The sequence below is a fragment of the Saccostrea cucullata genome, unplaced genomic scaffold, assembly GCF_032062105.1.
Source record: "Saccostrea cucullata isolate Sc308-1 unplaced genomic scaffold, CSIRO_AGI_Scuc_v1 ctg616, whole genome shotgun sequence".
Lineage (NCBI taxonomy): Eukaryota > Metazoa > Mollusca > Bivalvia > Ostreida > Ostreidae > Saccostrea > Saccostrea cuccullata.
The window spans coordinates 237,501-292,994 of record NW_026929709.1 but is presented as its reverse complement, the minus strand read 5'-3'; the positions used below and the strand labels follow the sequence as shown (position 1 = coordinate 292,994).

General features: G+C 32.4%; 4 protein-coding genes across 4 annotated transcripts; all 4 read left to right on the top strand.

Annotated features, from left to right (window-relative positions):
• The first annotated feature begins 11,390 nt into the window (after positions 1-11,390).
• LOC134281919 (mucin-5AC-like) lies at positions 11,391-17,581 on the top strand. The gene is made up of 4 exons (XM_062764345.1): positions 11,391-11,547; positions 14,701-15,132; positions 15,615-15,974; positions 16,599-17,581. Exons 1-4 carry the CDS (start codon positions 11,511-11,513, stop codon positions 17,579-17,581), a joined length of 1,812 nt encoding a protein of 603 aa, XP_062620329.1. The 5' UTR covers positions 11,391-11,510.
• A 2,353-nt stretch (positions 17,582-19,934) lies between these two features.
• Positions 19,935-22,238, top strand: LOC134281909 (uncharacterized). The gene is made up of 2 exons (XM_062764334.1): positions 19,935-20,019; positions 21,585-22,238. The coding sequence occupies exons 1-2, from the start codon at positions 19,975-19,977 to the stop codon at positions 21,867-21,869; spliced, it is 330 nt and encodes a 109-aa protein (XP_062620318.1). The 5' UTR covers positions 19,935-19,974; the 3' UTR covers positions 21,870-22,238.
• Positions 22,239-26,114: 3,876 nt separating this feature from the next.
• On the top strand, positions 26,115-28,381 carry LOC134281908 (uncharacterized). Its single transcript, XM_062764333.1, has 5 exons — positions 26,115-26,491; positions 26,973-27,308; positions 27,402-27,509; positions 27,767-27,855; positions 27,949-28,381. The coding sequence occupies exons 1-5, from the start codon at positions 26,410-26,412 to the stop codon at positions 28,102-28,104; spliced, it is 771 nt and encodes a 256-aa protein (XP_062620317.1). The 5' UTR covers positions 26,115-26,409; the 3' UTR covers positions 28,105-28,381.
• Positions 28,382-37,591: 9,210 nt separating this feature from the next.
• LOC134281918 (uncharacterized) lies at positions 37,592-44,023 on the top strand. The gene is made up of 4 exons (XM_062764343.1): positions 37,592-37,999; positions 41,013-41,402; positions 42,844-43,145; positions 43,622-44,023. Exons 1-4 carry the CDS (start codon positions 37,657-37,659, stop codon positions 44,021-44,023), a joined length of 1,437 nt encoding a protein of 478 aa, XP_062620327.1. The 5' UTR covers positions 37,592-37,656.
• Positions 44,024-55,494: the final 11,471 nt, after the last annotated feature.

Genomic DNA, 55,494 nt, shown 5'->3' with positions numbered 1-55,494 from the left:
TTCGAACTGATATGCACACCATTTATATATCATGACTCATATTGAAAAAAAGACAAAGTAAACAAACAACATGCAATCATGTTTGTATTTACAAGAAATTTACTAAGCACTACATGTAGACATGACAATGGAATGTTTAACAACAAATAAGTTGAATATTACAGGGCATATGTTTTAATAAATATTACGCTGTTTAAAATTGAAGTAAAAAATTATAAAACAATATTTAGATATCTTTAACAAGATCTCCAAATTTTGAATTTTTTTTGATAAACAAAACTAAGTGCACATGTACATACTAATTATTTTTTTCTTCCTACTCAAAAATATTAAAGTTTCATTTTTTTTAAAGATAGTCAATCTTATAATAAAATTTATAGTAAAAATATTCAAGTATTTTTTTCTTTACTGATCTGGATTAAAATACATGTGTAATTAAAATATGTAATTCATATACTTAAGCATGCGATACCAGTGAGAGCCATCAGCTATTACCCCCCTTTTTCCAAACATTTTCTATAGTGTGATTGAATTAAAATCACCAGTTTTAAGTTATAAATCTTATCTTATTATTTTATAATCTATGAAGTCGCCAGCGTGGCGCAGTGGCAAGAGCATCTGTTGATCCTTGATCCTTGAGTTAAATTGCTGGTTTGAAATCCTGTCAAACATAGAGATGAGACTGTATATACAGTTCGTGTGTTGCAGTAGGTGCTAGCACCAAAAAGATCCCTCATTGCTAAATAAGCCCTGAGTGCCAAGTAAAGGACAAAAATATGCAGCTTTATCTCCACCGGCAAATGTTGGCATCCCCATATGAGTAAAAAATTCTCAAGAACATTAAACAACATACAAACAAACAATAAACTATAGAGTCTTTTAATATGCATATTCTTCTTTTTCTTAGAAAGGGATCTTCAAATGATGCATAGATATGGTTCATAAGAGTAGAAAGTACTATATCATCCCAGTCTTCATGAATTCAGCAACCATTTGTTATATGGCCTAAAAAATATAAAATGTTAATACATTAACATAAAAGTATATGATTGATATATTTATAATTCATCATAAATTAATTGAATCAATCAAATAAAGTCACACTCGTTATCTTGAAAGGTTAATGGGACTGCTGAAAAACGGGATATCCAAGACATTCAGGGTAAGATATATAGGAAAACAATGTTGTTCAAGGGACTTTAAAATGACTTTGATATCTCGATGTGTTCAAAATATCACTCAGAGCAACATTAGTTGCGTGATAATGCTAGCAAATTGATTGGTCATCATCTTAGAATAAAAAAAGACAGTTATTTCCTATATTTACAATTTTTCCTGATCATTAATTCAATGGAAAAAGTTTAATAGTAAAAAATAATTAGCAGCCCCACTATATGTATTACTAGACAATACAGCAGCGAAAAAGTATGCAGTTTTGTCACTTGCTGAGTAAATCGATTTATTCCAGGGATATAAAGCTATTACCTTATTTAAGAAATAAAGTCCGCGTTTTCATGAACGTTGCAAGATAACCTCCGAGGTCGAGGAATGTTGTTTGAAAGATAAAAGCCGAAGCGTAGCCGAGGCTTTTATATTTCAATCAACATTTCGAGACCGAGGAGGTTATCCTGCATCATTCACGACAACAAGGACTTTATTTCTATTCTTCCATGTCTACTTAAATCGCTTAAGTACGGTTGATCGTTTCCTCTATAGAGAAGCGAATGATCACCATGTCTCGATTACGCTATGCTACCAGATGGAAAAAATTGTTTGCATACCTGTGTGATTTGAGCTTTCGGTGCATAAAAAAAATAGCTTTTTTAAATTAAAAATTTGTTCGTAATATGTATTGATTAGTTTTAATGAATATACAATAACAAAATCATGTTCCTGTTTTACAGCTCTATTGGGACTAAAATAATGTGTTTAAATGTATAGGGAGGTCCGTAGAATAGCCCTGCTTAGCTATAAAAACCGACAATCATCAGCAACTTTATGCAATTTACAGTGTTTATACTGCAAAAGACGACACATCGATGTGGTGTTAACAGGTATTTCATGCTAAAGCCAAACATGCATTTGAATTGTTCAGGTTTGATACGTGTTTCTGATCTGATAATTTTTTTTATGACGTTCGTGATTTATTGGAGAATAATGTCCGCGGCTTTTCTTTGATCTTGGCAATAATCGTGGTAGAATAGTGGTTTAATCTTAGAGAAAGACATGAGCAAATGAAAATAATTATATAGTTTTAACAGTACTGGTAAAGTGTTGCTCTAGCAGAACAATGATAATGAAAGAATCAAAATAACATATGCGTATTGTTCAAATAGAGCATACAGACATTCAGTCTCTTCTCTGTGGTTTGTATCAGTTTTTAGATGTTATCGAAATTCAGGAACTAATATTCTGTTCAGATTAGCAACTATGGTATTATTTTAATCACAAAGATAACCTGTATGAAAATAAATTTACTTCGATAAAAAATCATTACAGTGTAACTTTACCGCAGGCTTACTTCGCCTTATCTAGGACATTAGTTTTATGATCGTAGATACATTGCAATGCAATCTAACAATTGCGCATTTGTTCCTGCAATATCAAGTTTTCCATTGGAAGATTTAACTTTTTATCATTTTATTTTATTTACTTTTAAAAAATATTTTTTGTCAATTAAATCGAAAATGTCTTTATAAAGAAGTGATGGGGAAGTGTACTATTTCAATATCAAACTAATGGCCTTATGACTTAAGGGGGGACCTATGTCGTTCTACGTCAAGGCAGCATTATGTGACGTCACAAAAGCAACGTTTGTTTTTACCTGTTGACTTTTGCAACTGTGATAGAGGCATGACATTGTTGAAAATCATTTACGTACACAATTTACAAAAAGGAAAATTTATTCGTCATTAATCACAGTTTTATTTGATTTATGGAGTTTGTTAATATTAAAATTCTTTTCCTTTGGTTGATAATTCATAGCAATTTCTGTTGTGAAAAAATGCAAAAAAGAGATAAAATTCAGGAAAGAAAGCGACTTAAATCAGGGAAATATGTTTAATTTTATAATTACCATTAATCGATTTTCTGGAGAAAACTAAGAAAAAAATTAAGAAATGTACTTGTACGAGTGTATATCTGCTTATTGATTTATATAGTAAATGTAGATTTTATTATATAAAGTCATTCCTAGGTTCTAACAGGCATTGGTTGTTGACGGGGAAATGGGGGGGGGGGAGTGGGGGAGAGAAACAGAATGAATGGATTGTAGAACAAAAATATCTATTTAAATTGTTTCTAATCAAAACAAAATACTCGTTTTCTGCAAAATAGTTTTATATTTAAGTGTTTGTCAGTGCTTACTTACCCTTTTTTAGTGCAGAAAGGTCAATATTTATGACACAAGAGTACAAAAATAAAAGGAAACGTCATATTTCTCGTTTATTTTATCATAAAGGTATACCTTTTTCTTTGTTGAAATAAAGAGATGAATGATTTCTTTCAAAAAATATGAGTTACAAAATTTTCACACAAAGACTTTTTAAGATATTACCTGTTTTGCATGTCGGAATTGTAAAAAATACGACAAGAAAAATGGGGTAATACTTACATTGTGCTCCATTATAATTTTTCATGCGAGATGGATTTCAATGAATTTGCCTCCATTTTAAAGATACAAGTCATATAAATTAAATAAGTGTTGATTTTGAATATGATTTGACATTTTTGGTTCTTTTTAGCGCATATTTGGGGTAGAACAATAAGGACTGAAAATAATCTATTTTTAGCATTTCACACTGTTTTTGCACGTGCTTTTGTGTAAAAATAAGCATATAAAGGTATTGTTTTAAATACTTAAAAATTAAGAACAAGTGGTCAGAAAAGAAATGTCTCAGTTTTGAAAATTTCACACAAAGACTTTTCGGACATAGGTCCCCCCTTAATGTAATGACATAATGTAATGGCACAAATCTTACAAATCATCTATTAAAAAATTATAAACAAACTAATACAAGTAAGTTTGTCGTTGTGTTTAAAACAGAATTGATGTTGAATACTGCGACGAATTTTATTTTGCGAGGGGATGCTTCGCTTTGTTGTGTACTTGTTACCCAATAAAAATCAATGCTAATATGCGATTTCTAGATTTATGGTGACGTCAACCCATGACGTTAAAGATATGTAAAATAACGACGACGTCATGTCATTTACATGTATTTAGAAAACAATACCAAATTTAAATGACAGAAGAAAAAAAAACAAGAAAATATATATAAACTGTTTAATAATTTACAAACCCTAAGATATTATTTGAGAATGTTTCATTTATTTCTAAGTTGCGGCCGATTTTTGCCTTTAAAGCTCTTCCTTCTTTGCAAATATTGTAATCACTCCTCTATGTCAACTCAAAAAGACACTGACAATTTGATTTAAACAATGACTTCATGTTTTAGACAATATTCGGCATAGAAATGCATATTAACATGCGACCATTTTGTTTTTATCATCTAATGACAAAATTTAGTTTGTACTTTAGTGAGCATATACAACAAAATAAAACATCTTTGCAGCATCTCGTGTTGCTTTTATATTCAACGTCTTTATTCGATAGATCGATGATTCGTTTTCTGATCTACTTTGTCTCAGCATGGGTAAAATCTTCTTAATAAAAATGTATTTAATCTTTTAAAAAATCAATACGTTGTACAAATGCAACCTTTGTTTAAGATTAAACTATGCACGTGGTGTGATGAACTGATAATGCTTTAAAATATTACCACTTCCTTGTCAATGAATTCGTTTCAAAGTACTTGCTAATAAAAAAACACTACATTACTAACAGAGTGTAATTAAATTTTGTAGAGAATTTTGTTTAATGTAACAGTAGCTCCTGCCCTTCGATCTTAATGCTCAAGTTCTTTGTCGGTCCTAAATTATATATTGACTTCACTGTCATGAATTCTATCACCATATTTGGCAAATATACAATAAAAGTCCCTTATAAAAAATGACCCAATTTAAGCTTGAAATTAGCACTATTAATTGTCATTACTTTCATATGATTTTATTGCTTTTCAAATTCCTACCACCAGAAAAATACAAAAAAAAAAAAAAAAAAAAAATGAGCGCAGAAAGGTCAATAATTGACTATGCCAAGTAGTTTGAAATTATTTTTGTTGTCGCAATTTTTTAATGTGACTATTCAAAAAAACTGTGTTTCATCCAATAATTTATTTGGATAAAAAAAAATTCTCAATATTTTTGATAATCAATAGAAACCAACCCCCTTAAATGAAACCGATGAAATTCATGAGGCAACTTACAGATCCTCTTTATATTAACATTTTGATTGTAGGAAGCATCTAATTGACACATGATTAAGCACATTTGAAAGAGAAGTAGTAACATGCCCAACCGTGCAAGACAGTAAGCTATTCAATTCAATTCTTTATTTCCTTATGCCAAACGGCATATCAGACAGATACATGTACATAATGGTTGTATTACAAACAAGGTATACATATATTCAGATCTTACAATTGTATAATAAATGTTTACATAACATATCATGAGCTATGAACAGTTTAATAAATCTTTTCTTCGTTGTAAAGCAATGAACAAAAATTTTCCCAATTTAGACATTTCTTTAACATTTTGTACACTTAACAGTTGAATTAATTTAAAGACACTAGGTTTCTTAAAATAATACTGTTTTATATATTGGATTCTGAGATCTTGATAAATAGGACATTTCAATATAAAATGGAATTCATCTTCTACATCATTTAAGTCACATAATAAGCATTTTCTGTTAATTCTGTTTTCATTAACATATCTACCTTCTTCTACCCGTAATTTATGACTAGACAGTCTAAAGCTTGTAATACATTTTTTGTATGCATGTTTAATAGGTTTTGATAAATAATTCTGTAAACAAAAATGGTCTATAAAATGTTGATACAACTTTCCTTTAGTAGACATCTTAATACTATGAAGGATTTCTTGACTATACACATCAAGGAATCTTTGCTTAACAATAACATATTCTCTACGAGTGTCAAAGTTTTGAAACAAGAGATATCTTAAACCAAGCTTATCAAATTCATTCTTAATTTCAGTAAACCATTTGTCATTATTCCTTACTCTTTCTTCATAACAAGCTTTCAATATACAGTTGTTTGTATTTTTAAGTTTAAGCCAATATTTCAAAATTTGAAGTTTCCTTAAAAGATACAAAGGTAATCTGCCTAATTCATAATATACCATATTGTTTGGAGTACATAATTTCACACCCAAGACTTTCTTACAAAAATTACTATGAATTTTTTCCAACATCTTTAGCCTTGTGGAAACCCCATATTTCAGCTCCATATGACAAAACACTTTTCACATATGTATCAAAATCTGCACATTTTGTTTCTATGTTTAGATAATAATTATTCATTCTTGAGTTAATTGCAAAAAATGCCTTCCGACCTTGATCGGCAACATGCTTCTGAGTGATATTGAATTTCCCATTATAATTAAAAAGCATACCTAGGTAATTGAATTCATTGACAATTTCAAGTTCTTTATCCTCGTACATAAATTTTTCAGATATCTTTACATTTCCTTGATTTCTAAACACAACAATTTTTGTTTTTTCAGTGTTAAGTTTCAACTTCCATTCTTGATTATATAAAAGTAAAGAGTCTAACAATTTCTGCAGTGAATCAGCAGATTCAGCCATTAGTACCATATCATCAGCATACATAAGCAAGAACATGTTGAGTAAATTGAACTCAAAAGATGGACAGTTGTTTCTTATAAAATGTAATTCACAATCATTCACGAAAAGAGAGAACAATATTGGTGATAACACCTCACCCTGTAATAGACCAACTCTATTTTCAAAAAATTCAGACATCACACCATTTGACTTAATACATGATTTAACAATGGTATATAGTGATTTTATTGTTTTTAATAGTTTTCCTTCAATGCCCTGTTTTATTAACTTAACCCACAGGCTGCTCCTATCTATAAAATCAAATGCTTTTTTATAGTATATAAAACAACAATATAGTCTTCCACCTCTGCGACTTAATTGTCTGGTAATCATTGTATGTAAAACAAAAATGGCATCAGTAGTAGAGAAACCTGGTTTAAAACCAAACTGATCATCTGATAATATAGAGTTTTCCAAATCCCATTTTAATAGACGACTATTTAAGACAGATGTATAAAGTTTACCTAAGCAGCTAGTCAATGTGATACCTCTATAATTATTGGGGTCATTGGGGTCCCCCTTTTTGAATACAGGGACTATGTAACCTTGAGCCGACGATTCTGGAAAATACCCAGTACTAAATATAGAATTAAAAAGTTTAACTAGACATGGTATAATATGGCTTTTACATGTAATGAAAAAATCATTCAACATACAATCTTCTGCACAACTCTTATTGCGCTTTAATTTGTTAATTGCTCCATATACTTCTTCCCCCGATATCATCCCCTGTTATATCATTATTTGACGGTTGATCCCTTTCATCAAAACTTCTATGATCATCATCCATCAAATTTTGAAAGTATTCCACAAACTCATCAATAGATATTGACCTATCAGTACATGATTTTTTATCTTTTGAGAAAAGCTTAAAAAAGTGTTTAGGATTGTTCTTCCTTAAATATTCAAATAAATTTCCCTCATATCTCTTATAATACTTCCTACATTTATCTTCATACTTTTTATAAATTGTTTTATAGTGAATCAAAGATTGGTGATTTTCTGTAGATTTACACTTATTAGAGTTATGAAGTGCGTTCTTATATTCCATATATTTTGATTTACACTCATCATTGAACCATGGTTTATCTTCAGTTTTCTTATATCTTATTCCATTGCTGCTGGGAGTTCGTCTATCACACTGAGGTAACACAATGTTGTTAATAACATCACAAAAGGATTTAACACAACTATTTACCTCATTCTGATTACATATAGGTGTATTAACAATGTTCATCAACTCTGACATATTATGTTGGAGAGCGTTTGTAATTTCAGTACAGTTCGCTTCGTTCCATTTTACAATTTTACTTACAGTCCGAACATTCCTACTTATATCTGTACATTCTTTTGTGTTACCGAAATTACTTTTATCACATTTTACATGGAAGAGTAATGGGGAATGATCAGAGAGAGTATTAAATGTACCAACATTGAATTTTTCAATATTCTGTATCATATCTTGTTCACATAGAAGGTAATCAATAACACTTGTTCCATTTGTACTGCAAAATGTTACACTACCACTAAGATCATCGGGATGTCTACCATTAACTATTCGTAAACCTACACTTCTACATAATGTTAACAATTGTCTACCATAATGGTTAATACATTTATCTTGTGTTTTTCTTTCAATGTTACAAATGTCAGAAGTATATAAGTAGAAAGGTTGTAATGTATCTGTAATATTTTCATTAATATTATCATTGGTGATATAATCATCATTTTCTCCGCATCTGGCATTGAAATCACCCGATATAAATATATGACCATAAGTACTATATTTAACAAGAAGATCATATAAGCATTGGAATAAGTCAATTTCCTCTCGCTCATAGAAAACACTTCCATGGGGAGGAAAATAACAGAAAATAAGGTATATAGGTTTACCATTGAGCTGAACATGATTTAGTTTTAACACTACTATAGTATCAGAGATATTTTCTAATAAGCAGACATATTTAAATATTTCTTTTCTAATAAATATAACTAAACCACCTCCTCTACCAGTCTTACGAGGAAATTTAAGTGATTCATAACCATCTACAAAAATTATGTTACAATCATTTTCTGTTATCCAACTTTCAGAAACACAAACCACATCTGCTGAATTAACTATATCAATAAATTCACTTTCTGTTTGCTTGTTCTTGAGTCCTTTGCCAATGTTCCAAGAAAGTACCCGGAGCGGATTAAGGCCGCGGATAGTGTCCAAGTCATTGCATTTTGAAATCGGTCCCGCGACCGCAAGATCCTATCTTTCCATGGTCTCAACATCGGGTTCGGAGTTCTCCTCCTCATCGTACCACTGGGCCTCGTCACCCTCATATAGTTCTCCGTTAACATACAGTCTGTCACGCACCAGTTTTACTCTGTCACCTTCTTCCCACAGTCTGTTCATTATCGGCTTTAGACAACGCCTCTTTTCTGCCATGGCTGATGGATATTGCCTATACACTCGGTATGGAGTTGATCGCAGGCGTGATGACTGCTTGAGGCACAAGTCAAGGTCACCTTGATATAAGAACCTTGCTACAATAGGTCTGTTATATCCTCGACGGTGACGCCCAAATCTGTGGATGTTAATGAACTCTATATGCCTATGGATACCCATTTCATTGGATAGGAAGCACTTCAATTTGTAGTAAAGGTCTTCTTCTTTACTTTCGTACCCCAAATTGTCGAATATCAGGTTCATCTTCATTGAGCGGTATTGTAGGTCAGTAATATGCTCATCTGTCTGCTTGTTGACCCTTCTCACTTGATCTAGGTTCTGGGCCATGTTTTGTATCATGTTGGCATGTCTGTTTAACTCTGTTTGTGTTTTATTGGCTCCAGCAGATGCAACATCCTGGGAATGTTTAAGATCTTTCACATATTTCTGCATATCAAGTAAATGTTTTTCATGGTCCCTTAGTTTTGTCTGAATCTGACTCGACAATGTAGTAAGATGTGAATTGTCACTCTCATATTTGTCGAATTTGTCGGATAAGAATTTGACAGATTTCTCAATGTCTCCATTCTTCTCTTCAACATCTTCCACCCGGTACTTCAGACTTCTGACAGATTTTTCAAGCTCCCCCATTTTGGACTCGATCTTATCCAGTTTACACAATTTTCTAGTGATGAAGTCCAGCTTTTGATTTGTCGATTCTGTCTCTTTCTGTAGGACAACAAGTCTAGCTTGTACATCAACAAAGGTTACTATATGTTTCTGTGGATTAGCACTCAGTGGGGATGGCAATTCAGATGTCCGTGTAGATGTAGGTATAGGTATTTGATCAGAGGTAGGTATAGGTATTTGGAAAGATTCACCATAAAGTACTTTGTTTACCTCGTTTATGACATCACTGACCAATGGCGCCAAGCTACCCTCATTGTCACTTACATCGGAATTCACAGAGTTAGACAACTTTTTCCTCTTCTTACTCTTCTTTTTCCCTTTTTCGGCGTCTGAGGCCATGTTACAGGTGTAATATTAAGTTTCTATCACCAACTAATGCTCAAAAGAAGCATAAATCAACAAAAACAGTAAGCTATGTACATGTTAGAAATCCGTCCATGATTATTTATTTCTCAAGTTGATGTGCTCTGTATTTTATAATTGTATACTGAGTATGTAATAAACAAAATAAAACATATCCTTTTCTACATCACATCGTGTATCAGCCCTCGATCAATGTCAGTCCTAGAGCCTTCGGCCCTCTGACTGATAAATGTATTGGTGTCTCCGGCTTATATAAGATGCAATATGGGAAAAGAGTATGTATTTTTTCTCTATACATGTCTACAATATACGTAAATGTGTCAATGCACGTTTATTATACTAAGTATTCCTCATTTAAGCTCGAAAGTTTGTCTCAAATGAGGTCCTTTGCACGGATGTTGCACGAGGGGACATTTCTGTGGACACAGGGAGAGGGCAATTTTAGACTTTGTCTGCTGTCCAATTCCATTTACTGGATTGTGAATACTATTTCTGTGAACGTCATGCTGTGGGAGAAACCTCGTAGAAAACCCACTTGTCCAAGCGACTACCTCTCACAAACAACTAATGTCGATCAGATCTATTGAACTCGGATTGCAGCGGTCAGAAGCGAGAGTTCTACCACTGGACTACCCGGGCACGGCCGAGGGAGATCGACATCTATATTAGGCACTTGGCTTTATTAGCATTTAGTCGTAAGCATGGGAAAAACAATCAACATTTTTTTAGAGTTATGTAAGTGAGCACAGTTGTAAATATTTACTTAGAAATGCAATATTCTTAATTTTTTTTATTTCACTTAGTACGGAATATTAAGTTTCAATATATAGCAGTTAGAATCATATAATACTATATATAAATAACAAAACAATTGAGCTGTGCTTTCATTGCACCTATATTTAAGTATTGAAGGCTAGGCTTAGCCATTGAGATATGTTTAAGATCATAATTATCTAATGCTGTAACTTGCTCGGATATCCATGTACATATAGCTTGACATAAGTGGAATGTATCGTTTTCTTAATCCGCCTGAGCAGTATATGCACAAGCATACTAAGAATCAATTAACACCCTGTCGAACAAAGTTAGAATTTTTGATAACCAGTAAAAACAGTAAAAAATAATCAATATCTGTGCTGATTAAATATTCAATACATTGAAAGATAAGGTACTTATCAGAAACTCATATGTTTAAGGGTTTTAACTCCACTTATTTTTTTAAACCACCATGAGAAAAGTACGTTGACAATGTTGGGATTACTTGTAATTATTTACTGGTTTGCAGGTATGTAAAAATTTAACAACTTTATCAGATTTAATTATGATCTTGCAAAATTACGGAATCCTTTACTGTTTGAGATGACTTAGTACATGTAAGATGCCATTGGCTTTATATTGTGCATTCTCTATTGTATACGTTTGATGTGTTTTTATGTTTTGCACTTTTGCAACAAAATATTCGAAACAACATATTGTCATAATTACAATGTCTACCTTAAATAAAAAACTACTATTTTTAAAGTAAAAAAAAGTCCCCAAAAGTCGTGTATCATCCACATGTGCATTAAATCAAGTCACTAGCTAAAAAACGCACTTTGAAAAAAATCTTCAAATCGCATTATATGTGGGACCAAGTTCACGCATTTTGAGAAAAAGAATTTATTTTCAAAGTACGTTATTATCTAACTGATATAAAGCAATTTAAAAAAATTACGCATTTCGAATTTTTTAAAAGTTCCTTAAATTTAGAAGAAAGTAAACGCATTTTTATATAGTACGACCATATTAATGCACTTCTGAAAAATATGCACGGTTTGGTCAATATTCTTGCAAATGCGTATATTATGTATATCTTTTGCAAAAAAGTGGGGTAGGGGGCTTAACCGACTCCTTTACCATCCCCGGGCTCCAATGCCTTTTGTAAGTATGATGACAATGAACATGGACTTTCAATTTTAAAAGAACTAAATATTAAAATTCAATTCACCAAGGACTACCTTTTTTACCTATTAAGTTTTTTTGTACTTTTTTTCAAATATGACCTGAAGGATACATGTACGAGAAATGCGACAAAATGGGGTCCAAGTTTGTACGCACAATAAAAATAATTTTCCTGTATATATAATAGGAGGATCTTTTTATCGTTATTTGAGAGGCCTAAATAAAATTGTTTATTTCCGCACAACATGATAGCTCTTTGAAAAAGTTATTTGGTAAGTGTAAAGAGGAAAAATAATTATCAATACATTTTATACTATTATTGTGTATTCTATTTAGTATTCTAAGCTACTTTGGCCAAAATACAGTTACTTTGGGGACTGTTGCTTAGATCAGTGATATGGTGCCTCATCCACTCTTCATTAATATAACCCAATGCTTTTTTTTTCTTCAGGAAAATATACCTCAATTTCTTCATCTACTTTATTTATATACTCTAATTTCGTAAATACATACATGTTGGCAGGAAAGATAAAGAGGTTGCCCGAGGAGTCTTCTACTTGTCTTTTTCTCGATGATGGTAGATCAATGCATTAGATTTTGTCCCATATTTAACGTACTATGAACAAATTCTAAGTGCGTTGGTTTTGTATCAGTTTTAATGCACTTTTAAAAAATTCAAAATGCGTTTTTTTTCTCAAAGTGCGTTGCCATAACGCACACACTAAATGGAAATAGTGCGGACTTTCAGATTTCAAAGAAATTAATGACTGTCTTATATATTTTTAATGTCTTTAAAATTTCTACTTTTGCGCTCAAAACTCAAGTGAGTTTTTTCTCTATTCACCCATAGTCTATTATAAGCTAGTGTCCATCTGTCTGTCTGTAAACTGTTTACGTTTTCAACATCTTCTCAGGAAAAAATGGGTGAGGTATCACCAAAATTGGTACAATTCATCTCTGAGTAAAGGGGATTCTTACATGTAAATACAGGACAAACCACCTTACATTCGGGATAATCAAGATACTGCAAAAATAAGGTTGGGTCGTAAAATATTCTCAAGAACAATTGGACCGAGAGAGCCGAAACTTATTTTGAAGCGTGTTGGGGTAGTGTAGAATATGAATTATTCAAGTCATGGCTCCCTGGTGTAGGTTGAGGCCACAAGGGGGGACTCTGAACAGCAGGGCAAAGTTACTCGTGTGAGCGTTGTGGACTGTATGCATGGAACTCAAATATAAACCTTATGCGACAAACCGGGGTTCAAATTTGTATATTCAATGTAAATACTAGTAGTTATCGACAGAATTTGATGGTCTTTTTATACTGTTTTTGATGAGTTATTAAAAAAAATATTAAAAGTATTTTATATATCATGTTTTAAGCTGTTTTAATTATTTTTATAATTTGGTAAAGCTACTTTGCCCAAAATGTAGTCAGTTAGCTATTGTTACTTATTATATGTCAGATAAAAGGTCCGAGTCTTTCTTCATATATAATAGAATTGTGTATTTGTTTTCTCAAAGAAAACTTATATTTGTTATAAATTGTACATGCATTGTCTTTAAGTTCCAATTTATCAAGTTTGAAAAGGTACACTTCCTGGCAGATAAAATTTAATCATTATTCTTATTCAAAACGGGTTTGTGGAAAGTGTTAGAAATATGAGTAATACAATATACAACAAAACTATGGTGGCACAATTATACCTTCAATTTGTTAACACTACATTATAATAGGATAATATAGACATACAACTTATTAATGTTAACATGCAAAATTGTTATGCTACATGCAAGTTACTAATCTCGTTAAAGAATCTTATTTCAATGTTAATAACTTACTAACTATCGCTATTAAACCAGTATGCCTTAAAACCAAGAAGCAACAGAATTATTTTGTCGTGCAACTGAATCATATAACATGATATGTAATTATGTAGACATGTGACTTATTTTTATCGACATGCAAGACAGTTATGCAGACATGCAACTTATTCATGCAAACTTAAGGATAATTCTTTTTACATTACAATTAAATTAATTATGCCAACATGTAAATTAATTAGGTCAACGTGCAATGTATGTTTTTGACTTTCAACAGTATTTTATAACATCTTGCATGTTGAAATATAAGTTGCATGTTGATTTGAAGGAAGTTGACAAACATGTTGCATGTTAACATAATCAAATTACAATGTCCTCATAATAAGTACGCCGGCAAGTTTCTCAATCAATTTGAAAAAAAAGCTGTACAGTACAATACAGTATAGTACTTGTAACTATAGTTTTAGAAATCAGAGACACTGATTATAATACTTAAAGGAAGTGTTTTGCAATATTGGTTAACATTTCATTGCGCATTAAAAAAATGAAATATATTGCTTTTTGTTTATACCACTTTTTTATTATTATTCAAGAAACACGTTTAATTTGAATGCACTCTTAATAAAATTTACTTGTATGAATCAAGTTAATTGTAAATCATTTATTTAAATAGGAGAAAGTACTGCTGTTGGAGAATATTCTTCACATATTTTACCAGAACCAAAATTCTATGAGAGCTCTTGCTATGGAGTTGCGGACGAATATGTTGACTTCCAATTTAACTGTACAAGTGATGATAGTTCAATAGCAGTGTCTTCAGTGATAGCAGCCGCCAAGCCATTAACCAAGAACTGTTCTGATGTTATGTCCTCAGGAATTAACTCTGAATATCACGAGAGATGCTGTACGGTGGATCAGGAGAGAGACTGTAACGCGACGTACCATAACACAAATGATTCACTAACTTACGAAATTCAAAGTGTGTGTAATGGATATCAGAAATGTCCGTCACCAGTCCGAACACCATGGATGCGTGTCGGATGTAACAATACCGTATATCCCCTAGAAAACAACTACATGATAGTGGATTACTTCTGCATTAAAAGTAGGTGTCGTGTTTATTTCAATACATTTTATTTTAGCAATCATACTTGATTCAATGACAAGTATTCGCTTGAGAATTTTTTTTAACCGACATTTTTAAGAATAAAAGTCCCTCAAGTTATGTCCGATCCAGGTAGTAAATAGCAGAAGTTTTATTTACCTTTAAAATATCGGCATCAGCTTTAATTATCAGTCCCCTACCTGTGAAACCGGAGTGGTATATAGAGTTCTGCCTTATCAAAATGCCAGCTCAAGATGACAATGAACATGCATCACCACAATACATTCAGAAAGAATTGAATTTACTAATCATTATTTGATAAAATTATTTCTTTGTACATGTTGTATAAAAAGTTAGAAGACAAGGGAGTCGATTGTGCTCTTAGATTATATTATATTGATGATATTTTGGGGAATTCATATTTAGTCAGGAATTCATAAATTAATAAAGTTAATGAAAAGGACTATATTATATCTTTTTAGAAAGCAAAATTGCAGTTTTGCAATCAAGTAATAAAAGTTTGAAAGGAAGACAAAGTGTTTATCTGCAGTCGGCTGGGTATCCGTGTGACACCACCTACTCTAACGACGAGGAGTGGTGTCAAATTGAAGTCAGTGATGCAGCAATTCCTATACAAGTGGTAGCTATTGACATTAAGTTAGCGGAAAATGCCAGCATTGTTTTTAAAGAGGCCAAGGGCTGCAAGGAATCAGAATACAAGATAACATACGAAAACAACAACAAATATCAAATAGTTAACATTTTTAACCTGACAAATACGGTTTTCCTTTCCTACAGAACTGGAAGTTTTTCCTCAGCTCGATTCTGGATTGGATTTGTGTGTAAGATATAAACTTATAGGGAGTTATTATAAATGATACAGTAAAGATAATTGCTTAATTTTCTTCCTTTTAGTTGTAAAAAAATATTATGAACTTTCAGATTAAATGACTTGTGTTTATTAAAAATCATTTATTAATAGTTTGTCCTTACAATTTATAAAAGCCTGTATGCTTTACTTTTTTCGTACAGCTATGCAGTTAGAGTGGAATTGTAATATAAAGAGGATAGAGCTACATTTTATCTTGCAGTAAAAATATGTTAATCACTTATTAAACAGTTCATTGTCAAAGTTAGAATTGATTCTAGAATTTCAAAGAATAAAAAAGAAATCTATCAAATTCAGCATATCATATAACATTTTTATATTAGATTTTTCAACTAACATAGGAAAACTATTGCCTAAAACAGTTTTGATTTATTCCTAAAAAGAAGAAAGTATTAAATCCAAAACCGCCGCGGTAACGCACAAAGGTCTGGTAGGCCGTTTGAAATAAACAATATTTTATATATTCTAATTCATTAATAGATATAGCTGTGATTTAGATTCACTTATCCTAATTAATAAATGTCAATTAAAGTAGGTAATGAAATAAACCCTTTTACTGGATTATATCTCTTTTCAGCGAATCAGAATATATCAATCACATGTGGAGTAACCATTAATGAGAACTGCACAACTAAACTCCTCTTAAACACATTCAGCAACGAGAATAAAAAAGCGTGTTCAGGAAAAGGTGGCATAACTTCTGGCAAGTTACAAACTACGAATCCAAACAAAAATACCGTTTCAACAACTGATAAGGATCATAACTCGACAATCGATTCTACCACAAACAGCACTATTGCAAACTACAAGTACCAAAGTCCGGGGTATTCCACAGAGAGTACTACAACAGCTAACAAGGATCACAACCCGAGATCTTCCACAGAGAGTACTACAACAGCTAACAAAGATCACAACCCGAGATCTTCCACAGAGAGTACTACAACAGCTAACAAAGATCACAACCCGAGATCTTCAACAGAGAGTACTACAACAGCAAACAAAGATCATAACCCGAGATCTTCAACAGAGAGTACTACAACCGTTTACAAGTATCCCAAAACGAGCTTTTCTAAAGAAGGCACTACATTTACCAAAAAATACCACAGTCTGGTTTATTCCACACACGGCACAAAAAATTACAAAAATCATAGCCTGGGCTATTCCTCGTTTAGCACTAGAACAACCTACAGGAATCATAGTCAGAGTATTTCCTCTGGTAGCATTAGAACGACCAACACGAATCAGAGCCTCAGCTCTTCTACGGACAGCACTAGAACAACCAACAAGAATGCTAGCCCGAGCTCCTCTCCGGGAAGCACAAATACAACCTACAAGAATAATAGACCTGCCCTTTCTAAAGACAGCACTACAACGTACAAGAATCCTAGATCAGGCCCTCCCAGAGATAGCACTACAACAACTACCGAAAACGGCACTTCAACAACTAATAATAACACTGCAAAAGCTGGCAATTCTAGCAGCCAGACCTCTTGCACAGAAACCCCACCAACAAATAACACTGCAAAAGGTAAGAATTTTAAAATAGACTTCACTAACTGATGACAGTTCATGTATCTTATAAACAAGCAATGTAATCACAAATTTTATGAAAATCCAATTTAGGTAAGTATACGTAATATCAGGCACATAATTCGTCGTCTTACAATTGTTTCACATTTACGATTCTGCACTTCTATCACACAGGTTTTATACACCAGGACGTAGTCGTAGTTCTTTGCACAGTCTCGGCACTTTTTACATATTTTTTCCTATTGATTTTCTATCGTAATTAAAAAGATAAGGATAATGAACAGAAAATTCTGTCATATACTCAGCACGTACGGTGATAGAACAGTGGGGGATCTTTTTCGTGCCTGCAACTACTGAGTCCCGGGACCTCGATTTATACGGTCTCATCTGAAGGACCAAGCGTCTCACTGTGGGATTCGAACCTGCGACGTAGGGATCAGTCCCTTACTTTGCGATTCTTCATCTTCAATTCTCAATCAGTCAGTTTACAGACGACAACTTTATTTCTGATCTGTATTTAACAATATTATACTTTCATGTAAATTAGTTGAATCTGATTGGTGGAGAAACATTCATTAAAAAACACTATTACCCGCTGAATAATGAAGCCACGCTCTTCAGCGTAGCAACAGTCAACATTGCTTGACGACGGGTGATATTCCTAAAAATAGCGACTGTGCAGAATTTATGCGCGCACGTTTCACTGTTATATATATTTGTTTAAAACATTCAGTATAAAATACCCCAAGAAAACCATTGTCAACCTCGGCTGCGCCTCGGTTGACAAAAGTTTTCTTGGGGTGAAAATTTTCAATGTTACACTCAACTACATGCAATGTTTATATATTATAGCTGTAAAAACTCTTAACACTAGTTCATAGGAACTTGGGACACGGGAAGAGGTAATAACTTTCCAATATACTTCATTTCAGAAAACAATTTGGTTGTATTACCTTTTAATGCAATACAATTGGAAAAAAGCGTATTTAGGTTCTGCCCCCGAGGGGAAAGTTGACCTTTAGTAAATAATATTGCTTGTTATGAATTTCTGCTAAATTGTGATACCCTCCTCAATTTAACTGAAATGGCTTCCTATAGGACTGTACGATATATATCATATGGTTCATAGTTATATGAACTGTTTTGACGTTAAAAAGCAGAGTGATAAAAATATCACATGTCTTCTAATAGACATTTCAGTCTCTTCCTAAAGAGTGTCTGATGCCCTCTTTATGTTTTTTTCTTTATCAGATGTTCACAATATAACGTCTCCATTTTAATTCAAACTTTATACAACTTGAAGATATATTATGATGAAAAAATTCGAAACCTTTTATGTAAGAAATATAGTAAGTATTTTGTTTGTTTGTTGTTTAAGGTCCCTCTCTAGAATTTTTCACTCATGTTAAGACGCCACCATTTACTAGTACAGTGCTGGACATTTTGTCCTATACTCGACAATCAGGACCATTAAGGAGTAAAGAATGGATCTCGTTCATACAAACACCAACTGTGATCGGGACCTCGGGATATTCGGTTTCATCCGAAGGACCGCTCCCCACGTCCCACAGAGGGACTCGAACCCCCAACATTATGATTAACTCCTTACTCTGTAATTTTAGTGCAGATGATCTAACCACTGCGCCATGCAGGCGGCGAAATGCAATTAGAGAAATGGTTAAATAATGTTTAGAGGACTTTACCACTTTGTTAGAAAAGAAAAAAATCTAAATACTGTTCTACTTAAAGCTTTATCTTTTTCGTTAGAGCTGTATACTTTAAACTCATCATTGTTCAAGTGGAGGTCCTTACACACGAATTTTCAGCCCAGAAAATTCGTCTCAATGGACAAGTTAAATTCCATATGCCCATGAGCCCTGCACCACACAAATAAAATAACTCCATAGTATGTCGTAGTGGGACAAAATTGTAAAATAAACTAATCAACTCAAAAAGTCTGCAATGAAAATACATGTCATGCATTAATGATAATTTAGACTCTAATCTTTCAACTTGCTTTGTGATAACCATAACACAAATCAAAAAAGGGGTAAAAACTTTATTACAATGATGAAAATTAAAGGGGCTCTTTTTATATGGATTCAATCTACTTCTTTATCTGTAGATTTACATATTCATGATATTCATTTCGCAGAAAAAGAAAAGTGATTAGACCGAGTATTGTTACTCATTTTTCCCCTGGTTGTATACAAGCTTTGTCTCACAAAGTCATATTCTTCGAATTCCAAGCAGAAGGGGATTTTACAGTGCTGTAGAACTGCAGAATTGTACACATACTCGAAATGTATATTTTAAGCATACACGCGACATTATTTAACCAAGGTCATTATCTAAAACCCTGGTTTGTATTTATTTCAGATTTGTGGTGGATTGCTTTAATTATCGGATTCCCGGCTCTTATTATGATAGGAGGCATTGTGTACAAATATAAGAAACGTCAAAGAAAAGTAAGATGAATATGTTTTATTTCTACATACCTAACAAGAATTTCATGACTGTTTAAAAAAAGCAGATATTGTGTACTGATAAGAACTTTTTTTCAAAATGTATCAATAAACAAATTGATACATACAGGGTGTTTCACAATATATGTCACACATCTAAAGACAGATTTGATAAATGACAACAAAAGCTACATATACATTTTATATATCATTTTAATGAGCATATATTCAAAATTATTTTTTGGTAGATGCTATTCAAAATTCTCTTCTAGTTACTATGGCAACAAATCCTAAAATGTTATTCTCCAAGTGTTTTCCCAACATTGTCCTGAATAACTTAAGAGACTAATGCTTATAAATTTCTGATCACTGTTTTGTAAGTTTTCGAAGATTATTGAGACTTTTCTTGTTTTATATCTGGCCTTTTGGAACCTCCAAATTGCAAATCCATTTTTATTTAAAGTTGCATTTTAATAAATGTGTCGTTTCAGAACTACCGGTATGTGTTAATTGGTGTACTTCTTTGCTCTTTTGTTCAATCTTGCAAACTTTAACCCTGGCTCTTTTATGTCATTTGACTTTAAACGTTGAAATCTTGTATGCAGACACACTTTACTCAAACTTAAGATTTCAAATACTCCTAATACACTTACTGGCATTGTTACAACACATCTCCTAAACTCAGATCTGACTTTCATGAGGTTTTCTCATTGATTGACTTCACTCTGATATTGTTTTTATCTCTTTTTGATTTTTTGGGGGTGGGGTGAAGAGGAGGCAGGTTTTAGCTGTTTTTTATCTTTACATTATAATTTAATTTAAACCTCTAATTATTATTAATATAAGAAAAATAGACAGTAATTGCTGGTCTAGGTATTTTTTATCATCACCCCCTGTAAAATATTTAAGAAATCTTAAACGGTTCTTATAATAAAAGTTTACAAAAAATTTTTGCTGCAAATTTTACGCAATTTTGAGAAAGCTGAAATTATGACATCACTGATTATATCATCAGCTACTTCATGGTTTATTATAATTTTCCCGATACTATGCAATATAATAATTTTAGATCAGTATGCTTAACTATAGTGTTTTGGTATTTTTGGTATCTGTCTCGATATTCAGATTATGACCATTTAGATGTGTGACATATATTGTGAAACACCCTGTATATGTAAAAACAATTGTTTAAAAGAACACTGAGAAGCCTTTATTTCAAAGCATATTGTTTTCTTTGTAAAACCAATGGCATAAATTTGGTAGATGCTATTCTGAATTATGGCTATTATATTATGACATAAATTAAACTTGGTATTTAATATGCAAACATTGAGCGAGTAATGAATACACACTGTGCCATTGTCTGATTTTTCCTCAAATACATCATGCAGATGATACATGCTATAGACTTCTATTTAAACGCTTTGGATTGAAATCCTCACTTGTTTTTCAGATATTGATGATGTTAAAGATACTTTAATATTGACTGTTTTATTTGACAAATTTCAACAAACTACTATTCATTTACTATGTTTGTTATTTACAGATTATTTATTTTGTTATTACAGGTAAGCGACGTAAACACAGAGAAAGGTACATCCCCCGAGGACGCCTTCTTCGTCACACCAGATGAGAAACATTTGATTCCTCCCTGTCAGACCACCATTGATATATTTATTCCAGACAAACGAAATAATGCCCTTCCGAAAATAGAGGAAAGTGGTGTACAAGAGACGGAAAGCATACCGGAGAAAAAGAGTAAAAAGAAGAAGAAGAAGAAGAAGAAGAAGTCAAAACGCAGAGAAGAAACTGATGTACCTGATGACAATCTATCGAACAAGGATAATTTCTAATTCATTGAAATTCAATTACATGAAATGAAGTAGGAAAGAATAAAAAGTATCAGTGACGAGTAGCAAGGCTACATCAAAACAATCCAGTATTCCAAAAGTGTCTGATTTTTTTTCAAAATTGAAAAAATACTTGACGTAGAGTTCAGTCTAGGTTTTAACCTTGTAAATGATTTTTAAAAAAATGTATATACAATCTATAAAAGATCAAGGAATAAATATGATATAAATAATCTCCATGCTGTATAGATTCACAACATAACAGTTTTGTTTAGAACTTGTCGATTACCAACTTTTATCGTGAATGATTTATCACTTAAAGCAAATTTGACATTCCTTAAATGTTACAAACATAACATTAAAATTGAATAAATGAATTAAATGTTGAGTATGGAAATATAAATCGTTTTAAATTTGACATCTTTTTTCCTTCATATATTTGGAAGTATAGGACAAACTATTGAGTAGTCAGGAGCGGTCCAAATTCGTATGAAGACCCTTTTTGAAGAATTATTTGCACAATATTTTTGATAAAATATTTAGATACATATTTTGGGATCAAAGAAAATGCATTGATTTTACTGAGCAGAATTCTTTGCGCTGGTCCCCAGGTCTTTTTTACAGATGGGTTCTCGGTGAACTATTGACTATATATATACAGTATATATATATATATATATATATATATATATATATATATATATATATATATATATATATATATATATATATATATATATATATATATATATATATAAGCAGGATTGATAATAAATATGTATATATATATATATATATATATATATATATATATATATATATATATATATATATATATATATATATATATATATATATATATATATATATATAACCTATATATATATATATATATATTATATATATATATATATACGTATATCGACGACGTTTTATCAATTTACAATATTCTTTACATTCCTACGTTGATTTGATATTTCCTTTTGAGCTAAGAAGAAAAGAAACATAACAAAAGCATGAATTTGAATTTCCATTATGCATGTACATGTAGATGAATTACTGATAGATTTTTAAAAAAAATAACAGAATTAATACAAATGAAATACAAAGAAAGGTATAAAAGCGTCTGCTTAACATAGGTGTATTTTAAACAATCAACGACTTGATTGAACTACACTAATGGGTCTAATAACAAAATAAGTCTTATCTAGGACTTCACTTCATTTCAAATCGTTATCAAATTCTTCTGTAAGTAAAAAAGAATGGTTGATAAATGGTCCATTATCAGCTTAATATTCCGTTCTCAGATTAAATTAAGAGTTTTAAAATGAAGAAACTGCTTAATATACTTCCTTAAAACATGGAGGCTTTGGTTTATTTTCTCTCTTTTTCAGTAGGTAAGACTTCATTCTACGGTTTATATACAAACACCATCTGTTTGTCTGTCTATCTGTCTGTCTGTCTGTCTCTCTTAGCTGCAGATCCTGCAAAAGGTGCAATTTCCGGCGCAATATTTTTGCGCACTTTTTGGAAGAATTTCTCTACTTTCTAGCACTGGTCAATCAAGTACCTTTTACTACCTAAATTTAGACACATTTTGTAGCCAATATGTGTAGTTTATTCACCTACCAGCCATTTATAGTTGTCTCTCTACGGGCAATAAACTCGCTTGACAAATAATTCTAATAAAGCGAGTCACTTGTAGAGACGATTGGAAAGGGTTTGGAGATTGATAAAATATACAGATTTATAGTTAAATAATATGCCCAGAATTAGGGAATGAAAGACAGTGAATTGACCGATGCTGGAAAGTGGAGAAATTCTCCCCAAAAGTGTGCAAAAAATATTGCGCCATAAATTGCATTTTTTTTTTTTTGCATTACGGGATCTGTAGCGTTATGGTCAAAGATAAACATATATAAACCATAACGCCACAGAGCTGCAGCTATCTCTCTCATTGTCTTTCTCTCTGGTGGAAACAAAAGTGTTACAGTCAGACAGCTAGACGGTCGGACAGACAGACCGAAATTAAGAACCCAACTTTCAGCGGGGGACAAAAGAATAAGAAATACATGCCCCTTTTTGTCAAAGTACAGTAAAATCAATCTTCAATTCGTCAAATATTATACAATTATGGACTCTGTTGATGTTCAATATGGTTTGTTATTCGCCAGAGAAATATTGATATTGATCTCGGCTTTGACACGTGTCAATATTGATATTTTTTCTGGTGAAATCATATTCAACATCAAAAGAGTCCATTTTTTATTACATGGTCCAATTTTGAATAAATAAGGCACTGAATGCTACATAACGACACCATTTTCATTTACAAACTTCTGCCATAAAAAAAATGTAACCTCCGTGTTTTCCTTTTCGAGTTTTGCTAGTTGATTGTGACGTCATAATGCCGCTGCAGGCGCACCGACTCTCCGGTGAATACGGCCCAAATACGGTGAATAAGTAGTTAAGGTCTTCCGTCTTCACGGAAGACCTTATAGTGATTCTACTGTTTCTTCTTATTATCATTTCTCCGTACATCTAATTTTGTGCACGCGATTTCTCAAAGACTACTGGACAAATTTTCATGAAATTTGCAGGAAAAATGTGTTATTATCTGAAGTTATTTTATCTGAGAGATTTTTTGGAAATTCCTATCTGGTGCCAAGTTACGGACAATTTTCTGATTTTAAAATGACATTTTGTCCATGGTTAATCTCAAGAACGGCAAAAGATATCACTGTGAAACTTTCAGGGATTATAGATCGTGATAAGTACTATCCAGGACGCGATCTTTTGTTCGTCTTTCTATTTCCGGTCGTTACCAGATGAGAATTAAAAAAGTCGAATTTTGTTACTTTTTTGTTTTTCAATATTTTTTGAATTATTTTAGGAAGGTTAATAGACACCCTTTTAAATAGGCTAAATATATAATTTGGTTTTAAATTGATAAATCCAAACTCGAGATATTAAAATTTGAATATCTGAAGCGGGTCCAAAATGGCGGATGTCTCCGTAGACTCCGCCATTTAGCGAATAGGGTTTACGGAGGCAGCCAAGCGTTTGGTTGAACGAAAGTAACATAAGGATCAATGAAATGTGAATGAGTACTTGGATTGTCACGTCGTAGTTACGTTGCAATTCTTGTCAAACTAAAGTTTTAATCCATGGTCTTCTTAAACGCCTTCTTTAATTGGTTTTGGCTGGTTTTTTGTTTTGTTTTACACCAAGGAAAAACAGATCTTTAATCATGGTTATAAGCAATGGTTTTTCAAGAAACAATATATATAGTAAGTATAAGATGTGACCACTGTTTTCCCGTGCACACTTGTGTCATATTAAACTGAAGAAAAGACAACAAAAAGAATTTTTTTTAAAAGATAAGATAACTATTTTTAAAAGATCATTTAATTGACTTTATATAAATATTTTTTTCTCATTCCAAGTTATTGAATATAGATGGTATCTTGTTCCTTGACCGTCGTAGGGCGAGTCATTTTTTCGGTGAAACATTTCAAAATTTTTTATGAAAGTGTAGGTATTCGGAATAGTCCATTTTCGTGATAAACAGGAAATTTAAGAAAGTGAACCATTCATAGCCGTTTCAAAGCTTTAGTGTTACTTGCCTTTACATGATATGTGATGTGTTAAATATACTTTCTACACCTCGAAATTTAGGAGATAAGAACGGTCTTTTGTCATTTCATTGAAGCTAGCACATCTATTTAATAAGACATTCCAAAGGAAAGGCGCGAAAATTTACTCGTGGCGATTGGCGCAAAATTATGAATAGTGGCCCGCCTTTCATAATGCTATGACATTTTCTGTATATACAAGTATATACAAGTGCATTTAGAGCAGTGGCCTCGATAGCGTAATGGATGGCGCGTTCGGAATAACAAAAAGCGCGTTTGATTTTCACGCGGTCGACCCGGGTTCGATCCCCCGTGTGTGCGTATTTTTTATAACTTTTTTGGCTGGATTTTTCGTTTTTTATTTCAGAATCGGACGGAAGACCTCGTTGCTCGCAACGAGATCGTTTCTAGTGTTCTAAACTGTTTGCGTTTTTATAGATTATATAGGGAATATAAATAGACTATATATAATATTAAGCCAAATGGTACAATTTCAGATACATGTAATATCTTTATTTAAGAGGAATTTTTATTCAAATAGGCATATTATTTTTTATGTTGTAGGTAAAGTAAACTTGCATTTTCTGCATTGTTTTTCAGTTTTGGCTGATTTGTCTCTCCCAGAAGCTCTGTATAACAGAACAATATGTTACTTATCTTCAGAACCTATTATTTACCCGAACTGTAGTAACCTCAAGCTTGAAAAAGATGTCATAGCAATTTCCTCTATTACGACAATAACAAAGAAAGCAAGTAGCGGCTGCAGTGGTCAGAGGTCGTGCTGTGTGAGTAATGATATTGGAGACTGTATAGTCACATATCCTAACACAAAGTATCCAGGGACGACTTTCGACTTGCAGAAAAAGTGCACGGGACAATTAAAATTTTGCGCTCATAATATAAAGCGGATGTCCACATCACAAGACTGCTCGTCAGCTAACCTTGCAAATGAAGTCGACTTCGCAGAAATTCAGTATTACTGCATCAAGCGTAAGTAACTCTCATAATGCAAACATGTAAAACTTTTTATAAAGTATAAATGTAACATGCGTTAGACATTACTGTAAGTATTGAAATTTGTTCATTCATGCAGTGCTTGTTGGAACACATACCTACTGAATCGTCAGTGTATGCTAAATTATTTATTTAAGGAATAACTGTCTTATTTTTCGATTTAATGATGTGATCAATCGATTGGTTTGCGTGATAAATTCGTGATTTTTGCGTGAGTTTATACATGAACACCTTCTAATTGGTTTCCGTTCTATATAACATGTATAAATTACAGTCTCTCGTTTAAAACTTTGTAGTCAGAGGTGGCTATTCACTTTAGATTTTTGAAGATTAACATTTTAATGATTGTTAGATCATTGGACAGATCAATTTTACTTTATGAAATTATATAGTTTAAAATTCTGCATGAAACATTTTCTTAAAGCTAACAAAAACCTATTATATAATCTTGTTTCAGAAATGAATATAGTAAATCTACGCCAGAGAAGATATAATGCCAGTAATTTTGCCGTCGTTTATCTTCAGTCATTTAATTACCACTCCCCAAACAGGCATTTTGAGGACGTATGGTGTGAAGTGATTGCGGACAGTGTTTACGTTAGACTAATTGTTATAGATGTCCAACTTGGAGTTTCTGATTTACTCTCTATTTATGACAAGTCATCTTGTGCAAATGTATATACATTTCCTGGAAAATACACCAATTTTTACAGGCTTGAGGAGGTCGCTAATTTGACAAACCATTTTTATGTTCACTTCAAAGGGTATGGAGTGTTTTGGATCGCATTTAAATGTAAGTTGATAATTTAGCTATTAAAGCACAAAAATATGAATTTTAAACTCAAATTTTCATTATTTTTCTCATTAATCTTTTAAATGGTCCTAGCTGAAAACCGCAGAATGTCGATGAATTGTGGAACATTGAATGCAGATTGCAATAAAAACAAGATTAATTCTACCACCTCCAGTCCGAAGGTTCAAAAGTCGACTCAAGGTTATTTTTGTTAATGCCACGTCCACTATGTTTAAAAAGTAAATTTTCTTTCACAAGACAAAAGCTGATTTTGAAAAGTCAATGAAGTTGATTGCTAGTCCTTCCTCTTTTATATTTCAAGCGCTTTGTTACGCTTATATTGCCAGTTTGATATAATTGTATGTACAAGCATTAGCATATAAGTGGCAATGTACGTGCAACAAAGTTTTATATGAATTACTATCTTTTGATAAATATGTGAAATCTGTTCTTCGCAGTTCCATGGTGGGTTGCTGTACTTGGAGGAATATTGGTCTGTTTTCTTACTGTTTTGTATCTGTATAAAAGGCACAGAAGTAAACAAAAGGTAGTTTTAGTTGCCAGACTAATTTAAGTTATATTGTCTAATCTATAATTAGTGGTGAGAACAATATTATTTCCACAAATTCTTTTTTTGCAGATAGAAACAGACCAAGACTTAGAACCAGAGGGCAAAGGTCTGTATCCAAGTATTTTCTCCGTGATGCCATCGGAGAAGAGTGCGCCCCCTTCCGTGTCTTCATTCCCGAAGAATAATGGTCTTCCTAAATATTCAGTCTCTGTAAGAGACGAATAGACCAAAAACCGGCGCTTTTAAAGAAAAAACAGAGAAAAAAGAGCAAATCTAATTATAAAGTTTTTATAATTTATATGCATGGAATAAGAAATACGTTATGTATCATACATATACATGTAATGTTATAATTTTATCATACTTCATAACTGTTACAGTAGTACGAACTTTGGACTGTATGTAATGTAACGTGCACGTGATGTTTGATGTTCGCTTATAACGTAGCACTTCCACGACGTTCAACGAATTTGACTATAAAATAAAACAATTCTAAATTTTTTGACCTCTTGTTTGTGTTATGGTTTTCAAAATGTTGTAAATATCAACTTGTAAACAGGCAAAACACGAGGATTGTCCGTAAAGTTAGTGGACAAGTGCAAATTTTAACAAAAATGGCGTCATTGATATTTATTATTAACTTATTTATGTTCCTTAACGTAATGTAAATTAGTAAAATAATGTAAAATTATATTTAATTTCAAATATATTATTACAATAATGGCTTTATTATTAAACATGGGATGGTGACGCGGAGCACCGCAAAATTTTAATCAAAAATATTTTTTTCACTTTATGAATTTCATTTGCTTTTCGTAAAATTTGCTGAAATTCGGATTGTTTTTACATTATAGGGTTGACAAACGTTATATCTTCAAACCTGCAAAATTTGAACGTTCAGAGTTTAGAAATGGCCGAGAAATCGAGGTTAGAATTTATTAAGACAGGATCAGCATTGTTCGTAAAAGGGTCGTTTTCGGAAAAGGCAGAGCAGTGAACAATGACAAAATTCTGCGTAGACGTCAAGAAAACATCAACAGAGACCCCAAAATGCTGTAAACAATCGAGAAAATATAGTTAAGGAAGTTTTTCTTTAGTATTTATAGTGGAATATAAAATTTTCGGCCGGAAGGAAAAGTTTACAGGATGACATGCGTGAAGGAAGACCATCATTCCGAGATTGCAGTGCTGTAAAAATTAATTTCGTAACGCGACTTTGCCTTATTTGATGAAAAAAAGTCGTTTTCGCGCGGACACAGATTTGACTATTTGCAGGATCGGGTACAGGAGATGTAAAATGTTATTTTACATATGAAATCTGAATAGTTTATGCATATTTTTGATATCTGCTTAAAGCGAGATAAGAAATGTATTGAGTTAAACGGTGACTGTGTTCATAAAAAGTTACATGTATTAAGCTTAAAATTGACGTCGGGTAACGTCAAGGATATTTTCCTTTTAGTGCCCCGGGTATGAGTGTGTGTCTCTTTTGTATCTAATAAAATATAACCATTTGTGCTTTGATTTTGTTTAAAATTTGCATATGCATAAATGAAACGTTAGTTTAATGAATATAATAGTTTCATCTATCTTATCAATGTTTGTCAATAATTATCAATGTTGTCCACGACCTTTACGGACAACCCTCGTACATATATACGTAATATACGATGGTTGTCCGTAAAGTTCGTGGACAACATTGATAATTACTGACTAGCATAAATGAAATATATGAAACTATTATTTTCATTAATTTCATGTCTCATTTTATTAATATGCAAGTTTTGAACAAAAACAAAGCACAAATATTATATTTTTATCATATACGAAAAGGACACACACTATAGCTAATACCCGGAGCACTAAAACGACAATTTTTGACGTTCTCCGACATCAAAAGCTTAATTCGTGTTTTTTTCTTAAGGTAGGTAACGTTACAGTCAATATTTTTTTATGTCGATTTAACCACTCATAAAAAAAGTGCACAATCATACTGCTCAGATTTCATACGTAAAATTTAAAACTTCCTCTCTCAGATCCTGCAAATCATCAAACTTCTGTTTGATTTTGTTTACAGAGTCACGCTCTGTCACGCTCATTTTTATGGCACTGCATTCTCGGAATGATGTCTTCCGTCGCACATCATCTTGGAAACTGTTTCCTTGCGTCAAAAATTTTATCAACCACTTAAGGTATTACCATCCTCCTGTGATGTCATAAGGTTTTTGCAACAACTATTATCAATAGAAATTGATTAAGACAGGATATAGAAAAAAAGTCTTTTAAATGAATGCTTTTCAATAGTTGTAATGAAAAAATATTGTTAAGTTATAAAACTTTAAAAATGTATTTTGTCATCATTTAATCAATTATTCAATCTGTAAAAAATTGTGACAAGGATAATTACTCTTTCTAAGATATTTTCTTTATTGTACTTTTAATGTAAAATAGTTTCCCTGGTATTCACAGTTCAAAATTATCTTATAAGTAAGAAGTATCTTGGAACTCTTAGCATCAAAATCATGCATTTTAAAGATTTTTTATGTTAACTTAGACCTCTGTTTATTTATGTCTCCCGTCATTAATAATATGGCGACCTATAACTATTTTTTTTTTGCGATTATTGGTAAATATCAAATGAAAATAAATGCAGTTTTTTTTTTACTTTGAACCATTAAAATTGTGAGGGTGGAAAAACATTAAATATTAAAGAAGGGTTTCCTTTACTTTGTTTTAAAGACTGTTTATACAGTATTTATGGGTCACTGTAGGTGATTTTCCGATCTCTACTATGAATTTTATCACTGCTCTCTGCTCCACCTTAATTTTCCGAAAACATCCCTTTTTGGAACTGAATGCCGATCCTATCTTAGTAAATTCAAAACTCGGTTTCTCAGCCATTTCGAAACTTTGAATATTCAAATTTTGCAAGTTTAATGTTATAACTTTTGTTAACCTCATAACGTAACAATCGTTCAAAGAATAAGTGCACTTTAGTACGTCATTTGGAACCTTTTCGGCTAACCATTTTAATCTTTGCAATATATAGCGAAATTAATCCATGATTATTGTGCAAGCATATGCACGGGCGACATATTGCAATTGTACGCATGTTTTTGTTCTACGCGCTGTTTCTCGTAGATGGCTGAAACAATCTCCCTGAAACTTTCCTCAAAGGAGGATCACTGGTTGTAGTTGTGTTGTGTGGTCATTCAGTTTCAAAATGCTACCGTTGCCATGGAAACCTGCAAAAAACGACGAATTTTGTCCGCCAGTTTTCTCTCTGGTTCCTTGAACATTCTTTATGAAATTTTATTTATGTAATGATTAGTATTTTTAATTGTGCTCATTGGATTTAAAAATTTCAAATTGTCAATACCAACAGGGGAAACGTGAAAATTATTTAACTTTGATTTTTAAATCAAAGTACTGAAAGGACTGATATGAATTGATGGTTGTCCAAGCTTAGCTAATGGGTATTGTTTTAGTGATACAAAAAATGAAAGTCTTGTCCATTTCGGGGTTACACAAGCTATTACTTTCAATAGCAGACTTTTTAGTTATTGATTGTGTTTGTTTTTATATTTAATCCAATCAGCTATAAATACGTCAAGTAACGTAAGGAAAATTCTTTTATCAATACTTCATCCGTGGTCGAACCCACAAAACACATTACAATAAGTATTATTTAGAGTACGAGTTTCCTACTGTATCAGAGATACAGGGCGGGGCTTGAGGCGAGAGCGATAGCTCGAGCCGGGCCCCGCCCTGTATCTCTGATACAGTAAGAAACGAGTATTCTAAATGACTTGTGACATGACCTTTCCAAGGACCTCACTAATTTACATGCGTATTTGGGTACATACCTCCCAACCAATCAGATGATTTTGCAGAAAGTTGATTTAGTATCCCATTTTAATTAAGCATTCGCAACTGAAATGCCGAGTGAGATGGACGTGCAGGTATCTATCATTTTAAAATAATTATTTAAGGGATGCATAAATTAATTTGTTCTCCAAAAATTTTATTTAGATTTGATTGCGCAGGTTTTTTTTTTCTCTATGCACTTTTTGCTGACATTTTTTTTTCAGTTTAAGCTACGATTTAATGCAAAACATTTTGATATATAAGAATCATGTGGGAATATTTTTGAAACAAAAATGCTTCGGGAGATCGTAGATTCTGAGAGAAATGTCCGACAATGTCCTCCACCGGTCGTCATATACAAATTGAAATAAGCAGATGAAAGGAAAAGGGGGGGGGTATTTTACCATTATGTTTTCATTAAAATGTAGAGTAACTATAAAAAGGGGAATACAGCACTCACTGGTGCCCCCCATCCCACCTCCTTTGAGTTTTTTTTTCTTTTTCGCTTTCGTAAATAATTTTTTTTCCTAATCTTGTATACATACGCTTTTTAATTCGTCAACAAGTAACGAAATGACGCACATAGGTGTTGGTTGATTATAAATATAACCCCACGGAATACGATTTTCCGTTTTTTTTTTGGGGGGGGGGGGGGGGGGGGGGGGGGGGGCAAAGTAATAATTTGTTAACTGCCCTACTCCCTCCTTTCTAAAATTTTTGAATCCGACAATAATACCTTTACGTTGTAAAATTTTATTCTTAATTCACCTCAATTTTTGAGTAAATACTAACAGTTCTATGGCGAATTGAACGATTGGTATGTCTGTACATGGATACAGCTTTCCGTCATCGCTAAATATAAACCGTACTGTATCGTTGATATTTTGCAGATACAGTACAGTTTCTGCTCATTTGCATAAGAAACGCCCACAAAAAGTGTTCTGTATCGCAGTTACAGTATGCTTGACTTCAAAAGAAAACTCACCGGGTCATGTCACAATAAATATCAATGACACAACTTTCATTTAAATGTAAGCCTGTCCACGAACTTTACGGACAACACTCGTAGATATAACTATTCAAACTTCTTTGAATAGCTAAACGTAATTTATCATTTTCCTCTTAGGTATATACGTGACATTACTAATTCAAATCAAATAGGTTATGTTAAGTTGATGATATCAGCAATTGCATTATTTTTTACTTGCAGCTCCAGGTCAATATTTACTTCATGTATAATTATTGATATCAAAAGACTTTTTTCATTGTTTGCAAGGGCCGCACGCTTTCCGAAATTCGACACACTTGTGGATTTAAGAAAAGGACTGAGAGGAAGATCCAGAGTTTATAGATTGTCAAACAAGTACTCACTCTATACCAAAAACGAAAGGAATTCACTTCAGTATTTGTATTGTCTACGAAAAAGCTGTTTTTATTTTGTGATTTTCGGGTTCATTTTTCATCTTCACATTTCCTAAAATTTCATATGTTCAATGAATTGTGTTTAACAATTCTGGAATTTAAAGTATCTCCAGCGGCAACACGATTCATATGTAAAGGTCATCGATTTATCTACACCTAGGACAGAAATTTCTTCGTTATCTTTTTTAAACTTGAAGATTTCAAACACTTCCTTTATCAGAAACTGTTTGATAAAGATTTATAGATTTAAGCGCACTGAAGATATAAACTTTTTTCAATAAATCTGTAGCAAATGGAGGAATGGATATCCGGTACATCATATTAATATATTCACTTGGTGAGTGAAACAATTTATTGAAAATGATTAGAATATATGTTTGTCAATATACATGTCCAGGTATTATAGTAAACTCGTGTGTACTCGTTTTTTGGTTGAACAAAGACTGTTCTACTATGCTTGCTTCTATAAAATTTCTTATTTCTTTATGATTACTTGTAGTTGATCTGATGTTACAAAACCAACTACCAGAAATACCTTATATGAAAATGGTTTGTTTCAATAATGGGCCAACCACACAAACAGTTGTTCTAAATTGTACCGAGCCACATAATGACACCATAGCAGTTTCCTCTGTAAAAGTCTTGTCTAACAGAACGTACGGCCAGAGTTGTCTCCAGGGAAACCACGGCGATGGTTATGCTTTGTCGATTTCGTATCAGCATGATCTTCTCTTTATGCAACATTGCAATGGAAACATAGGAATATGTCAACATAATTTATCAATACAGAACTCGACGTTATATGATACCGTCAGGATTGAATATTATTGTATAAAACGTAAGGTATTATTACCAGTTATAAAATTTTATTTCTGAAAGAGATAAGGCATTCAAAAAAAAAGATTAATCAAAGAAGAAGGGGTGATGGAGAAAGAAAGAGAGCCTTGAATACTGTGAATGATTATTTTCTATTTACCATTAAAAGTTAGGGGGCCTCCACTCAATATATACGACAAGCAAGTAAAACAAATAAAATTTAAAAGACCCTAGACTGACCAAACCGTGAGAGAGTCAACTTCCCAAAATAATCTGACATGCTAAAAAACTACTGAGTAAGATACCTATGTACATGGATAAAACTAGAACAAATTCATTCCGGGGAATATTTGTCCCGTCGATCCCGCTTAGCAATAACTGTAGCTCTTCAAAGCCCCAAGCTGATGTCGAGTAAAATGATTAAGGTCAATTTTGGAATTGATTTCAGAATATCTCGAGAAGTATAAGGAATTACGGAATGAACTTTGGTAGTAATGAAGATTGCATGTTTATATATGAATAGATATGGATAGAAAGTAAATTTGTAAAGCGTTTAATTGAAAAGAATTTTATTGGCGAAAGTAGGTACCCTATGAAAAGAATTCAATACCTTTATTTTTTTAACACCTCAATTTTATTTCTAAGCGACCTAAAGGCCTGTGGTTCATATACAATTTTTCAATACGTTGAATATACCAAATATCCTTAAACACAATAGCAAAATGTAATTTCATATCTGTGATATAAATGCCTTTGATTTGGTTTTTTTTAATTTATTATAGAAGACATAATTTTCATTCCACAAGTTGAAAATCTCACTGTTTTACAAGGATTCAAAAGAGTTTATCTTCAGAGTGAGAACTTCCTTCAAAAGTTTCAGCCTTCTCGGAATATTTGGTGCCAAATTTCCACTGATACATATTCCGTACCCCTCCTTCAGTTGACTGTAATTGATGTCCGATTTTCTGGTCATGTTTCTCGAATGTCAATCGAAGACAATAATACATGTAGTAACATTTGTGAGATTCGTCATCCATGGCAAGGTATAGAAAATTTAACAGTGTCACATCTAATCCACTTCAATGGATCCGGAAGATTTTGGATCGGATATAATTGTGAGTAGTATTTTTTTAAAATTGTTTTTATTACACTTTATTAAGATTGCAGATTTATCATTTGATTACAAGTCTGCAATTCTGCAATAATGTAAATTACCTTTATCATTTAGATTCATCAAATGCCAGGATAAAGTTGAACATGTTTTGTAATCAAACCGAAGAAAAATACCACAATGGTCAGTAAAAAAAATTCTTTTATCTTTAAAAGTCTTAATGTAATAAATATCCCAACACCCAATTTTCCACTGAAAACGTTATTTATAATATAAGATATATCCTATAGAACTTATTAAAACATGATAATATTTTCATTTGCCAAACATCTCTAATCTATTCTCTGTATGAGAAATAAGTTCAGGTATATACATTTAATTGTGTGGCAGGTTAATTTTTCATCATTAGTATAAACAAATACTGACAACGCAAATGCTTTTCCTACTTACGGAATAAAAAAGAGTATGTACGAATGTTCAGTCTATACTCGTGTTTTTAAATATTACTCCAACCTTGTGTCAAACAAGAAAATGTTACACCCATCATGTCTGAAGACACGGTATCGTTCTTGTATAATCAGTACCTTCTCTTTTTTGTCATTTTGAAATTTTCATAATTTATATTATATCTGTTTCAATAATGACACATAAATTAATCTCTTCGAGACGCTGCTGTTTAAACACATACCAATCAATTTTGATACCAACCTGGTTAAGGAAATTGAAATCGAAGGCACAGATAATTCTCGTTTTAGTGTTTACTGAACTTTTCTGCCTTAATTAAACACTGCCATTTTATTATAATAAATTGATCTGTTTTATTCAATATTGATTTAAACAATATTTAAATCAATATTATTAAATATGGATTACAATCATCTTTTTTTTTAATGTGCCACTCAAGAACAGTCAATTTTCTGAATGGTATTAAAATAGTGCTAATATTTATGATAAATTGAAAGAAGAATGACAAAAAGTATTTGCATTAAGCATCTCAAATGTTTTATATTCTAGAAGAGCATTACTCGTCATATTGAATTTTAAAGAGTTTTTTTTTTGAGATAAGAAATAGTGTTTATAACATATGTATTTTATTCCATCAGCTATTAACTGAGTATTTGAAGGGGCTGTAAAGGTTAAGATTTCTTTTCATCATAAAATGGAAAGATTGAAGAAGGACGTACATTTAAAGAATGTTCTGATAAAAAAAATTACATTTTGAATGTTAATTCAAATAAATAAAGTATTTACAATTTCAAATTGTCTGCGTCCTTTATAAAGATTTCTTGCAGATAATCTGATAATTTTTACGGCATTTGTTTGCAATTTAACGTGTCCTCAAATTTCCAGCATACAAAAGAAGGTACAGTGTACCCACAAAAATACTCAAATAAAATATATAAACCTTCACATTGTCCCTAATAAGGTCGTTATTGATAGCCCGAGTGGAATGCAATAGGGTTACGCATACTTGACAATGTTTACGACGGAGGTTTAAATTGACTACAAACGATCATTTGAATTGCTTTTTTGTATAAGGAATACACTTCCTTGACATTCTATCAGATAAATGTCTTGAAAAAATTGTTCCTGGCTGTTTCATTACAAAAAGCTCTCTCAGCATGTTTAATCGTATTCTTTATTTTCAAAATCGTTTACTAGATATAATTTTACAAGAAAAACAATTATTATATTTTTTAAAATCATATAATTTTCCCTACAATTTCAATGCAGAAAAAGCCAAATTAAAATTCTGGGGGAGGGGGGTGTCCTGAGAAAAAATCTCTGTCTTTCTTTCTCTTTCTCTCTCTCTTGTTCATGTTTTATGCAGTCTGAGTTGTATGGTCGTGTATATGCAGTTGTTCGATGAATTATAAGCAAACCTGCTGGTATAATTGATCTATTATTTGCTGTGAATGTCTACAATGTGAGATTTAAATTCCTTACGTGACCTTAACAACGTGCGAAGCTAACATGTGGTAGTTGGAAACGAAAACGAACGAATCGTAACATGCAGTTTACGGGATTTCTATTTATCCTACAATGCATATATTTCATTTATGGTACGTATTCATAATGTAATATCTACAAATACTTCTCATACATAAGATACTTTCAAAACTATAATTTATTTATTATTTAGTGAAGTTTACTATCAAGTTGTTGCTCTTCTCTTGTATAATGGAATAGTCTTAAGTACCAGTAATTAGACACGTGTAATTTTGCTTTTCGTGATATTAAGGGGTAAGTTCACGTGATTGCCATATGAAATCTCCAAAAATATCACTTCTAGCAAAGGAAATTTAGTAAAATTCAAATTTTAGAGCTATTTAATTAAGTAAAATACAGATTTCGATGATTATTCATGAAATCCTTTGCAGAATGACACAATTACTCATAATCTCGATTGCCTATTATTTCATCTTTCCCGATAGAGGATACGCTAGAAAACTTTTTATTTGAGATAACCTGTATGACAGCCTAAGATAGAAATTTGGTTTTATATTTGAACAGGACAAGCTGATCTCTATGCATTCAGATGTTATGGAGCAGGGTGGGTGATGGACGAATCATGCCCCCCAAACCACAAAATGTTCCCAATACACGTCAAAGTTGGGGCTCTTGCTAAGGCAACGGGTTGTCCTAATTACATAGTCAAAGGTACTAACTCTACGCTGGAGTCCATGTGTTGTAACCACACCGACAGTGCTTGTCTTAACTTTTATCGGAACACCCTGAATGATTCGATTACCTACGTATATCATAAGAACTGTATGGGTCGGGAAATGTGTATAAGTCACTCTATAGTTCAGGCTACCACTACCGGTCCAGTTGTTTTTTGTAATCAGACTCTGTATCATTCCACCACTACTGTACTAGAGCTCAAGTACCAGTGTTATAAAGGTATGTCAAGATCATATTTATCTATGTAGGAGTACATATATTTTAAAAATGTATGAAATGTATGTTTTGAAGAGAGAGAGAGGGCAGGGGAGCTAGTTTTCATGTTTTATATGTGCCTTGACATGTCACAAGGCCAATAAAGGAAAAGTTAGTTTTCATATTCAGTATATGCCTTAACATGTCATAAGGGCAAAGAAGGACAGGCTAATTTTCATGTTTGATATATACTGTAACCCATCTTTTATTTGCTTGCAATTAAGTTTGCGAAGTTCGCGAGAGAGCCTCATCATCGTGAACATTTCTCGCCGCGAACCGATCCTTAAAGTTTCTCTTTCTATTTAACAACAGATCATAAAAGACCATCACGAAAATTAATTGTAGCGAACTAGTTTATGCCCGGTAAATTTCGAAATAAAGTCGTCGCGAATAAAAGTTGATTTAAAGTATGCCTTGACGTGTCACAAGGCCAGTATAGGACAGGCTAGTTTTCATGTTTTATTTATCTCTCATGTGTAATTTGGCCAGTTTATTAAGACAAGCAAACTCTATTTTCATTCACATTCGATCTTTAAATATTGCATACTGGTACTTCCGACTTTTATTGAAATATCAAAGTTTATCGATGTAACCTCAGAAATTCAGACAAAACTGTCGTTCAAATTAAAAATATAGTATGACGTCGCGCACGGTGTTGGTGTCAAAAAGTCAATGATTACTATTACGGCGGCATATGCGCTATTTCCATAATTTTAAAACAATTCAGTATATGAAAACTATATATCATTCGGTCGGTAATTGTATACTAAATATATTTTAACAAAAATATTGATAAAAAAATTTCAATTATCAAATATATTAATTCGACTATTCAATCAATTACGTCAAAAACGCATGTAGACAGGAAACAGGAGCGTCGCACACGCAATAACTAAATGTTGATAATTTCCATAAAACAAACAATACAAACATAAAATTTAGCAGAAAAGTTCAAAATATGATGTAACTGATGTAAAGTTTTACAATTGTGATTTTGTTCAATCCGAATGCCGTGAAAGCGTTGTTCAAAATGCAAGACAGCGATGTAGATATGCGTTATCTGAAGAAATTTTGAAGGAACAAGAAATGTCATCGGTAACTTAAAAAAAAATAATTTCATGAGCAAAATCAATTTTGAAATGGCATGTCAATTATCCTTTTTGTGTGCTAGGAACTATATTTTAAATTAAACTGATATTTTGTGTCGATATGTATGTTAGGTTTCTCATATTAAGCCGATTTATTGTGGGGACATTGACTAAAATGGTGTGTCACAAAGTTTGGAGGTTCAATGTCGCAAAGTTTTTAAGATTCGTAAAATGGCAAATTTTGTAATGCTGGATGAAAATTTGATGTTAGAAATTATTTTAAATTCTACAAAATGTTGCCATGTTATTAAGGAAAAGATCTATAGACAGAATTTTAACTAGCGGTGCCTTAAATTTTAATAACAATTGCCGTATTACATATATGTACTACATGTAGCTATACGTCACAAGTGAATTTGACGACAGAAACGTTGCGTTTAAATGCTACACCCCAGAAATGATCTACATTTTAAAAATTCATTTTTATAATTTGGCACCAAACAACGTTTAATACAAAATGTGCAAAATCAAAAATTTATCTAGATATGAAAATGAATTGATACTATGAAGAAGTGTTTGTTTTATAGACTTTTTACAATGTCAACATAAATGTCACACATTGTCCAAAAGTAATAAATATTACTATAATTGTATAAATGTGGTAAAATTGATCATATGTGTGGTCATTGAAAATCGACATATTGAAAATTAAAGGATTTTTATGAATTGTGCATCTTTTCAAAAGGTTTTTGGTATATTCCAAAATAATTTCAGTAGAATGGTGACAAAATCCTAACAAAATTTAAATGTCAACATAAATGTCACAGACGTAAAAATTTGGCGTTTTATTAGGTTCAATGCATAAACGTCATGTAAAGCGTCAAAATATTTTTTTCTCTCTCCAAAAACTTACTCTTAATTGCTGATAAGTCTGATATGGATAAAAGAAAAACATACCAATAATGATTAATTAGAAAAATATTTTAAAGTTTTAAAAGTTGCATTTATATATGAAAGTAAAACATGTGCAGTGTATACTTGTACACTGTATCGGTATTTATAAATTCTTGTCAGAATCTGTACAAAAGTACCATTCAGAGTTCGAATTAAGACACGAGAAAAAAAAAATACAAACCAAAATTTATGCAAGAATATGATTTTTAAATTTGAATTAACTCACAGTAAAGCGTGTCAACTCCATTTTGTGCTGGTATAAAATGTTCTGTACATGGCGCGTTTACATTGAATAGCCAGTCCAATATTGAATAAGGGTTAGGGGTTGTCGCAGGTGAGTACAAATGTATCAGATTTTCATTACAAGATGGGATGGGACTTTGAACAAAAATAAATATTTCAATGCTAAATCAGCAAAATATCTTCAATCGTACAATTTACTGAAAACAAAGGACAGGCTCTAGGGCCCTACTGATATGGAATTTTTTTAAATTTATCTCAATAAAATAAGAATCATGAAAATTTAAAATGCGATGTTGAACAAGTTTCGTTATTTCTAACAAGTTTTTTTTTCAAATGAGGCAAACCATGCTCATATTTTCCTCCCGCAATATGCATGCAAAAGGGTGCAGAGAATTTAATGACACGTGTTTTCAATTACCTGCATTATATAATTGGCCGCATTACTGGGTTTTTATTTTTCCTCCATAAAAAATGTTAGCAAATAAGTCACGTCAAATAAATTTTCTAGAACTTCACGTAAAATAACGTCATTTTGACGTTACTGAAACTGACACCAACACCGTGCGCGACGTCTATATTTTTTTGTAGTAAGATTTTATGTTTTAAGAAACTTAATCGAGGAGAAGGATCCACAAATTATATACTAAGTCTTATGCATTTACTACTGTTAAAAATAGCCGTTTATATTTCAGATGAACAGTTCCTTACTCTGTCAAGTTCGGAATCTGTTTCTAAGACGGGTCTTACTGATGTTCATGTTGTGTTGCAAGATTACGAATCTTCCCCAGGGATACCTGCAGCCGTAACAAGTCTTGAGTGTTCCATTGAAACATCAGAATGTGATGGACAAATAAGGATTACTGCTAAAGATCTGAGATTGTTTTCTAATGGGAGCCATTGTTTACAGAGAATATCAATTAATGATACGGAGAATGCAGAGATAAATAATTTTGACTGCAGTCACAATACGGATTTTACACAAAATACAAACTTTTACACAAGTCTTTCTAACCATATTATTGTAAAATTTACCAATTCTTACAACTTTGACGGAGGGTTCCTTTGGATACAGCCAACTGCTGGTAACAAACTCTGACTAATTCTAATCTGTTGAACTGTAAACAATCAGTCGTCATACAATCTAAACAGTAAACATTTTCAAAACCTAGTTTTTAGTAACGATGATGCAGCGTTCTTTTTTCTTAAAAAGTAAATTAACCATTCCATCATGTATGGCTATTTTGACATTTACGAGAGCCTTTCAAAAATTACGCGGACTTGTTGCACAGAAAAAAATATTTGACTTAAGGAGGCTGGCGGGTCAAAAATTTAATCTTAATTTAACCACCAGATTTAACTTATTTTTTTAGATATGGTATATTTAGCTGTCAACTATCATTTGGCAAAGAAAAAATTCATATATTTTAGTTTTAAAATTTTATCATTTTGTATATCTTTATATGGAGCTCTCCTTTTAAAGGAGATTGAAATAGTCTAAAAATGGCTGCCACCCCCTAGCCTCGTTAATCGGGCAAAATGTCGCACATTATATAAAGCATCTTTAATTATATGCATATTATATACGTATTGATACCAATTTTGAGGGATTTAACAGGAAATAAAATTAAGTCTCGATGCAGTTAAATCTTTAAAAAATTGTAATATTTTATTTTCTCAACGTTTCCTCTAGTGTTCGATTCTGTACAAATAACATGTACACTGTAGTTACCTGTACCTTTTCTACTCAACATAAACATCCATATACAATTTCTTGTCAAGCTGAAACCAAGTATAGCATATTTCTTTGTTTTAAACCCGAAAACTGCCGGTATTAATGGGATACAGTCCATGTAAAGTTTTTGTCGATGAACTGCCCGTCCCCTCCCGCATAGGGACTAACCGTCTGAAATTCCAGTTTGTTATTTCTTTTCTTGACAAATTTTGTAGACAAATGTCGGAAATACACTGGTTTACTACATGTTTTATCGCGCATATTTTGGATCTTTGTTGGCGATTTCTCCAGCATTACACATAATTTGACAAAAATGTGGTGCTCAGTCAATTAAGGAATCGTCATTTTTGCAGTTGTTTTCACAAGAATCGCATCGCAGAAAAAAATCACCATATTTCTTTTAGTACTTCAAATAATATGTCAGAAATCTAAATTCATGAAAAAAGATAAGATAATAAATATATATTTGAAAAAAATTGTGAAAAATATCTCAAATTATAGAAAAATAAATGCGTAAAATTTTGGATTACGCATCTTTTTGTTTCAATTTTTTGTCCTGCTCCGTACCTTTCCATCAGCGATATCAAAATAGCGATAATCTTTGGAGAAATTTTTGAGTATCCAAAAATGTTGCCCAAACTTTATTGGAACCTTTAAAATATATTGAGTTTCATAACTATAATTTTACTATAACTTTTATGGCGTCTGCTAGAGTAAATGATAGCAGACTGCGCGGGGTTTTTTTGAACGGCCCTTGTGAATTACAGTTTGACAATCTTATGTTTTGACAGTGAACTCTAGCGATACACTTTCCCTGAATTGTCCCCCTACGGAGGAGAATCCAGCCTGTATCCCCACCACAGTAATAGTCACAACAGAGGAAGACACCACGACAACAGTGGTCACAGAGACAACAACTGGGACAACTCCAGCTACAAACAACACAGACCTAGATCCTGAAGATAACAAGCCACAGGAAGAAACAGAAGATGTCGGTCTCATTGTTGGGCTTTCTGTTGGACTGGTGGCTTTAGTGGTTGCAGTTGTTGCTCTGGTTGTGATCAAAAAAAGAAAGCCTTGCTCCAACGCTCCTGTATGTATATCTGCTCAGAATTCTGATTACTTAAATATTTTGCAAGTCTGAATCATTTTACGTTTACGTGATGTAAATTCGTTTGAATCTACTGAAAATAGCACAAGAATAGGCAAGTTTTTCAATACACTATGATACATATTGATTATATTTTTATAACAACGCTATTGCCCCATTTAAGGTCAAGATCCAAAAATGAAAGATACCAAAATACTTCCTAGATTTGGGATGTAATGATGCTTCATCACTATAATTTAAATCATATGAAACAGGGCATAAATGTTAGATAAAGACGATGAGAAGACATTTTTAACTCTGTATTTTAATTTTTAAAAATACTCGTATACGGGGGAATGGGGGAGGGGTAAGATTAATCCTGAAGTTATAAAAGATTTAGCACCAAGAAGATAATCTAAAATTATTCCCTTCTTTAATGAAGTGTTCAGGAACTTGCTGAGAGATTATCTTATTTATAGGAAAGAAAAGTATCACAGGCAAGACCAGACAAATCTACAGTTGAAATAAATAATGAAAGCTCATCAAGTCCTCAGAATGATTACGTATCAAAAACACAGTCATGGAGCCATCTTCATTCTTCTCAAAGAGTTTTTGAGATTAATGAAAAGTCAACAAGTCTTCAGAATGATCAGTCTTTAGCAAAACCGCCAAGAAGTCATCTTGCTCCAATTTCGGCAGAAGATGAATATAAGGTAAAGAAAAAGAAAAGAAAAAAGAAAAATGAGAAAAAGTGTGAATCAGACAACAAGAAAAAGAAGAAGAAAAAGAAGAAAAAGAAGAGGCATACAGATGGCTCAGGAGAAACTTCAAACAATCCTACAGAGAACGATATTACATCTCCTGTGAATAGTGCAATGTGAATTGTTGATCAGGAAACAAAATAAAGACACGATGGATAGATTTTACTACTTAACTCACAGTTTTGAATTATATTTTTAATAATTTTTTTCTTTAAACCAAATGCGAGTCTTTGATGATACTACCAAACCATAACGTTTTAGAGCTTACATCCCTCTCGTTCACTATAAATAGTTTAGCTTCATCGTACAGGCGTGGATCCAAATTTGATTTCAGGAGATGGGTGGTTTGGGTCCACCCCACTCAAAATATAAATCCAACCAAACATTTCTTGACAAAATAAAATTAACTCCTTTCTCAAACGTTAAAAACTTATGCCGTGGAGGATGGAGGGTAGTCGTTGACTTCTAAGGCTTCATTACTATATATGACTTTTCATACCAACTTTACACGGATCTGCGTTTTCTAGGGGGTACTACAAGGTCACTTTTAATAACTCTGCAAATTCCAGAAGTCCGCCTCTGACGCCCCCCCCCCCTCTAGATCCGCACATGCCATATACATTCAAGAAAACAGTGGGTATAAACTTCTATCTATAATTATAGTTTTCAAACAGAATGATTATTTTCTTAGTTTAAAAAATAATTTTTGGAGTTAACATACACTCTTTGGAGGAGACTTAATATCAGCACAGGTTAATTAGAAAAGTCTCCTTGATTTTTTTTCTCATAAGACTTCCATAGCTTCCAGAGACCTCCCCAAGAATTACCAACTAATCATGTTAAAATTGTTTAGTCCTCATTCATTTACCCTCATTTCTTCACAAATGTTTCTAAATAAAGGAGCGAAAAGTGAACTGTTATTACATTTACTCAATAAGTTGTACATTTGGTGCGGGGTATGCATATTTAAACGATCATATCTGTGACACCTCAACAGACTTAAATACATCGGCAATTTAAAGCAACACCACTGTGGTCGGAGTTTAATAGAAAAAATACAATGAAGGCTGCTCTAGTATTTCTTATGGTGCCTTTTTTGTTGTAAGTATTTTTATGTATTTTTCTTGTTGATTTTTATTTTTTGAAATATCATAAAGAGAGATTTATGTATATAATTTTACATTCCTGCAAGTAATTTTTATCCCACTAATCGTACTGAAATAAGTGATGCAAACAAAAGTTCAAAGTATTATTGGAACCCGTTAACTTCCTGAATTTAAAATGCACGGTATCTTAGATTCTTATGAAGATATTTATCTAAAACAATCGCTCTGTTTCACACAATTGCTTATAAATCATAATAATCGTTTAAACTACCATTGTGGGATTCTAATTCATCTATCAAAAAGGAAGATTCGTTAACTTAGCAAATAGTGGAAGTATTAAAAAACATATATCATCTTAAATATTGACAAACGAAAATGTCGTATAAATTTTCTATATATATATTCAAAATAAACTGTTCATTATTTTTGCAGTGTTTGCAAACGAACTCATCCATGGAAGGTGTTATGGCTGGCGTATAAACATCACATGCAGCAGTTAGGATAAAATATTTCATCTTCTAATCATGGTTGGGGCAAATACCAAATCACAGGGCTGCTCGAACAAAATTCACTTTAATGCAAAATCTAGCAATGAAAGAAGATGATGTACATATGATTATGTGTCATGCTTTTTCCATATAGTAATTTTGATGCTTCTGTCACAAATAAATACTTTGAAAATGCATTGGAAGGTCCACCTGTACTTGGCCTATACCTAGACTGGACATTAGATCTTAAGACAAGAGGATTTGTAATTCTTCAATCTATCCTGATTCTACAACTTTCATGGTTCTCCATTACTACTGTATTAAAGGTAATCAGAGATTTTTAAATTTTTAAAAATGTACAATTTCTAAAACGAGGTAAATTATTGGCAAAGAAGTTGATGAAACAAAAATATCTTGTTTAAAGTCATCATTTCGAAAGTCTTATGGTCGATACAATGACCATGTCTCCAAATACAATTTATCATTGAGTCAAATGCTGACTGACATTTTTCATATTAATTGTTAGTCCATTATTTACATACTGAATTGGTGAAGGATTTTTTTTTTCAGTTTTTTTATGATAATGACAAGGAGCACACGGCTGGTATGACCGATCGCCAGGGGATGCTCACTCCTCCACGGCACCTGATCCCACCTCTAATGTTTTGTAGGTCCGTATTTGCTCTACTCCTATTTTACGTTGTTTATGGAATTTTGAGCTTAATATCGTTCTTCATCTCCCCATTAATTATTTACCTTTTATCCCCCCGTAATCGAAGATTCGGGAGTATATAGTCTTTGTCGTGTTCGTCTCTATATCTGTCTGTTTGTCCGGAAAAAAACTTGAACCTCGTCCAAAGTTTTAATTTAGTGGAGTTATGACTTCACATTTCGCATGTGTATTTCTTGTGACAAGACCTCTCTTTGGGTACCACCAAATTTGACCTTCTGACCTTGACTTTGAGGTTTGACACTTTATACAAAAAATCAAAACTTTTACTTTGGTTATAGCTTTTGAATGGTTAAGGCTAGGGCTAGATAGATATATAATGCTTGTGAAAAGGCCTTTCATTAGATACCAAGGACTTTCACCCTTTGACCTTGGAGTTTGACCTACTTTTAAAAAGAAATTAACCATACCTTTTGAAGGGCTAGTGCTAGGACTTTCATGTTTCACATTTTTAATCCTTGTGACAAGACCTTTCATTGGATACAATTTTCTTTTTACTCTTTGACTTTGAAGTTTGATCTACTTCTTTAAAAAAAACTTTGGCCATAACTTTTCAACGATTAGGGCTAGGGCATTCATACTTCACATATGTAGTTCTTGTGACAAGCCATTCTATAAAAACCAACGACTTTTGACCTTGACGCAGGAGTTTGGTCTATCTTTAAAAACCTTTAACGTTGACCATAACTTTTGACAAGAGATGGTAGGGCTTTCATATTTCACGATTATATTTCGTGTGAGAAAGCATTACTTTGGGTACCAACATATTTGATTTGCATTTGAAAAAGTTGAACTTTCGCTAAGTTGCTATAAGGGGGCATTAGTGTTTCACAAACACATCTTGTTTTAGTTTAAATTGAAATGTTTGATTTTAAGATCAGGTGCTTATTTGTGTATATATATATATATGTATATATGGGTCATTTTCAAAAAATGTCCATTTTTTAAATGACATATTTTTGAAAAATGAAAGTGGTTTTACTCTGATTTTTTCAACTTTATTTGAATAATATAGTAATAAACTCCTAAAATCCACTGCATTGCATAAAAGAAAATATTTCTTTTAAAAAATATTGACATTTTATCTTAGTCATTTAAATTTTAATGTCCTTCCTGTTACTTTCATAAAAAGAGCTGTAAAACTCTATTTCAAAATTTTTTTTCTAATAATCTTTTGTATATCGTCAAAAAATGAAAAAAAATATCATCGAATGCCAAGAAGTTTGACATTCATCTAATATATGAGCGTTTAAAAGCATGTCAAACTACCATATACCAAACAGAAGCAAAATCTATGGGTTTTTCTTCATGAGAAGCCTTATTGCTGAATATTTATATGCTATAGTTGAAAAAAACATTCTTGTACATTATTTTTGTGATTAGAATAAACAGTTACAGAAAGTTATTTAAACAGTTGCTCTGCCAAAGCAATTTTAACTAGGAAAATATACTGGTAACAGTAAGGACTCGGGTAACAGGAAGGACAAAACAGTAACAGGATGGACAAAACAGTGTAACAGGATGGACAATGAAATCTACATTTGAAATAAAAATTGATTTTTTTTAACTTTATTGGTAAGGAAAAGAGAAATAAATGTAGAATAAAAACATGATTTTGTCAAATCTGGCAAATTCGAGACAATAAAAGACATTTATGTCCATCCTGTTACGAAATTTAATTGTAAAGTGCTATAAAAATATTAATCACTTCAATTTTTGTTTATTAAAAGTACTCTATGCTGTTTCAAAACTAAGAATTTTTCATAATTTTAAGAAAAACAAATGATAAAACTTAAATCGGTATATAAATACCAGGATAATTTGTCCCTCCTGTTACAATTTCTGTCCATTCTGTTACAAGAGTGCATGTTTAAGTAGTAATGGCACTATTTGAAGCACTAACATATTTCAGTATGATTTACGAAGTTTTTTAACATGTGTTATTAAACTTATATTACTTAAAAAAAATAAAAGTAATTGTTTTTATTGTTAAAACTCAAGATATGAAGTCCAGTTTTCCTTACTGTTACCATATTTATGGTAACAGAAATGACAGTAACAGGATGGACGTTTCTCATATAAATCACCCGTTATTTAGTATAACGTACTCTTTTTGCATCATCGAGACATTGAAACAATTTCTTTGTAGCTTAGTTAATCTAATTGTTTTAGCAGAATAAACAATTTAAAGAGTACTTGCATATTAAGAAGATAACAGATAGGACGTATTTTAATTATACTCTACCAATAAGACAAACGTATCGACCTTTGAACCCTTTATTAAATCACTTTCAAATCATGGCGCTCATAAACTTGAGACAACAGAAAATGATGATATATTGTGGATCATGAAAACAGTTTTTAGGAAAGTGAGATAACTTTTATTTTAACATTTTCTTTTTGGTAACAGGAATGACATAAACTGGAGGGACATGTCACTTCCTGAATGTTAAATGCACAATACTAGTATTTAGTGGGCGGCATAAGTAAAACAATCATATTAAATTAATCTGTAAATAAATTCAATTAATATGAGGTGCAAAATTTGTACATATCTTCACACGGTATATATATATATATATATATATATATATATATATATATATATATATATATATATATATATATATATATATATCAAAAGACAAAAAAGTGGACTTTTTTTGAAAATGGCCCATATATGATAGCTTTTTTCTGATAATCCAAATCTTTTATCGTCAGAAATCCAGACCTTGGCCTCTTTTTGGAGAAATTTGCTAACTACACTACTTATCACGGCACAGAATTACAGCGATAGCCCTCACACAGCAATCGGGATGATCTGGGATCCGGTGACTTGTTCCTTTGAGATGTCGGACTGTTCCGGGAGGGTGAACGTCACCGGATTAGATGTCCGACTGGTTAAAGTAGACAGTGCATGTAAACAAACCTTGACATTTCTGGAAGACGGAAAAAATTCCACCATTGACTGTTCCCGAAACAGTGACTTTAGTGTAGATCATTTATTTTTAAGTGCTACCAGCTATTTTATGTTTGTTTATATTGACAATCATACAGGGGGTTATCTTTGGTTAAAATTTGAGACAGGTAAGCAATCGTTTCAATCGATTTATCCTTGGTGATTTTATCACACAAAACTAACTTTTATGTAAATCATTTTCGGTCGTTATTTCCGAATTCTTTTGAGTTGATGATTCTGAACTTAAAAGAATGATCATGCACTTGTTTAAATCACGCATTTGTTGCAGTTGATAAAAGTCATAACATGGAGATGAAATGTGGAAATCATCAAAGTCAACCAGAAAAGCCGTGTAAAACTTTACACGGAACATCAGTCAATACGATGACGTCATCGATGAACAGTTGAGTTCCTCAGTTCTCCACTGATGTTAACCTCCTAACGATGTTACACGGACACGCAGTACAAATACACAATGGAGAGTGAATGAGAATTAAAACAAATTTTAAAATAGCTAAATGCTATAAAAATTAGAGTTGTGTTGATTTTTTCCTGTCATTTTATTGTATAAATAACTTTTCTATCGTCAACTTCCCTTACTTATGCAGCAATATACCTTCATCACCTGCGTATGGAGTGTACACTTAACAAAACTTCTAAGTGTTCACTTCAATAAATGTATTTATTCAAAAACTACTTTATAGAATGGTATGATATTTTCAGATTATTACAATAAATGAGTCTTCTCAACAATTATAGACAGAAAATCAAATATCACCGACGAAAACCAATGTTCCGTGACGAAGCTTAAAAACAATAAATCTGTACTTTGCGGCACGCGTTTTGTGCAGTTAGCATCTTTTTGTGATTATTATCAAATTTTAAGAACTGGTTTCACTAAAAAACACAGAACATTGGCAAAATGACCATTGCGACAGAAGGGAGAGCCGTTGGAATGTTGATATCTGGACCATCCTTGCACAACGTTTTACTCACTTTTATTTAGTACATGTATTTAATTGTCCTTGATATTGCTTTTAAATATTAACAACCAGTATCAAAACCCATTTAAACACATTTTTCTATAGGTTGTTCAGCATTTTTATCGCCATTTTTTCACAATTTGAAAGCATTGGACAAAATTTAAGCAAACCGGAAGTGACCTTGATCTTCGTCTGAGGCCAAAATTTCGCGTCACTCCAGGTTAAAAAAGTGTTAAATTGTTCTGAAATAATCTTAGAAACATGAGAGCAAACAATTTCAATCGTATGAAAATGATAAGAAATCGGTGCTCATGACAGTCTAGTATCAGCTCAAGCAGTCTGAATAATCCTTAAAGCGGTGCACTTGTGTGCTAATCGCCCAAGGATATTGACTAAAAGGCCTCTGTGTGATGATGCACTGTGAAATCCCCAGTTCTGAATCCCATTGAACACATTTGGGATTTTTATATGGAATGTCAAAGCCCCTTCCCCCTTTCACACAATATCAACGGTTTGGAAGATATATGCAGTAGGCGTGGCAGTAGTTGGGTCAATCTCCTATTCAGGGGCACATGGTATCAAACAGTAAAGGATGACTTGCAGTAATTAGATTGAGATTATTATGTGTGAATTTTCATTTTGAGGGTGCATCATTTCCTTGACACTTTGCTTAAAATTCTGACCAGATACTTACATGAAATTTACGCAAGATCGAACTGAAATATGCATCATTCACCATGAATTAAAGAAATTATCTATTGTATGCATTTGTACTTTAAAACTTAAAAAATGTGAGGTGAACACTTAGAAGTTTGGTTCATGTATATATCTCAGTTCATTCGATACGCAAGAGCATGCTCTACGCATGAACAATATCTAAAACGAGGTTATTTATAAAAAAGAAAGTTAATGAATCAACAGTCTCGTTTCAAGTCATCATTTCGAAAATTCCTTGGTCGATACAATGACCTTGTCAGCAAATACAATTTATCATTGAGACAAATGCTAACTGACGTTTTTCATACTAATTGTTAGTCCATTATTTATACACTGGATTGACGACGGATTTTTCTGTTATTTCCCGATCATGATAAGGATCACACTGCGGGTGTGACCGGTCACCAGGGGATGCTCACTCCTCCATGGCACCTGATCCCACCTCTGATGTTTCGGAGGTCCGTATTTGCTCTGCTCCTATTTTGTATTGTTTTATGGACTTTGATATTGAATACTCTTCGTTATCTCCATATCCCTATGGTAACGTGAGTATCAAAACACTAAGTTCATTAATATGATACCAAGAAAATCTATTTTTGGACAGACGCACGTTTCTTATGAGAATAAATTGTGATACAAAAAATTCTGTACAGGGCTTAGACAGTCACATCTTTAATTTTTTATGAGAATGAGTTTCCATTTTTGTTTCTTCCAGCAGAGAATCCTCAGTCATCAGTAAAAATGGTTTTACAAGCTGTATTTGGTTCCCTCGGTATTATCGTTATTATCTTCATCATAATCTTCGCCTGTAAAGCCTATCTAAACGAGCGAAGACCGGAACAACTCGAGTATTTCTGGGAAACCCTACGTAAAATTTGCTGTAAAAATTTTACGGTATGTCAATTTACTTTATATCAATATAAGTTAAATAAAGAAATGAAAAGTAGAAATGTTTCAAAATTATAAATCAATTGTTAAACTTGATTTCAATCACATTTCGACAGTGTTTATGAGTAAAGCGAACGTTATCAATATTATATGTCTTGGTACAAATAGTGCTATTAGAAATATCATTTGTTGCAATTATTTTTTATGCCCCCGTAAACGAAGTTTCAAGGGTATATAGTTTTTGTCGTGTCCGTCCGTATGTCTGTCTGTCTGTCTAGCTGTCTGTCTGTTTGTCTGTTTATCCGCAAAAACTTTAACCTTGCCTATAACTTTTGATTTAGTGGAGCTGTGACATTCATGTTTCACATGTGTATTCCTTGTGACAAGACCTTTCTTTTGGTACCACCAAATTTGACCTTTTGACTTTGACCTTTGAGTTTGACCCACTTTAACACAAAAATTTTGAACTTTTTCTTTTGCCATATCTTTTGAACAATAGATACCAGGACATTTATACTTGACTTATGTATTTTTTGTGGAAAGACATTTCATTGGATACCAACAACCTTAACCTTTTGACCTTGACCTTGGAGATTTTTGTACCTATGAAAAAAATTAACCTTGGATATAACTTTTGAACAATGAGAACTAGAGCTTTCATACTTCATATATATAAATGAAAAGACCTTTTATAAGATAGCAAGAACTTTGACCCTTTGGTCTTGACCTTAGAGTTTGACCTACTTTAAAAATAGAACATTGACCATAATTTTTGAAGTGTTAGGACTAGGGCATTCATACTTCAAAAATTTAATTCTTGTGACAATACCTTTCAGTTGATATCAAGAACCTTGACCCTTTGACCTTGACCTGGGAGTTTCACCTCCTTTTTACAAACTTTAACCTTGACTATAACTTTTGGACATTAAGGGCTAGAGCTTTCATATTCCACATGTGTAATCCTTGTGACAAGACCTTTCATTGGATATCAAGAATCTTGACCCTTTGATCTTGACCTTAGAGTTTGACCTACTTTTTACAAACTCTAACCATGGCCATCACTTTTGAACGGTAAGGGCCATCGCTTTCATACTTCCCATATGTAATCTTTGAGACAAGGCCTTTCTTTGGAAACCATCAATTTTGACCCTTTGACCTTGACCCGGAGTTTTCCCTATCTTATAAAATGTTAACCTTGGTCATAACCCTGCAACAGGTTTGCTAGCGTTTTATATTTCGCATTTCTTGTGAAAAGGCCACACTTATGATACCAACATATTTGATCTGCATTTTAGAAAGATTAACCTTCGTTATGTTGCCATACGGGGGCATCAGTGTTTCACAAACACATCTTGTTTATCATGTCCCCGTAAACGACGTTTCGGGCGTGTATAGTTTTTGCATTGTCCGTCTGTCTGTCTGTCTGTGACGAGACCTTTCATCGGGTACTACCACATTTGACCTCTTGACATTGGAGTATGATCTACTTTTACAAAAAAATACCAAACCTTAACCTTGGCCATAACTTTCGAACAGTCGTAGTTAGGGCTTTAATACTTCACAAGTTTTTTTTTTATTGTAACAAGAACTTCCAGGGGTTATAAATAATTTTGACCTTGGGTTTGATTCTCTTTTAAATAATCTTAATCTTGGTCATAGCTTTTGAGCAGTTAGAAGTAGGGTTTTCATATTTTACAGGTATATTCCTTGTAACAAGACCTTCCTTTGGGTACTGACACTTTTCACCTTGACCTTTTAATATGCAATTAAGAAAAAGGTCAATCCTCTTCATAAGCTGCTATCGTGGGCATCAATGTCTTGTTAATATATAAAAAGAGAAATTATTTTTAAGAAAAATTGAAAAGCAATTTCATTTCATAGGTTACAAATTTTTAACTTTTTTCATTCAAGAAATTTTTTGTATTTTTACAGAATACTGTACGGCCTACAGTACGAACAATACAGGTAAGCTAATTAATAGTTACTCGGTTACACGGTACAAATTAGTATTGAGAACACTTGATAAAAAACTTTTTTATTCATAAAAAATCTTGGTGAGCAAAATCTACTTTTTAAGGTAAATATAATGACTTCACAGAAACTTCGAAGAGATGAGTACTTTTGGCTCATGTAATTTACCCAGAGACCTCTAAATAAAGAGAATTACACATTCAATATTTTATTTTATTTTTGATTTTATGCTCAATGATTGAATTAATGTGAAAAAAATTAAAATTTTAAGATTTTTTTCTCCGTATTATTTGGACCTCATGGCCTTTACTCTTTGCCGCGTGATCTACTTTTAAAAAAACAAAATACTTGGCTTTAATTTCTGTTTCTGATAGTGATAGGATTTTCACATTTGACATCTGTACTTATGCAAAACTTACAGAATAATGACAGCAAATTTTGAGCAGGTTTAAGTCTTCGATTAACTGCCATAACGGTCATTAGTGTTTTACATACACATATTTTTCTGATTGATTATAGTAGATTGTCCTTATATGTTTATCTAGAATGAATTTGATATAGATTACGCATGAGACTGTTACGTTGAATATACACATCAATAATATAATTAGATCAAGTCTGTATACACAGTGGAGCCTCATTTATCCGGACGCTTTGGTTCCCAAGCAAATTGTCCGGATAAGTGAAGCGTCCGGATATCTGAAATCTATTGATTTCTCTTTAATGTATACTGTATTTGTATTGTAACTCTTATATATAATGAAAGATAAATCCTATCATATAGAAATAATAATTTATTATTTTATAGACTATATCTTTAATATTCATCAGCACTACTTTTAAACATTTTTTTCAAATATAAAAATTTCTGCAATGAAGAACGTGGAAGATCTACTTTGCGTTGGCAGATTTTTTTCTTTAAGCTGGCGGAAATGCCGACTCGTGCTCTCTTTGCCGGCGTTGTAGACTTGGTTGTAGCTGGAGAGCAGAATGACAAACATTGGATATAACGCTGCTTATATGGGCAGATTTTTTATTACCAAGCTTATTTTTACTTTCTACTTCCTTTAAATTGATGAACATAGCCAAGCGAATTCTCTCACTTGCAGCTTTGATTACACCCAAGCGAGCTGTCAGTATCAAGTCTAATTTTAATTTGAACAATCATCCACGCTAAATCTGACATATTAAAAATTCACGCAGTAATCATCCCAAGCGAAGTAATTGATTGTCTAAAATTATTCAAATTTGGTAGAATGTTTTAGGGTTTTTTTTTCGATGATAACTGCCACAAATATGATCTACAGATGAAAATTACACAATACCGATTTGTGTGTGCAAATGTGTAGACAACGAGATTATGAAATTATGTCGTCCCATCTATAAATAGAAAAATATTTAAAACCAGCTCTGTACTAAAATTATAAATATCTCGCAGATAACAAATAACTTATTAGGAATTTTTTCTGTTACCCACACAGTTAATTGTTTATCATCAATCCGGCCAGTGTTTTGATAACAATTATCACTCAGTTCAGGCGTGAATGTTGACTAGAATGGAAGTACAAATTAAAATTTACCGTCCGGATAAATGAACCAAATCATAACGTAAAAATACATTTTGTAGTAAAAAAGAGCCGTCCGGATACGGAAAGCGGAATTCTGGATAAATGAGTCAAAATTAAGTTGAAAAAATCCGTTCCCGAAAAAAATCGTCCGGAAGATGAATTAAGCGTCCGGATATCTGGC

Bases quoted from the DNA above. Each gene is read 5' to 3' on its own strand.
- LOC134281919 (XM_062764345.1), top strand. From the start codon at position 11,511: ATGTTGGGATTACTTGTAATTATTTACTGGTTTGCAG. The intron at 11,548-14,700 runs GTATGTAAAAAT...TTATTTAAATAG, and splicing joins AATTATTTACTGGTTTGCAG to GAGAAAGTACTGCTGTTGGA. The intron at 15,975-16,598 runs GTAAGATATAAA...ATCTCTTTTCAG, and splicing joins ATTCTGGATTGGATTTGTGT to CGAATCAGAATATATCAATC.
- LOC134281909 (XM_062764334.1), top strand. From the start codon at position 19,975: ATGATAGGAGGCATTGTGTACAAATATAAGAAACGTCAAAGAAAA. The intron at 20,020-21,584 runs GTAAGATGAATA...TTGTTATTACAG, and splicing joins ATAAGAAACGTCAAAGAAAA to GTAAGCGACGTAAACACAGA.
- LOC134281908 (XM_062764333.1), top strand. From the start codon at position 26,410: ATGTCCACATCACAAGACTGCTCGTCAGCTAACCTTGCAAATGAAGTC. The intron at 26,492-26,972 runs GTAAGTAACTCT...ATCTTGTTTCAG, and splicing joins TCAGTATTACTGCATCAAGC to AAATGAATATAGTAAATCTA. The intron at 27,856-27,948 runs GTAGTTTTAGTT...CTTTTTTTGCAG, and splicing joins GGCACAGAAGTAAACAAAAG to ATAGAAACAGACCAAGACTT.
- LOC134281918 (XM_062764343.1), top strand. From the start codon at position 37,657: ATGGACGAATCATGCCCCCCAAACCACAAAATGTTCCCAATACACGTC. The intron at 41,403-42,843 runs GTAACAAACTCT...ATGTTTTGACAG, and splicing joins TTGGATACAGCCAACTGCTG to TGAACTCTAGCGATACACTT. The intron at 43,146-43,621 runs GTATGTATATCT...TCTTATTTATAG, and splicing joins AGCCTTGCTCCAACGCTCCT to GAAAGAAAAGTATCACAGGC.